Genomic DNA, 72,089 nt, shown 5'->3' on the forward strand with positions numbered 1-72,089 from the left:
GTGTTCATATATCTCAGTTGATTCGATACGCAAGAGCATGCTCTACATACGAACAATTTCTAAAACGAAGTAAACTATTGACAAAGAAGTTGATGAAACAAGAATATCAACAGTCTCGTTTAAATTCATTTGGCAAGTTCTATGGTCGGTGGATACAATGACCTTGTAGGCAAAAACAATTTTTCATTGAGTCAAATGGTGACTGACATTTTTCATAGTAATTGTTTGTCCATCATTCATACACTTAATTGACGACGGACTTTGCCGTTATAACCCATCATGACAAGGAGCTCATGGCGGGTGTGATCGGTCGGCAGAGGAGGATGCTCACTCCTCCATGGCACTTGATCCCACCTCTAATGTTTTGGAGATCCGTGTTTGCTCGGTTGATTTTATTGTATTATCAACTTGTTTGTTAATAACTAACCTCGGTTTTAAAATTATTTATACTTAGAAGCTCTTGTGTATGGATTCAACTGAGAGATATAAACTTCGTTTGCAGGTGTTAAGGGTATCTTGCTGCATAAGTAAGGACAACTGACGTTTGTAAAGTTAAAGTCATCAAATTTATGATAAAGCTTTGTTGTCAAATTTCTATTAACGTCTTCTTCTAGTAAAACAAATAAGTATGAATTAGGTTTGTCAGACATTGTGGTATCTTTTATTTAAGTTCACTGGTACACATCGTGTCGACATATGAATGGAAATATTAGTGTTAATTGATGAAATGTCAACGATATATCTAATTGTCGAGTTGAAGGCCACTTCACGTGTTTGTGTTTCTGGTGGGGGGGGGGGGGGGGGGGGGTTCACTGCTTTTCACCTTTTTAGTTTTATTTCTTCATTGTAAACATAACTAAATGTAAGATTTGCCTCATTATTGCTGAGGACATCTTTAAACAAGACGTTACAAGTTTGATTTTAAAAACCCTACATTTAAATTTCTTTATTAATGTTGAGTAAAAGACCAGGTCTCTGTCGAGACTGTAGCTCTACTGGTTTGTAATTATCATAAACCAATGCACTATTATATGTAAGTTAGTGTAGTCTACTTGTCTTATGTGCCAAGTAATACTGAAATCAGACTAAAACTGTAGAAGGAGTAGCATTTTAAAGGTATTTCTTAGAAAATTATATTTTTAGTAACCATGGCAACACCATTCATTGAAATCAAAATTCGATGCACTATTTTATGTATCTAAGTGTGGTTTACTTGTGTGCCAAGTAATATTGAAATCAGACTAAAACTGTAGAAGGAGTAGCATTTTAAAGGAATTTCACAGAAAATTCAATTCTATTTTTAGTAACCATGGCAACACTGTTCATCGAAATCAAAAACCGATGCACTGTTTTATGTAACTTAGTGTAGTCTACTTCTGTGCCAAGTAATATTGAAATCAGACTAAAACTGTAGAAGGAGTAGCATTTTAAAGTAATTTCTCAAAAAATTCTATTTTTAGTAACCATGGCAACAGCGTTCATCAAAATCAAAAACCGATGCACTATTTTATGTACCTTAGTGTAGTCTACTTTTGTGCCAAGTAATACTGAAATCGGATCAAAACTGTAGAAGGAGTAGCATTTTAAAGGAATTTCACAGAAAATTCTATTTTTAGTAACCATGGCAACACCGTTCATCGAAATCAAAAACCGATACACTATTTTATGTATCTTAGAGTAGTCCACTTGTGTGCCAAATTATACTGAAATCAGACTAAATTTGTAGGAGGAGTAGCGTTTTGAAAAATTGTTTACAGACAGACGGACAGACAGACGGACGGACGCCGGACGCATTACTATCGCATAAGCTCTTCTGGTCTCTGACCAGTAGAGCTAAAAAACCATGACGCAAGCGAAATGCATGTAAGATTCAGCTACATAAAGATTTTTCTATCAAAATAGCTTTTTCTTTTTCCTGGTTCACAAAGACATATCCATGCACTGATTATGACCAGTTTAAAGTTAAAATACTACCAGTATTCATCAAGGAATAGCTAAAAAATACACACTTTTTAAGCTATGTCCTTCAGCTTTCATCATTTGGTAAAACCTCTTAGAATCCTTACGGTAATTTTTGTAGTTTTCGTATTTGTAACTTTATAATTTCACCTGAAAAATCTCTGCACTTTGTAGGTTGATTTAATTAGAATTAGGCTAACAATTTATTGAGAAAACAAATGAAACACATTGGATTTCTTGGATCCGAGTCCAAAATGTTTGGATGCATAGAGAGGAACCTGTTTTTTTTTTCTCATTTGACTTTTTGGGTACCCCCGCAAAGGAACTCGATTTTTGCAATGTGTGGATTCGACTATCGATTTTTATTGTATGAACAGTTCGTGTATGCATGGTGTCGCTGACGTTTTGGCCGATTAAGGAATTAGGGAAGTAGATCAATCTTTTTCATAATTTGTTTATATTAACAGGATGTTTAAAGCTTTTGATAATTTTATTTAAGAAGTTGAAAAATAAAACTCACTAGTGAAAATTAATGTAAGAATAGTACAGATAAAATTTTGCACCTACGTTATCAAGATATTGACACACTAAAACTTAGTCACGTGACCATGTGTTATTTTTCTTCTTGATAAATTGTACATAATTTGAATGTACAAAATGTTGTAATTTCTTTTATTCTTTGACCTGTTGTCGTTGAAGTCAAATACCTATTCACAATGACTAAAATTTCGATAAGAAATCGTTTTTATTTGATAAATAGCTGTAAAACCATGTTATTATGTTCTTCCTTTCATATGGGTAACTCAATGTTGCAAACCTTGGACACAAAGCAAAAGGTAAAGATCTTATTTTGAGGTTTTGCTTTTATTTTGTTTCGGATAAACTGACAAAAAAAACTTAATAAAAACATGTATGTTTCTTCGTGTAATAAATAAACGCATGATTCATACCAAAATAATAAATAGATGACTGAATATGCGCAGTTCAAAAATAAAAAGTTATATCCGATGCATAGTTTTTCTCAGCAAACTAAAGATACTTTGCGCTAATTATGCAATACTTGAACATCGCATTTACAGTGCAAATCTTACATGCAGCTTCAAGTAACACGTAATCGTCGAAACAAAGAAAAAATTATTTCGGATACACAATGAGAATACCTCTATTTACGATTTACTACAACAAATTCTTTGTGATAATTGTTCTCTAAACGTCTCGTTCAGGAAGGCATAAATGACAGGATTCACCACATTGTAAGTGAAATACATGTATATGACAATGATATTTAATGGAAGGACCTTAAGGGCCACTAACCATGAAGGAAGAAAAGCTACAATAAACACCAAAGCCACGATAGACAGCATAAACGCTGTTTTTATGTTTGCAATGCGCATTTTCTCAAGTTTAGCTTTTGACACACCCCCTGGTTTTAAAATGACGTCCCTATCGCTGATCTGTGTATTTCCGTTCTTTTGCACAGCTTTATCACATGTTTCTTCTACTTTGTGATCGTCTTGCGCATTTGTCACGTCTGTATTGTTTAGAACTGTGATCTCAGTCTGTTCTGCAAAGCTCTGGGAGCTCCATATTCCACAGCAGTTGTCAGAGAGGAACATTTCAAACTTCTTTCTTCGACGAGCTAAAACGGATCTATATATTAAACAATACAAAATGATGACAATTAGGGCGCAAATTCCAAAAAACGACGAGTATATTTTCTGATATATGAAAAAGAATTCCGTTTCTTGTGGCAAACACATATAGTCATAACGTGTAATGTTTGATATTGATGAGTTTGGCAATATGGTGACATTTTGGTACACTGCTGTGACTATTTCCGGTCCTTCTGTTACCGGAACTGGCGTTATTCTGTAGTGGGAGCAACATATGATTCCAAGAGTTACAGCAAATGCACACAGGCTCCCAACAACGATCTCTGCCCGTCGTATTGTCATTGCATGTTTGAAAGGGTACACAATGCATAAATATCTATCCACCGCTATTGCTACCATGACAAATGCCGAAAAAGGAACAGTTGTCGTAATAAGAAATAAATAAATCTGACATATAATGTCATACTTCAGCTGAAATTTGACTGCTTCTGTAGCGATAGTAAAGGGAATTGTAACACAACACGTGACGAAATCGACACCGGCCAGAGTTAGGATGAAAATGGTTGAGGTAAGCTTATTCTTGTACCGAGAGAAGACGTACAAAACGAGAGCGTTACCGATCGTTCCCACCACAGAGAATATGGACATGTAGCCAATGGCAATGTACACCTGGATCTCCAGCTCCGCTTTCTCCATCTTGTTCTTTGATAAAATGCTAGAGGTATACCTAAAAAATAAGGTATTATATAGTAAAGCCAATAGGGTAAAATACCATAGATATAGACGGATACAAAGAACGTCTAGAAAGCAAAGAGATGGGAGAGGTAATTAGAATTTCATTTTCTACAGCATTAATCTTCACATTTATCTCTGAAAAATTTACAGAACAGAAAATCTTTAAACTGTTTCCAACATACGTTAATAGTTTTAAGCAACTGTTGCTTACATCAAAAACAACATGATGATATTTAATAACAAAAGGTAAAGCAGAAATCAAATGAAATGTCAAATATTTTTGTTGTCATAAAGAGATATGGAGTATTCAAATATCAAACGTTGATGATCAAAATTTTCATGTGACCAGAAATCAATAATGAAAACCAAAAGTCTCTGTCGAGACTGCAGCTCGACTGGTTTGAACTTATAACAAAGGAAGATAAATCCAGCAATCGGACTATGTCAGCAGCAATAAATAGAATAATAATCCTTAAGTTTTGTTTTGCCTCTTTGTGTTGAAATATTTTTTGGAATCAGTCAGATTGAAAGCATTCAATTGATTGATTTTTTCTTCAATCTTTTAGGAACAAGACACATTCATCACGATCAATGTATACACCCGGCGTGTGCTCCTTGTCATGATCGAGAAATAATGGAAAAATCCGTCGTCAATTCAGTGTATAAATAATGGACTAACAATAAGTATGAAAAAACGTCAGACTGCATTTGACTCAATGATAAATTGTATTTGCTGACAGGTCATTGTTTCAACCAAAGAAGTTATGAAATGATGATTTTAAACGAGACTGCTATTCTTGTTTCATCAACGTGTTTGTCAATAATTTACCTCGTTTTAAAAATTGTTCACACGTACATAGAGAGCATGCTCTTGCGTATCAAATCAACTGAGAAATAAACTCCATATGCAGGTGATGAAGTTACATTGCTGCATAAGTAAGGGAAGTTGACGATAGAAAAGTTAAAGTCATCACGTTTATCATGATAGGGCTTGGTTGTTAGATTACCATTAACGTTTTTTTTTTCAAGTAAAATATCCAAATATGTATGAAACAGGTGTGTCAGATTCTGTGGTATCTTTTATCTCAAGCTCAGCAGGAAACTTTCTAACTTAGTAAACTTTGCTACAGTAATCATCAAAACCGATATATAGAATGAATTATGTAGCTTAGTGTCGACTTCTTGTGTATCAAGTGATACATGTACATGTATGGACATCCGACCAAAAACTGTAAGTGATATAATAGCATTTTCTAAAATGAGACGAATGGGCAACGGACACGTGACTATCGCATAACCTTTCTCGCCACTTGGTTAGTAGAGCTACAGTAAAGTGTACAAATAATGACAACTTTCAAGAGTAGTTATAATATATGAAGCTTTAAACGATGGCACTTTGTATAACGGAATTATGTTTTACATGCTGCAAAATGCTGAGGAATTTGAAGCCAATGCGTTTCGTTCTAATTTGATCAATATAATGTATACGTCGAAGGTGTACAGTTTATTTTCCATTTCCTGAACACGTAAAATTAATTCTTATCGCGATTGGCGGAGTTTTACAAACAAATTAGTAATTCAGCCTTTTTCTGTTGTGAGGCTTCCAAGCATCGGACATGACGATTCCGGTCCGAGTTGATTAACCGTAGAACACCATCAGCAATTACCTATTTTCGCCAGTTTCAGTCTTAAGCAGTTCTCATCTGGGAACAATGATCGATAGTCAACAAAACTAAGAACTTCGAAACCTGATTAACGGCGATAGCGCGTTTTACTCGAGCATTTTGCAATTAAAAACAAAAATTAAACAACAACCTCGACCAACAAAAAAAGTAAATCAAGTGATTGTTTAGATAGAGAATGTTTACAGACGTCTATAGGAAAACAGTTACAGTGTTTGAGGACTTGAGTCTAGCTAATAGTAAGCGTTAGTTTAAAAGAGTCAGATATTCAAGTTAGGTTTTATGGAAAATTGTCTGTTTTCCTACGTCTGTACGTTTCCATTTATTCAATTTTTGCAGTATACACTGAAAGATTTTAACCATAAAATAATAAAACAATAAATTTGTTGTTTTTCTTTTTCAAGAATCTTTAAGATGTAGTAAATTGAAAATTATCCTTGCTTTAAAAACTTCGCGAGAAATGAGACTTTGCAGAAAAATACTACAGATATATTAGAATTCAAACCGGTTGTGTTGGCACAAAATCTCGATGGGGCGGAATGACAATGTTAATGTCACGTGGTTAGCCACTTTTTTCATGACGTGTCCAAATGTGAACAGGTATACCAAAAAGGTGTTTGACGCAGCAGTCCCTTAGAAAACAATGTACGTTCTGCTCTCCTTAGTTCTTGAGTCCTAGTTTAGTAATCAATTTTAGTAATCAATGAAAGGTTCACATGCCAAGAAGGTTATTATGCTTATTATGCGCGGATGATACATGTTTAAGAAGACAATAGCCATTGTGACGTAAAATGATCGAGGGCGAACATTTTACACAAATAATTGTTTTATTTACGCAGCTTAAGTATTGGTCATGTGATCTCGTCTATATTTTTTGTAAGGTATGCTTCAACTGCATCATTATTTTGCTAAAGGTGACCATAGAAAATGAAATCATTCAAAAAATTATAATAAGAAGAATATGTATCCTGAAACTCACTTTAACTACTGAGTATTCAGATGTGAAAGGTTTTCGTGCATCAACCTTTATTTAAATTCGGACTATGGTATATATTTCCATAACTATATTATAAAAGATATTTGTTTAGCAAGGCGTTGTATGTTTGTGTGTGTCTTAGTTTGCCTTGTGCAAAGCGGAAGTGGCATAATTTGCATCGGATCGATATCGAATGTTTTTATTTATAGATTATAAGATATGCTTTTTGCGAGGGTATGATTCGGTTTGCAATGCCCTTGTTTTTAAATGTTATTTTTTTAGCACCATGAACGTTTAGGTGAAAGTTATAAACATTTACTTTAAGTCTTTGGACTTATAAGTCATAATTTTTAGACCTGGTCAAAAGTGTTCGACTCTGAATCATACAGTATAATGCTCTTAAAAGCTGGTCACGTGGTCAATATTATGACAACCATTGATCAACCAACAAATAAATCCCCCGAACACAAGTAACAGTCACCAGAAATTTCTGACATAATTATAGTTTCTCCTCCCTGACCCAAGAAGATGTGTTTTCGCTATAAATGAATTCATTTCCTGTCAGAAGGACAGACATGGGGCTCGCCTCTTTCGGATAAGTGGTAACCCTCCGCTGCTTCTGGAGAATCTTAATCAATCATATTAGGCCCTGACACCCAGCAGATAGACCTAATGCCGATCATTAACGCTGCATATCCAACAGCCAATCCCTAAAATACAATCAGGGAATATGTTATCCGGATAACAGATAATTTCCTTAAGAACTTGCTGTATTCCATGATAATGTAAGGGTGGCATTTTATGAAGTTTGATATTCATGTATAAAACCAAATATATAAACAAAATGCTAAATATGAACTCAAAGGGAGTTCACAAAAATGTTTATTCAATATTACATGTATCACTCTTTCTCAAATTCTACCAATATATTTCCTTAAATGACAATGCTGACGAAATTGGCATTCAATTTTTGATAAAGGAAGTTGATCAAATGACCGTAATACTTATTCCTTGCCTAGGCAAAGCATGTGAAAGGTTTAGACTTTGAAGTCACATGAGGTCGTTTGTTTTGTTCGTTTGTGTTTTTGATGAACGTCCTTTTCGAGAATTTTTACTCATATTTAGCCGCCAGTTGTAAGTAAATGCTGCAAATTTTGTCCTAAACACCGCACTCATGGCCATTGAGCGGTGAGAGATCCTTATCGTGCCAACACCTATTGTGACACGACTCGATTTATATATATCTTCTGAATTAAAGTTGGACTTTCAATTTCCTATTTGTATTCCTTGTAACAAAACTTCTAGGGAATACTGAGAGTTTTGAACCCTTGGCCTTGACCATGGATTTTGTCGATCATTTAATAAAAATTAACTTTGGCCTTAAATTGTCAGTGTGCAAGATTTTTTTTCAATGATTCAACTTTCATCCCTGCATAAATGAATTGAGAAAGAAATATTTTTTTGGTTGTACATGTATTGATATCTTAAAAAAAACCTTTGGTGTCATAATTATTGTATGTTACATTTCCCTTAATATGTTTCTCAGGCTGCCAGTGTTTCGCCATAAATCATGGCGATTTTCAGAGAAACTTTTCCTCCATTGCCCACAAAGCTGATTACTCAGACTCATTAAACGACCATCACCGAGGACATATTTTCTTTAAATTAAGGTAACGCGACAGAACGCAAGAAGAGACTACCAATTGGCTTCACGCGCTATTTCATGAGGAATTACGATCCCAACATTTAATGACGAACAGAATATCAAATTGTCCTAATGGAATACATTCTGATAGTTTGGGAAGAGCTTTGGGTACCTGCAAGTGATACAAGTCATTTATCTTAACACATTTAACTTTTTTTGTTTATTTATTTATTTATTTTCTTGATTTTCTCCCGGGGTTGGGGTTGGGGGACGAATGCTCGTTTTTCATACTAATTGTAAGGCCATTATTTACACATTGATCTGTGAATTGACGACGGACTTTTCCGTTATTTCCTGATCATGTCAAGGAGCAGACGGCATGTGTGATCGTAGGCAGGGGATAATCATTCCTCCATGGCACCCGATCCCAACTCTGATATTTTAGAGGTCCGTTTTTGCTCTGCTCCAAAATATTTATATTGTTTTATAAACTTTTGAGCTTGAATACTGTTCTCTCCATATATTTCATTTTGATTTTTTAAAGTCTATCTGACTTTCGTATTTTACCTTTCCGAACATTTTTTTTCTGAAAAGTGAAAAAAGGTGTTGTGAAGAGATAAATTTCCTTTAATAAAGTGACGTTTCCCTTCTAAGAGGCGAATCAACATCTTGTATGTTGTTTTATTAAGTTTTGCATATAAATCACAAAGTCAGAAAAAAAACTTTTTTAAAAGCTAAAAAGAAATTATTTGAACCTACATGTAGGTAAAACAAATAAATATGTTACTGTTCCCAGGGATTGCTGTTTTATTCTTAAACTACCCTAGTTTCCCTAGCAACCCACATAATTTTATAACCCTTTTTTAGTTGTGGACATTTTCTTACAAAATTCTCAATACTGAGGAAACATTCCAGGTAACATGCAAGAAAACAATCTTATCAAAACACAGAGAACATCTCGATTCTGTAAATTGATAATTGTTAAAATTGTCTTTGAAGTACATATAGGCGTGGAGTCACGAGTTGTTACTTGCCATGTAGCAGAATGATAAATGAAAAATTTTCTATGATAACTTAAAAAGCAAATTACATTTAACAAAAAAAACAAGCTCAGTCGTTTGGCAGGAGAACTAAGGAACATAAATTATTTATTTCCTTAAATTGAAATGAACATCTAACTACTCTTTTTCCCCCAAGTAAAGGTGACACTCGGATGGTTGTATATAATATATGATGGACGTATATAATACCACTGAAGATTTACTTTCAGGAAGATATGAGAATTGAAAATAGAAAAAAAAACATGAAAAGGAAATACACACGTCAAACAATAAAACCAATTCCTACATCACGCTTTTAAACGATTGTAAAATTACTTTGCGACAATTTTCGTATGCAACATATACATAAAAGAGGCTTAAACTGATTTTTTGGTACATTTGTATGTGACGTGCTGAAATCTATCTGGCATTTTTTTCCACAGAGAGAATGTAGTTACTTATTTGTTAATTCCTTATCTGCTGCGATGTTTATTGGTTAATTTTTCTTCGCTTTCAACAATTCATGACGCAAACCGCGAAATACTTTGAATGCCTTTCTGGAACAGTGACAAATTTCACAAAAACATAACCCGCTTTTCTCTTATTGCATATCCTCGAATTGGCGCCAATGAATCATGTTTTTTGATTATTATCAAAGACATTTTCTGATAATGATTTAGAAAACTCTAACTAAAGACACTTTTTGACTTCGCAACTTAATCTTCTATCCTTTTATACTTATCTCTCTGTGCTTATCCAATTGAGACATTATATTTTTATAATTAATTCCTCTTTTTTGTTATCCATTTGTTCTAATAAATTTTAGAATTTGTAAACTTCTTGGTATTAGAGTAAGAGACGGTGATTCTACAAAAGCATTTTGTTTTCAGCAGTATAAATCGATTGTTGCCAACGAATTTGATTCACAAATTTGCTTTATTACTTTACTCAATTAACCGATTTTTTTAAGAGATCAATATTACGAATATTTGTAGAATAAATGAAATTATATTATTCATTACCATGTAAATTGGCTGACTTGGAGGTTAAAAATAGAAGAATGTGTCATGTTGTACGAGAAGCAAATAATGCATAATTTCACGGCATTTTTGTTTTTTTTTTTTTTTACCTACACTCAATCAATTTTAAAACAAAATTATTGAAAGTATTTTAAAAACGATTAGAGTACAGTTGTATATACATGTAAATAGCTAAAGAGGAATAAGAAAAGGTAAAAAAAAAACTTGAGAACACCAGTAGATTTCAGCAAATCAGCCAGACTTTAACATATGTAAAGTGTCAGGCATTGTTAGCAGATTGTAGCAGGTATGATAAATGAGAAGATCTTACAACAAAATATATAATGCTGTAACAGACCTGCCACCCGTGCATGACTTGGCTTGTTTTACAACATTTAGCACTGAAATCTCACATTTCCAGAAAATACGTGTATATCCGCGTTGTAAGGTTACGGACCAAACATATAGAGTTTGACAATGCACGAAGATCGGTTTTGTAAATAAAGATATTGAGTGGTGATGATTAATTGTATGTTGTTTACGTCCTATTCGAGAATGTTTCGCTCTTATAGAAACATCAACATAAATCGGTGAATGGCTTCAAATTTAGACATATACTCAACACTCAGGTCATTGAGTCAAAGATTTTTTTTTACCACGCCATGTCAGGGGAAAGTGCTGAGCGCTTGGCGAAGGAACAGTTGCGATTATTTTACTTACCTTAGGTTATTTGATTCCATGAACCTATCGTTCAAGGCGTGAGCGCTATACCGACTTAACTAATGTGACGACGTGCTGGACATTAGTAAAAAAAAATTGGTGGTCATAATCTTCTGATTAATTTCAATACCTACTAAAATACTTTTATGAACATCATTTTTACGATAGTAGAGTAATACCGCACATTATCACGCATTAGCTAGCAATTATAGCTGTGCGGTATCACAAGAGTAAGATAAATGCACGTCGAAAGGAAATATCATTTTTCTTTCAAACATTTACAAATATTTACTTTTTGTATCACATTTGAAATTGTCGGACATGCTTAATTAAAATACTTTTCTGTATATTGCAAGTAAATTTCATTAAAATAGAGAATGATACATATACGGTACAGCAATCAGGCGCCCTTTTTGACTCCTAAAACGCTACCTTCAATTCAAGTACCGCATAATACTAGCAAGTTGTACGGAATATCAAAACAATTTGTATAATACACACTTAGCTTCTCAATAGTTTCTTTTTCTCACACACCAGGGATCTAAACACATAATACAGACAATTATAAAACACCTGGATCGCACTTGTCCTCATGTTATAAGAATTAAGAGGTTGGAAAGGAAAACGAAAAATATTTCAATTCCCTAAACTGATAGCCAATTGGATTAAACAAGTAAAGCTGCATAAAGATGCGGAGATTTATAAAGGTTTGTAAATAACACGTTGAAATAAACCTGTAATCTCCCTGTTATGCCCAGATTATTTTTTAAAATACTTTTAGAAATAGACGGCACAAATTCAAATTGTCTCCCAGAATACAATACTGTACAGCTTACGAGAAATGCAAAATAGAAAGTTCTTTGTGTACTTCTTAGTTAAACTTCACCATATTGCAAATTGAGAGTCAAAAATAATTACAACATAATATTTGACCAAGACAAAATATGAACTTACTTTTCTCATGTAGGTAGTCAACAATGATTTTTTCTCACTAATAAAAATTATCTTTGTCTTTGAACATGGTTCGTTAAGAAATATGAGAAGTACTCTAGGTATAAGATTAAAATGAATTTGAAAAACTTTTGTAAAAAAAGTCTAAAAATTTTCCCATGTTTTAGAGCTTTCTTAATTTTACGAGGGCTGTTTATTAAATAATGCCCTCGGTGTTGGGAAAGAAAAAAAACGCTTTTCAATGATTTAATCTTAATGATTTAACTTCATGTTCTCTTTAATTAAAACGCATGTCCGTAATTTTTTTTTTTAATCTAATTTCTGATTGTTTTTAGAACTCATTTTTAGGTATGACCCTTAGTATACTGGAAAATGGCAGATCTTATGATTTTCTGGACGCGTTTCTTCCTTCTGAAAGGTGGTTTTTTTCATGTTTGGAAAATGAAACACGTCAAAAGACGAACGATAAGTCTGGCGAAAATTTGTTAATGTGAACAAAAAAATAACTTTTTTATCCTGTTTATCCCCAAAACCCCTTTACTCTTCAGGGCGTGCGGGTTTGGACGCTGTCTTGAAGAAATTTAATGTAGTGGATTCCTGATTCTGGTTCCTTCCTCTCATTAACCTACGAAAGCCCAGAAGGCTCATTCGAGATTCGAGATTCAAAATACGAGATTCGAGATTCAAAATACGAGATTCGAAATTCAATTCGAAATTCGAGTTTTTTCCAAACTAACCAATCAAAAGGCGATTTGAGATTCAATTATTCCCCTTTATTATTTTTTACTATTAAGAAATCGTTAAGTATTTTAATACCAAGAAGATCATTTGATTAAATTTCAACGCAAGAAAAAGTTTTATATATTATCAAAACGAAATTTAAAGACATATTGGATTTTGGTCTGCAAGATATGCTTAATTAATTTATAATAACTTCCTAAATGTCATAAGAGATTTATATAAAGAATATAAATATATTTCGTGTTAACTAATTTGGATACAGGGTTGTTGACATAATAGTAAACTTAGATTAACTGTACATGCATCCCCCCTTTTTCCAAACATAATTTTTTCACTATTGAAAAGGTGCCAAGCCCCCCCCCCCCCCTCCCCACGTTTTGGTTACAGTGGTGCAGTATAGTCAAAGAAGTTTAAGTAGTAGTGTATTAAAAGAAATTAGGTACTAAATGAAGTGCGATCCCCCCGCCCACTTTCACGCCCCGAAATAGGATTTTCGGGTTTTCAAATTTTTCTGTCAGTTTTTATTTTCAGGTTTGAAATAATATGCTCCCCCCCCCCCCCTCCCCCCACCCCACTTTCAAAATAGATGCTTCGTCTCTGTAATAATTAGTACTACGGGTTTCAAGGTGGATAGTGTTTGTGACACGGTATTAGAAAGTGGCCAATGACCAAGTTTATGACAGCCCCTTAAATACGGATGGCTGAAACATGCATGCTTAATAAAGATAATGACCCATAGGGAATAATAAATTAAAAAAAAATCATTGTTAATCCCCCTATTCCCACCTCAACCTCGAAGAATAGGGGTTATCATAGTAATTGGAAGTTATTTTTGAATGGACATAAGCATAAAGTTACTGTTCTATAGTATATTATATCGGAAAAATATTACGGGAATGGCCAAGTGGGAGGGGGGGGGGGGCAAATGCGTGGTTATCAACATTCGTTGTCAATCTTGCGATGCATGGATACAATAAATATATATTCGATAATTATTTAAAAGGAAACCGCTCGGGTCTCGCAAGATACATAACCAATCAATACACAAGTTCATACATCTTCAAGATCATCGAGTTCTTGATCTTTATTTTCATGTAGATCTCTGTTAGGTCTAAAGAAACTAAACAATATCTATAAAAGTAACTTAAGCTACCTTTCACAATTGTCATTTGCTAAAATTTTCTGACTTCTTCCAAGATCTCTTGTTGTTAGTTTACATATTTGCCATCATTATTGATCAATTGTTGATATTCTTATTTACGTTATTTCAGGGCACAAAAATATTTTGTAGGTTTCCTAATAGAGGAAATACATAAAAATTTAGTTTTCAATTACTTATCTTGGTCTAAGGCTTTGATAACTTTAGTTAATTAAAAATCATAGATACAATACAGTCTGGAATTTAATTTATTTTATATCAAATAGTAGATGAGTCTAGCTAAGCTGCAGACCTGTAGCGTTATTGTTTTATATTTTAGTCTCTGACCATAGTGTTATGGTCAAAGACTCAAATATACTAGTAAAACCATAACGCTCATTTCATTGGGGGGGGGGGGGGGGCACAGTCATGCATTTGCAGTTTTCAACTACCAAAAATTTCTTGACAACCAAAAACAAAGCAAAAAAAGTCATCAGATGTTTTTATTGAGGGGGCACAAGCATATAGTAGTTATGATTTCTATAGTATTTCACATATCGGCAAAATTATTGGGGGGGGGGGGTTGGCACAATATAAGGAAATGTACCCTCATTAATAATTTTCTCCCTCTTCAATGTTCTTATTTTTAAAAAAAATGTCGACCTACTTATTCCGCAATTCAACGATAAGACCATGTAATATTCTATATACGTATCTATTGTTTTGTTTAATGAGGAAAAATAAGAATTTATATATATTTTCCAAAATGGATCCCAAAATTCCTTTTTATTTCGTTTTAATACATATATCATTTTTTCTTGCGTTATCATTTAAGCAAATGACCCATTTGTTATGAATATATTCAACGATTTCTTGATAGTAAAACATAATAAAGGGGAGTAATCAAAGTTGAACCTGCCTTTTGATTGGTTAATTTGGATCTTGAATCTCGAAACTCGAATTTCGAATCTCGAATTTCGAATCTCGTATTTCGAATCTCGAATCTCGAATGAGCCTTCTGGGCTTTCGTATTAACCTTTCAATTTTTTTGCAAAAAATTTGCTCTCTAGACTCTTCTAAGAAATTAAACTGCCTACGAATTTGAACAACAAGACCACTAATATTTAAGAAAATTGCATTTAAATCTGTCTTTTTGCTCTTGCAATTCTTTGCTCTTTACAGACCTTTGCTGTTTTTGTCAAGTATACCTTAATATAAATTTTGTTTCGAGTAATTTAAGCAATAGATTCATGTTTCATTATCTGTTTGAATTTCAGACAAACGTGAATAACTACAATTACTGATATTTTAAAATAATTGTTTCGATATTCTTACACGCTGTCGTTTTCACTCATATTTCAAAACATAGGGTGACCTTTGAGTACTAAGCTTTTTTTCCTGTCAAACGTTTCTTTAAAACAGTGTGAACTACTCCCGATATGATGTCTATCAAATTTGCTATGTGTCTTAAAGTCAATCATACATCATCAGTGATTATTTGTTGAAATTTGGCAAACAGTACATTGGTTATTATAATTTTTTGTTAGCAAGGACGGTACCCATTTTTGATGCCCATTATATTATTTTTATCATTGAAATCCACCTGCTCATTTGTCTATAAAACAGACATTGGTTGCTGTAAATTTCACAATTTTCAGTGAATATTTCTTTGTGATTCTTAACGAGTTTTACAGGAGCTTTAATGAAGCGTTTAATTTCACTCTAGTTTACTGATTCTTTACCATTCATTTTTACCTTGTTTTCCAGCTTCTCACAATGAAACTATGTGATGAAAAGTAGTCACATAAATTGTTATAAATTCATTAAAGATTCAATAATGCGAAAAAGTCAACCTTAATGTTATATGATATCTTTATTGTGTCATACAGTTCGGGACATTATTTATTGAACAGTCCTCGTACATGCTTAGTTTGATGTATACATTGATTTTTTTCTTTTCAAACTAAATTAAAGAGTGATACACTGCGTGTCACACAAGTATATACAAGTGGTAATCCAAATTATACTCATAGCTCCTCTTTCTTTCCTCTTCACTTTGATATTAACAGTAGTGAAGGAGAAAAACTTCAAGAGTACTGTGCAACAATATATTCGAGATGTGGTGTAAATCATATGTGGATACTTAAAAATTCCAAGGAACTTTTGGAAAAATTGAAATGACAAGATTTTACCAAAATCAACAGCGTAAAAACTTACGACTTTTCAATTATATTCACCATCATTCACCATCATAAATTAATTCCCAGGCTTTTTTATATCATCGACAGCTGCTCTTCAATTAAAATGGAGCTCGAAAATTTACCTACCCTATCATTGGTCATTTGCAAAATTATTTTGTTAAAAAAAACATTTTGATTGTACACACAAGTACTCTGAAGTCAACATCAAATAATGATTGAGTTTCTGAGTGACAATATCTATGTTGTTATTGCAGACCAGATCTAGCATTTTATTGGAATTCTCATGGGTACTAATTGTGCCCCATTATTAGCAGACCTATTTTTATAAAGCAGAATTTGTCGAAAATCTTATACGTGAAAAGATGAAAACTCTTGCTGTGGCCTTCAACTTGACATTTAGATATATCGATGACGTATTGTCAATTAACAATGATTATTTCAATTCTTATGTCGATACGATATATCCTGGTGAGCTTGATATAAAAGATACCACAGAGTCTGACACTTTCTGTTTCATATTTGGATCATATTTGGTCATTGTTAATCTGACAACCAAGCTCTATGATAAATGACTAATTTTTCAATCGTCAACTCCCATTACTTTTGCGGCAATATACCTTCATCACTTGCATACCGAGTTTATATATCTCAGTTGATTCGATACGCAAGAGCATGCTCTACGTATGTACAATTTCTAAAATGGGGTAAATTATTGAGAAACAAGTTGATGAAACAAGAATATCAGCAGTCTCTTTTAAGTCATATTTGTTAGTTCTATGGTCGATGCAATGACCTTGTCAGCAAATATAATTTTTCATTGAGTCAAACGCTAACTGATCTTTTTCGAACCAATTGTTATAGCCTATTATTTACATACTAAATTGACGACGCATTTTTTTTGGTTATATCCCGATCATGACAAGGAGCACACGTCAGGTGTGGTCGGTCGGCAGAGGATCCTCACTCTTTCATGGCACCCAATCCCACCTTTAATGTTTCGGAGGTCCGTGTTTACTCTGCTCTTATTCTGTATTATCAAATGAACTTTTGAGCTTGAATACTGTTCGTTATCTCCCTATATTTCATAAGGTACATCGAAATTATATCTCTAGTTTAATGGCTGTACATATTATGAGGGCAGACCGTTTTTTTTTTATTCAGTAAAAGCCTTAGATTAACATCGCTGTATATGCAATCAATTTAAGTTATATTTTGCCTGAAGTGTATTCACATCTATAGTAATTCTAAGCATGCATATAAAGATAAAATTGATAAGAAAGAGAAACAAGTAACAAAAATTAATATTTAGATTTTCATTTCAAATTTACATAATTTGATTAGATGTAAGAGGAATTCTCTGTAAAATATCTTATTTATCAATTTCTCTTGTTCTCTTTATTTTGCATTTCATCATTGCATAAAAAGTAAATAAGGATATACGAGAATCATTTATCTTAATTTAGGATTTCTTCCTATTGTATTGAAACCCTTGTTTACATTGATAACAAATTGCTGGCATAAATATACCCTGATTAAATCAGGAGCGCTGAATTATTTACATTCTACCTCTGATCCCTAATCTCTTTATGGTAACTGTTTGTTTTAATGCTTCTTAGAACCAATCCTCTGAAATTTACCTCGCTGAATGTTTTTACTATCTGATTGAGCTAAAAATATAAAAGTCGTGTACAAGCAAACACTTTGTATGAATCGTCGCAAGAGGATATTCTATGGTTTGCAGTTTGCTCAGGAATTTTTTCACGAGCTTTTCTTCAAATATACTTCTGCAATGCTTCTAAAATTAACCAGGTATAAACATTCTGTCTTATTTCGCCATCTTTTTCACTTTCCAAGTCTAAAATACTAAATACTAGTAAAAGTACGTTTTCTAAAACAGAATTTGAAAGTTAGATTCAATTTTGTGATGTAGGAACCCTTTCAGTAATTGCTTCCGAAAAAAATGTCAGTTTTATTTTATTTATAAAATTGGAAAATTGTAAGTTAAAATATAGAGAAGAAACAATAATATTAAAAGAAATTGTGACATCTAAACCCCTTCATACTCCGCACACTGTAATTCTAAGCACATACTAGTACATAGTATTATATTAAGTGTTTAGATTTCAAAACCTAAAATGTATCATTTTATTAGTGCTTAAAGGTACACAAAAAATTATGAGCATTAATTCTCAAACTTATTTTTAAAGATACAAGTTATTAAAAAATTCAACTATTCTAAATACAATAAGATTATTCTACTTTAAGTTCCATGTTTGCATCTTATGAATTCTGATTATTATTAAGATGAATAATGGATATATTTTTACAATGAAAATACTTGAGATTTGTTCAGAAATATTGAAACCGACCCTCAATTTTCTTCCCGATCTTGTGATTTTTTTGTTAGAGAACATGTCCACTATATAATTCAACTGCAACTGGCAACTATATGACCAATGAGTTGATAATATTTGATTTAAGTCTTCAACTTATTTCTGCAGTAACATTCCATTATAACCAACCATATGGTGTTTGTATTTTGATTCTATACCGAACGTATGTTGTGCAAAATCTTATACGTGTAAAGAAAAAAAACACTTGCTGTGGCCTTCAACTTAACATTTAGACGACGAATTGTCAATTAACAATAGTCATTTCCATTCTTACATATGTATGTCGATATGATATATATATATCGGTGAGCTTGAAATAAAAGATACGACCTGACACATCTATTTCATATTTAGAATATTTTAGTCTTGAAAAGGCGTTAACGGTGATCTTAAAACCAAGATCTATGATAAATGTGACTTCTTTAACTTTTCAATCATCAACTTCCATACTTATGCAGCATTATATATTATCCTTTACCATTTGCATGTGGAGTTTATATCTCTTTGTTGACTCTATACACAAGAGCATACTCTACTTATGAACAATTTCTAAAACGAGGTAAAATATTGACAAACAAATTGATGAAACAAGGATATCAGCACTATTGTTCAAAGTGATTATTTCATAAGTTAAAATGTCGATACCAATTGATGACCTTGTCAGCAAATAAAATTTCTCATTTTAAAATGCTGTTTGATGTATTTCATGATAATAGATGGGCTATTATTTACACTCTCAATTCTCGTCGGATTTTTCCGTTATTTCCTGATCATAACAAGAAGCACCCGGGGCTGTGGCCAGTCGGCAGGGGATGCGAACTCCTCCATGACATCTGATCCCACCTCTGATTTTTTGGAAGTCCGTGTTTGCTCTCTCTTATTTTTTATTGTTTAATGGACTTTTGAGCTTGATTACTGGTCGTTATCTCCATATACAAAAAAATTTAAACGATTTTTACTAGTGACAAATAAGTGAATATAAAAGGGATATTATAAATCCTGTTAAATTCCCGCTTAAAAAGTGGGAGGGCACATAGTGATCGGGGTGTTTGTCCGTCCGTCCGTCCTTCCGCCCGTCTGTTATGCTTTGAGGTACCACTTTCTTATCCGCAACTTTTCTTATACCACTGATTGAAATGTAATGATACTTTTGCAGAATCTTTGTTACATAGTGCCATTGTGACCTCCTATTTGACTTTTTTATCCGACACATATTTCTGGTTTCCAATTGAAAACATGGACACTGCCATTCTTTCTATAATATTGAAGGGTACCCAACTCTAATCTAACTCCAACTATACTACATAATGCGATTGTGCACCTCCAATTTTACCTTTTGATCTGACACTTATTTCGGGTCTCCCAGAGCAAAACATGGACTTTGCCATTATAATCATATGGGAGGCGGGGTTGTTAGCTCATTGCTCACACTACCTCTAGTTTGAAGTCAGCATTTTGCAATTGATTTCAATGGTCGCTATATGACTTTATTTAAAAATCAAATAGCCAGTTTAAAAACTTCGATGGAAATTGAATTGGATGAGTCGCATGATCAAAACATGTAAAGGCCAAATGTCCTTTGACGTGTAAAAAACTACAGGTATGAAGATATTAGCTCTCTGTGTGTTTATAAAAAAGGTTAACACCGCAAAACATTATATATTTGCAAATACAGCCTATTATTTACTACAAATAATTGAGCCATTTCTTGTTACACAAATTTGACAAATTGTACTCCGTATCTGACCAATACAGTGGTCTCATGGCGGATGTAACCGGGGATGCTAAGGTGCCTGATCTTACTGGTATTTACACTGGTACCGTGTCTTTGACCTGTACAAAATTCATTGTTTACAGGATTTATGAGATCGATGACTGTTCGTTTTGCTCACCGGTTATTTTTTTATTCTTGTAAAAATGACACGGTGATTTATTTGAGTGAGAACTAAAACTTATGAAATTTTATAGAAACGTGATAGTTAGAATTTATGTTAGCCGAATACAATATAGCATCCAAAGTTTATATGAAATGTCACTTCAAAGTTTTATAGTTAAATACCATGACACAATCCGAGTAGACTCAAATGAACTTGCTTTATTTGTATCATTCATTCTACTCTGTATGACCAACAATAAAGATGTGGAAAAGTAATGTAAGTATAAGTTAGTGAGAACACCTGTCTTTGCTAAGTAAAGTAACATCTAACACATCAGTGTGATTCGTTGTGAAAAAACAGAACTGAGAAATCCTACTATTACATTCAAGATAAAGGTTAAACTACGACAAAAAAGGATGAGGCAGAAGCAACGCAAATCCAGAAATTGCTAGCTAACCATTAAATCTTGTCCGACAGGCATAACCTCCAATGCTTACATACTGTAGTTTCAATAACCTCCAATGCTTACATACTATATTTTTAATTTTTATGTTTTCTACTTGGTAATAACAGAATATTGACACAGTAAATGTATAAAATAACCTAGGTAAAAAAATAAAATTACCGCGAAACTATGTTTACAATAAAGTTTTCAAGAATTATACAATGCAAATATTTATTTTGTGAAGGTATTGTCGACATAGAAAATCATTGAACATATATTTTTACATTTTTATATACAAATTTCTACTTGCTACATAAAAATGTATACATTATACATTGCCTTAAAGTACAACCTATTGCATAAGACTTTTTTCCCTGCTCACTTTGAAATGGCATTTTTTTTAAAAATAAAATAACCACTCAAGAACTGTTATGATAAAATTTTAGTTTTGTCAAATGCTTTTTACGAGTAAAGCCTTGAAAGTTACTTGACCTATTGTTGCCTTATAATTTCCCCGTTGTTATATTTAGCTTTATTTCCCTTTTTTGTGTTGTGTTATTTTCACCTATAATCCTGTTTTTGCAGCACGCATTTTAAAGTAATCATACAATTGCAAAAAATCAAAAATTTATATTTGAGAAGGTCATTATCCGTGATTAAACCACCGTAAAATGCTCAAATATAGTAAATCGGGAAATATTGAACACTTGAAATTAAAGACGTTTACAGTATATAGAAAGAATATGTCTACAGCTTGGTGATTGAGAAACTGAGAAGACCAAACGCCTTTGTCGCTTGACTTGCGCATTTGTAACCCAGAAAAATCCTAATTCCTTTCAATAGAGTCACAAGGGACCTATCTAGCCCAGAGTTTGATGACATACTCGGCATAAACATATATACGGAAAAGGGAGAAAATCCTGACCTCCCTCGCAGATAAACTTGGCTTTCAAAATCAATGTACGTGTAGATCAAATGTTGGCGCATTGATTCTATTCTGTTCGTTGCCAAGTTCGTTAATTTCATTTTAAATTTCAAAAGGAAAACATCTTAGTATTTTTAAAATCGTTTGATGTTCTAATATAAGAAAAAGTTGAAGTCATAGATTTCTTTGGATTTATATTAGCATATAAATTGAAATCTAATTTCTAATACTTCATTGCTAGAACTCATTACAACTACAAGATGGTTGTTCAGTGAAACGTAAAATATACATATTTTAATGGCCTTGTCTAAAATTGTTTCGACAAAATTATTTATAACATACCAGTTTTACTTTCCATCTTGTCTATTCTACGACATATTCTAAAAGTGATGTAAATCAGTTGTGGATTCTAAAAAACTCCGAAGAACTTTTGGAAAATTTTAAAAGAAGGAAAAAACACAAGACTTTTCTACACTGTGTACAACTATTCCTCACGATCAATCAAAAAATGTGCTTCTTGATATCATAGACAACTTAATCTTCAATTAAATCAAGGTCAGTATGATAGAGAAGCAAACATATTGAATAAGATTGATTGATTGATTGTATACATTGTTTAACGTCCCATTCAAGAATTTTTCACATATATAGAGACGTCATCGTATGCCGGTGATGAGCTTCAAATTTAGACATACAGTTGTATACTCGGCATTCAGGGCCATTGAGCAGTGGGGATTCTTTGCGTGCTAACACGGAACCTACGGTTTTAATGTCATATCCGAAATACACGTGACTTTCTTACTCGGCTTGGCGAAGGAACAGTCACTACCTATGTTTAAGTCTTAGGTATGACGCGGCGCCGCGAACGAGAAATGAACTCGGGCCTCCCGAGCACGTATTGAATAAGAAAGAACAAACATGAGGTTTTCGTCAGGACATCTCGTTCGCTTGGATTTCAAAGTTTTCATTTCTTCAATCGAACACCTCATATATAGTCAAACATATTGAAACGTGAGAAAATGGCCGGAGGATGAAACCTTATAAAGCCAGATTCTGCAATTATATGCATTCAAATAACAGAGAATAGACTACGACAGAATTAAAGGAATAGTTGGAATGGTATAATGAAATACTTATTAAACAAAATAATCTTATCAAGACTATCAAGAATAAATATACTCGTACAGGAATCCTGAAAAGTAGATTTAGGTTTCTTTATTTCTGACAATGAGAACAGGGAGGCGACGAATGTGAGTACAATTCTAGACAATATTATTTTAAGAACATTTCCTTTAAATATTTTATTCATATGCAAAATTTGATAATTTTACAAAATAGATTAGAGCATACTTCATTCTCAGGAGGTTAGCTTCACTCTCACAAAGTGTATGTTTGTTCAATCAAATTTCTCAGCTAGGGTTTTAAAAATGGTTTTGATTTCCGTGTTGGGAAATATCGTACACTGTAAATGGAAGTTTAGGATAGTTGTTTGCTTTAAGATGTCCGGATATTTTTGCCTCCTATCCCCAAGAAAAACAACCTCCTTTCATCTTTTCATAGTTGTAGTGCCTTGATCTGATATTAATTCGAGAGCTCATCAATGTTTGTTGATTTACCGTTGTCCCTATGAGATGAAGTTAGGTTATAATAAATGATCAAAGTTTTACATTGGAGAATTCATGAAAATTTCTTTTTCAGTTCAAGGATGGAGCAGTTTTATTGGTAAGGTAATGTCAGTAGAGATTTGCTAAAATGAAACATAAAGACAAGGAATAGAAATCAAGCTCAAATGTCCCTTCATACATGACAAATCGGAGGCAGAGCAAAGACAGACCTGTTGAAAGGTCAGAGGTGGGATCAGGTGCCAAAGAGGTGTAAGCATCCCTTGCCTACAGGTCATATCCGCCGTTTGCTCCTTGTCATGATCGAGCGAACGGAAATTCAGTGCGTAAGTTGTGACGTAACAATTTGTATGAAAAACGTTAGTCGGCATTCAATTTTGCTTGCTTATAAGGTCACGATATCAACCATTACTTTAAACAAAGCTGTTGATATTTTTGTTTCATCAATTTTATTGACCATAGCTTGCCTTATTTCAGACATTGTTCTATGTGGAGCAGATCGAATCATTTCGGAGACATAAACCTCATAGGAAGGAAGTAATTATATCACTGTACAAAAATAACTAGTTAATTCACGAAGAAAACTAGTAGATTCACTGTCCATACAATCACTACCTTAATAGTAGTTTTACCAGATATCGGTATATTTACTAGATAAGATTGGTAAATTCAGAATTGATGAGTAACTTTTACTAGGTATCTAAGTATCTATACGACCCCCGCTCCACAACTCACTATCTTAACCAGTAAACTGAAAGTTTACTAATCACGACCAACGCTTTACGACAAACACTAGTTAAATTCACTAGGTTTTTCTTTCAGTGATATATTACTGCACAAGAAACGGAAGCTGACAACAGAAAATTTGAGATCATCATGTTTGTCATAAAGTTTTGCTCTTAGGTTACCATTAACATTTCTTTCTAGTTAATTATCCAAATTTGAACCAGATATGTTGACCAGATTCTTTTATTTCAAGTTTTTTGGACATTTCAAGTTGACATAGCAGTTAATTTGAAATGCGTTATCGATATATCTAAATGTCAAGTTAAAGGCAATAGCAAAGTAATTTCTTCTCATCAATTGTTTTTAAAATAATTTTCCTTCATATGAATACAAAAAAAGTCTGTTAATAACATGGTGTAATGAATACTTATTAGAATTACGACAGATTTTTCGAAGACCTGTTCTCTTGAAAACTATGCGCTGTTTTTAGCATTTGGCTATAATTGTTTATCAACGTTTTGATTGGGAATACAGATTACACAAAGGATGAAAGTACTGGAAGTACTGAAATATGCTTACTTCATGAAATTTTATATGCCAATGGCCACGCGTACATTTAAATACATGTATGAATGTTACATTGTAAGAAAAAAATCTTGTTTCAGGTCTTATAAAGGGCGATTTTGTTAAATATATGGAGAAAACGAAAAGTATTCAAGCTCAAAAGTCCATAAAACAATATCAAATAGGGGCACCGTCCCCCAAAACATCAGAGGTGGGATCAGGTGCCATGAAGGATTAGAATCTCCTGATGACCGATCATACCAGCCGTGTGCTCCTTGTCAAGATTAAGGAAATATCCGTCGTCAATTCAGTGTGTAAATAATGGCCTAGCAAAAAGTATGTAAAACTTCAGTCAGCATTTGACTCAGTGAAAGATTGTATTCGCTGACAAAGTTTCAGTTATGTGAATGTGTGTGTTTTGTTTTCGGGGTTTTTTTTTATTCGAGTAATAAGCCACTGTAAGCTTCGCATTCCATGTACTTTTTTTTCTTTTGTTACCTCAACGGTTATGTAAAATTTGACTTTGATTGCCTTCGTTATAAAAAAAAATATAAATGTCTAAAAGACGATTTGCATATAAAAATTTAATTTATTTTACCCAACCAGACACAAATGTTCTGAATATTCTTAAAGTACGAACTGAAAGGAATTTAAATTTAAAAAAAAACATCTGAAAATTTGAGAATAATTAGAAAATAAACAGATGTGGGCAACAGAGAAGAAATGGAAGCGCTGCACAGTGCATTGAAAGATTACAACCGAATTAAATTGCCGGTGACTCCCAGTTGAAATTCAATTAACTTACTTGAGGAAAATGATTTTTGTTAAAAAAAATCAATAGATTGAAATTAAAATGGGATTAAATGGTGTGCACTTAGATAATGAAACCGTATTGTTTCAGAATAGCTATCAGTGTTTAGAAAGCAAAAATATACATATTTTATTTGAATATCATTTTCTGATCTGAAAAGAAATGAATTGGATTTTGGTAATGTTTTATCAATATAAGAAATATTTGCCTAGGTTTTCACAAAGAATTAGCTGACTTTGATCATTCAAATCATTTCATATATAACCTCCAATGCTTACATACTGTAGTTTCAATTTCACTATGTTCGCGGCTGAAGAATTTTCCGCGAACATAAAGCCATTGTGAATATTGTCGACATGCATTCATATATTTTTACATTTTCATACACCGTTTTCTACTTGGTAGTAATAAAATATTGACACAGTAAATGTATAAAATAACCTTAGGTTATGACAATGAGAGGTTAAAGTTACTTGCTGCGTTTTTTTCCCGAATACTTGTAGTTTACTATAATTTTTTTTTTTTTTTTTTTTCAAGAATTGTACAATTGCAAATATTTATTTTGAGAAGGTCATTATTCGTGAAAAAACCCACCGTGAAATGCTCAAATGTAGAAAATCATGAAATATTGAACACGTGGAATTAAAGACGTTTAAAGTTTATAGAAAGCATATGTCTACAGCTTAGTGATGGAGACACTGAGAAGACCAAACGCCTTTGTCGCTTGACTTGCGCCATTTGTAACCCAGAAAAATCCTAATTCCTTTCAAGAGAGTCACAAGTGAGCTATCCAGCCCAGGGTTTGATGACATACTCGGCATAAACATATACGGTTCTAATGAGGACAAAAAGGGAGAAAATCCTTACTTCCCTCCCAGATAAAATTGGCTATCAAAATCAATGTATATGTAGATCAAAAGTTGGCGAATTGATTCTATTCTGTTTGTTGCCAAGTTAGTTAATTTCAATTTAAATTTCAAAAGGAAAACATCTTAGTATTTAATCTTTTGATGTTCTGATATAACGAAAGTTGAAGTCATAGATTTATATGGATTTATATTAGCATATAAATTGAAATCTAATTTCCAATACTTCATTGCTAGAACTCATTACAATTACTAAATGGTTGTTCAGTGAAACGTGAAATATACATATTTTAATAGTCTTGTCCTAAATTGTTTCGCAAAATTATTATTCACATACCCACTTTATTTTCAATATTGTCTGTTCAACGACATATTCTAATAGTGATGTAAATCAGATGTGAATTCTCCAAAACTCCCCAGAACTTTTGAAAAATTTTAAAAGAAAGTAAATAAAAAAAACAAGACTTTTCTACAACTATTCCTCACGACAAATCAAAGCCTAAGCTTCTTGATATCATTGACAACTTAATCTTTTTAAAAAATCAAGGTCAGTATGATAGAGAAGCAAGCATATTGAAAAAGATTGATTGATTGATTGTATATGATGTTTAACGTCCCATTCGAGAATTTCTTACTCATAAAGAAACGTCGCCATATGCCGGTGAATGGCTTTAAATTTAGACCTATACTCGGCACTCAGGGCCATTGAGCAGTGGGGGTTCTTTGCGTGACACGGCACCTACGGTTTTAATGTCATATCCAAAAGACACATGACTTTCACTCGGCTTGGCGAAGGAACAGTCAGTACCTACATGTATGTTAACGTCTTAGGTTTGACGCGGCGCCGCGAACGAGAATCGAACCCGGGCCTCCCGATCACGTATTGAATAAGAAAGAACAAAGTTAACATATGAGGCTTTTGTCAGGACATCTCGTTTGCATAAATTTCCAAATTTTCCTTTCTTAAACCGAAAACCTCATATATAGTCAAACATATTGAAACGTAAGAAAATAGCCGTATGATGAAACGCTCTAAAGCTAGATTCGATTTTGTACTTATATGCATTCAAATCATGGACCGTAGACTGCGACAGAATTAAAGGAATAGTTGGGATAATACAATGAAATACTTATGAAATAAAATAATCTTTTCAAGACTATCAAGAACAAATATACTCGTACAGGAATCCTAAAGAGTAGATTTAGGGGTTTTTTTATTTCTGACACTGAGAACTGGAAGGCGACACATGGGAGTACAAGGCTAGAAAATATCATTTTAAGAACATTTCCTTTAAATATTTTATTCACATGTAAAAATTATAATTTTAAATCAAAGTACTCAGAAGTACAGAGAGCCGGGCTCATTTACAGAGTAGAATGGATTTTTTACATGAATCACGTTTACTATATAGTATATTCTGATGAAAAAATTATTTTAAAACTATCAATATAAATGATAAGGCACTGACAGTGAGTTTTTCAATCCTAATACCACAGTCCGATTTTGTCAGAATCAGAATTAATCTGGTACCGCAGCTGAATGTAAACAAACAGGCCAGTCTGGTTCCCTCTCCTGCTTTACCTCGTATGTGTAGAGAACTACGGTAACACTGATTATCAAAAATCCTTACGCTAATGAACTATGTTCTTTGACTTATGAAGTTTTCAAAGTCATTACTACTGATGTTTATTTTATATAGATAAAACATCCTTTTATTTTTGTTGCTTTATTTAGCGTTTGTGTTATCTCAAAAGCGGTTGAGAGTAAGAACTATATTTTTGCACGTAACTTTAAAATGGCGACTATGGGGTCAACATCCTGCCTTGAACAGGATCACATAAGCCGGCAATTGCTCTTTGAGCAATAAGCCCGGCTAAAAATAGATTAGAGAATACTTCATTCTCAGGAGGTTAACTTTACTCTCACAAAGTGTATGTTTGTTCAATCAAATTTCTCAGCTAGGGATTTAAAATTGGATTTTATCTCCGTTTTGGGAAATATCGTACAATGTAAATGGAAGTTTAGGATAGTTGTTTGCTTTAAGGTTTCCGGATATTTTTTGCCTCCTATCCCCAAGAAAAAACAACATCCTTTTATCTATTCATAGTTGTAGTGCCTTGATCAGATATACCTCGAGAACACATCAATGTTTGTTGATTTACCGTTGTCCCTATGAGATGAAGTTAGGTTATAATAAATAATCAAGGTTTTACATTGGAGAATTCAGGAAAGTTGATATTTCAATCGTGATGGAGCAATTTTTTTGTAAGGTAATGTCAGTAGAGATTTGCTAAAATGAAACATAAAGGCAAGGAATAGTAATCAAGCTCAAATGTCCCTTCAAACACGACAAATCGGAAGCAGAGAAAAGATGGATCTCTTGAAAGGTCAGAGGTGGGATCAGGTGCCAAAGAGGAGTAAGCATTCCTTGCCTACAGGTCATATCCGCCATCTGCTCCTTGTCATGATGGAGCACACAGACATTCAGTGCGTAAGTAATGACGTAACAATTTGTATGAAAAACGTTAGTCGGCATTCAATGAAATGATAGATTGTGTTTGCTTATAAGGTCACTATATCAACCATGACTTTAAACAAAGCTGTTGATATTTTTGTTTCATCAATTTTATTGACCATAGCTTGCCTTATTTCAGACATTGTTCTATGTAGAGCAAATCGAATCATTTTGGAGACATAAACCTCATAGGCAGGAAATAATTATATCACTGTAAAAAATAACTAGTTAATGTCACGAAGAAAACTAGTAGATTCACTGTCCATACAATCACTACCTTAATAGTAGTTTTACCAGATATTGGTATATTTACTAGATAAGATTAGTAAATTTAGAATTGATGAGTAACTTTCACTCGGTATCTAAGTATCTATACGACCCCTGCTCCACAGCTATATCTTAACCAGTAAACTGAAAGTTTACTAATCACGACCAACGCTTTACGACAAACACTAGTTAAATTCACTAGGTTTTTCTTTCAGTGATATATTACTGCACAAGAAACGGAAGCTGACAACAGAAAATTTGAGATCATCATGTTTGTCATAAAGTTTTGCTCTTAGTTACCATTAACATTTCTTTCTAGTTAATTATCCAAATTTGAACCAGATATGTTGACCAGATTCTTTTATTTCAAGTTTTTTGGATATTTCAAGTCGACATAGCAGTTAATTTGAAATGCGTTATCGATATATCTAAATGTCGAGTTAAAGGCAATAGCAAAGTAATTTCTTCTCATCAATTGTTTTTGAAATAATTTTCCTTCATGTGAATACAAAAAAGTCTGTTAATAACATGGTGTAATGAATACTTATTATAATTCCGACAGATTTTTCGAAGACCTGTTCTCTTGAAAACTAGACGCTGTTTTTAGCATTTGGCTATAATTGTTTATCAACGTTTTGATTGGGAATACAGATTACATAAAGGATTAAAGTACTGGAAGTACTGAAATATGCTTAATTCATGAAATGTTATATGCCAATGGTCACGCGTACATGTAAATACATGTATGAATGTTACATTGTAAGAAAAAAATCTTGTTGCAGGTCTTATAAAGGGCGATTCTGTTAAATATATGGAGAAAACGAAAAGTATTCAAGCTCAAAAGTCCATAAAACAATATCAAATAGGGGCAGAGCAAACACCGTCCCCCAAAACATCAGAGGTGGGATCAGGTGCCATGAAGGATTAGAATCTCCTGATGACCGATCATACCAGCCGTGTGCTCCTTGTCAAGATTAGGAAATATCCGTCGTCAATTCAGTGTGTAAATAATGGCCTAGCAAAAAGTATGTAAAACTTCAGTCAGCATTTGACTCAATGAAAGATTGTATTCGCTGACAAAGTTTCAGTTATCTGAATGTGTGTGTTTTGTTTTCGGTTTTTTTTTATCCGAGTAATAAGCCATTGTAAGCTTCGCATTCCATGTACTTTTTTTTCTTTTGTTACCTCAACGGTTATGTAAAATTTGACTTTGATTGCCTTCGTTATAAAAAAAAATATAAATGTCTAAAAGACGATTTGCATATAAAAATTTAATTTATTTTACCCAACCAGACACAAATGTTCTAAATATTCTTAAAGTACGAACTGAAAGGAATTTAAATTAAAAAAAAAAACATCTGAAAATTTGAGAACAATTAGAAAATAAACAGATGTGGGCAACAGAGAAGAAATGGAAGCGCTGCACAGTGCATTGACAGATAACAACCGAATTATATTGCCGGTGACTCCCAGTTGAAATTCAATTAACTTACTTGAGGAAAATGATTTTTGTTAAAAAAAAAATCAATAGATTGAAATTAAAATTGGATTAAATGGTGTGCACTTAGATAATGAAACCGTATTGTTTCAGAATAGCTATCAGTGTTTAAAAAGCAAAAATATACATATTTTATTTGAATATCATTTTCTGATCTGAAAAGAAATGAATTGGATTTTGGTAATGTTTTATCAATATAAGAAATATTTGCCTAGGTTTTCACAAAGAATTAGCTGACTTTGATGCCTTCTGTTTAATTCTATGCTGATTTGGTATTCCCTAATCACCATTAGTTCCCGCAGTATTGAAAATAACGAAGTGTTAAAACATTTACCTGGCTTAATCCGATGTAGCTGTGAGTTTCTAAGTATTACTCTACGTCAGAACTTCAATGATCTGCAGATAAAGAAGGGATTAAATCAGAGAAATTCATCATAGACATAATTAAAAAAAATATGGTAATCGACAGGATTTGAAATCATCATCTTTGATTGCTTCATTCGCTGTCAGCATTTGACTACTCAAATATTGATTCCTTCTCTTTGGAAAGGATAAACTCGGTGTCAAACCTAACTGCTGCACTGATTGTTATAATTATTTTTTGCTAAATGGTTTGTAGCTAGCTTTCTTCTTTGACACTTATCCATGAACTTAACCAAGCCATGGAAACCCTCGTTCGTGTTTCTGTCTTTCCGGTATTACTTAGATTGGGTAACTCATTTCACGACTGATTGGATTTTTTGCCGTCGACCCTTCCAGCAGCAGTTATCTGGTCAGCATTAGCTAGCTTCTATGTTCTACTATAGCTTTTAAGGAAATATTTTAATGTACAAGAGAAAATGAGCATTGCTCTGTGTGATACCGGTTAAACATGCCTGTATCTTATTCCAATGTGAAATGAAAGCCAATCGATCTACAGCCCATTGCTTGTCTTTTCCTCCTGATACAAGCTTTAAGCATCAGTATCATACCGCCGTTCTTACTTTTTTGAAGCTTAATTTGACACTTGTAACGATAACAAAACAGACTTTCACCAACTCAAAGAGGCATTAAAGGACCCTCAAATGCAAGATAACGTCTTTTTGTCTCATCCCTAGAATCTATATGATCAGAGGTCATTTACGTGCTCACGGTGATCAAGAAATCCCGCACTTATGAATTCTTTCAAGGCTATAAAGATACCTTACTAAAAAGGACTTCGAGTTTTGAGTTTATTTACTTCGTTTTGCATGACATTTGAATTATTTCTTTGTGCAGTTAAAAGAAGCCTAAATAAACCTCTCTGCTTCTTCCCGAAGCAATTTATTTCTCTGACTTTGTGGAGTGATCTAATAGAAGAAAACGATGTACACCAAGCAGTTAGCTGTCTTGGTGCCTTCAATAAGGAGTCCTCTGGTGACATGTATTTGTCATAAGAGCTTGACGATTGTACTGCAAGCAAGTTCCAATTATACCCTAGGGTGAATAAGCATGGCTCAAATACTAGTAGATCGACTGCAAGACCGGTCATTTCTTATAATTGTCTGATCCAGTGACAGCATACATCTTAGTTTTAATTTACATTGACTCAAGAGAGATGAAGGTGATGGCGAATACAAAACGTAGAGTGAATAAGAATGCACGTATCAAGTTCTCCTACGCTCTATGATTAATTTGTGCAATTATTTAAAATCGCTAGTGATGGGGACCGGAAAAAAGGCTTTTGATTATTGTAATAATCGGCTGGGCATTTTGAACTTTAATAAAATTAATATAGAAAAAACTTGTGCAGATTTCTGTCAGACTTTTACAAAAAAAACCATTTACTTACATAAAATATTCAAAAATGTTAATTGAAATTTCGTTTATAAAAAGTGGAAAATAATATTTTGTTTACTTTAAACAATATAGGACTATATAAGACTATTGAAACAGAATGGGAATTTTTTTTTTAATAAAGTCATTGCAATGGGTATTTTACTGATATTAGTCCCACCTTTCATTTAATACATGATTGTATATTTTTCTTAAAATTAGTTTTAATTAGTTAAAATAATAAAATTGCAAGTTTTAAAAGTAATTATCCAGAAGTTAGACTTGTATTTATGATAATAATTACGTTTAAAGATTGACTAGACAAATTATGCTTTCCTTTGTATAGTAAAACCTTGCAATATTAGAGTTTCCGGGTATTAGTCTAACCCCATATTTAATCATGGCGGTAAAAGTATCAACAAGGCACGGAATCCTTCCATGTTTTCAACGTTCATCACTACTTTTATGCTCTTTGCACTTGGATTTGGTAATAAAATTAAAGTATGACAATTTTATTTTTTGTTAGCGATGTCGGCGACATTTATTTTATAATCGATTAGTAGCATCGAAGAGCTTCTAACGACCGACAATCGATTGTCGGCGACAATCGTTCCAACACTAAAAATCGCAACGGAAAGGCTTTTGCTTTGTTTGTTAGTTATTTTATTATAAAATGTGCAGGTGTCTCAATTTTATTTTCAATTCAAGAGCATATAGAGTCCGCTTTGAATAAATAACAAGATATTTTCATTATTTTGTAACTGCAAGAGAATTCTAGGTAGTCAAAACTTCCAATCTTATTTGTTAATTCAAAACTGATACGAGTTCTTATTTTCTTTCGCATGTTTTAAGAATGAAGCAAGTCGTATTTGATGATATCGGTTGTCGATAAACATGAAACACGCGAATTTAAGTAAACATATGCTTAGATAGGTTTGGATTTTCCCTCCTTATTGCATGTTTCTGGTGTTTATAGAGATGAATACACAACAATCGAGAATGAACAAATTGCTCTCGTGGCGCCAAAGTGTGCGAATATAGCAAGATAAAACGACCCAATCTCCACTTCTTTGATGCATAGTTTATCACACAGAGAATTACTCTATTGTAAATTTTTTTTATTTATCGTCAGGACAGAGTAAAGGAAGGGAATTACGGATCTGAAAAGCTAACCACGATCCAAAACCAGAGATTTCCTATTCGAGTGGTGACAGGGGTTATTGTTTTGCTCTCGTTACAACAAAGAGAAAGTCACAGATTATCAATAATAGAATATTACTTCACTTCCGTATTCTCCATTGAAGGTCACGTGATAAGCTGCACTATTTTACCCGCCATCACTATCAAAAATGTGAAAACTTCGATGTTCACATTGGAGGCTTGTGTGTGTGTGTTTTGTTTTGGCAACAAAAGAAAACATAGTGTTATTCCTTCCCCTTACTTCCAAGTAATATCTCTACAAGCTTTTTGATGGTGCAAAGTTGTTGTTTTTTTTCAGTGATCACAGTGCGACATTTGACAAAGTGTGTGCATTTTTTTGGAGGTTGAAGTCATTAGTAAATTTTTCCTTCTCTGACACAATACTTAACCTTGTAACAAAACCTTATTGTTTCCAGCAGTAAGCGAAAAAAAAAATAGAACAGAAATACAAAACAATTGCATGAAAAAATACTGGCATGCACAACTTTTAAAATACATTAACGAAAGAAATTGAATTCCAGGGCGACCTATCATTGTCTGACCACATCCAAAGAACATTAACGGACACTTTCTCCGATAGAGGTCACTAAAATAACTATCAGAAATAATGTCCGAAAACGCTCCATCGGAGTTGACAGATCACATGATTTGAAACAACCAATCACTTTCTGTCCACTACATGACGTCAATGTTCCTGGAAATTGGACAATTGAAAACACATACCGGAAGTACAAACTGACATCTATCCACTGTCAACCCCGACAACCTCATACAAAGGGGGTCAAACAACGATAGGTACCGTCTTACAAAAACAAACAGCATGCTGACATCGAAAATGAGGCTTACAACTATTAACAAACACAGAAAAATAAATTTGTAAATAAGTTTCATAGTGGACACATGCAATGACCTTGCAATCTTTTCGGTTAACATGCAATTTTTACAGTGGAAACAGGAGGAGGTCAAGCACTCCAAAAATACAGAGAGAAGGGATTGAAAGCTTATATTTTTCAAAATCATCTGTTTCTGTAAAACACAAGGTCAGATATAAAAATAAAGACAAATGAAATGCAAATTATCTCCAGTTTCCACTAAATTTACATGTCTTTTTTAAATACACTGTACATGTAGCTGGCCTTGAAATTTCTTTCTCGTGGAATTAGATTAATGTTTGAGTATGGAATAATTGGAATGTTACAAGACGGATGGTTAATATCTTGCTCGCGCAAACATTGTGACACAGAGTAATGCTCTTTTGGCCTTCTAATCATCAAGGTCGCTGATGGATTTACCTAGGGCAATTATTTGTATACGGATATCAACACAAATGCTCGATAAACTGTGAACAAAAAGATCTACAATCAAAGATCAACATAATAATGGGTACGAAAGGATTATGGGCTCCTAGTTTGTTATTAATGATATAGTAGAAAGTATTTTATAGACACATCTATCAATAACAGCTTCCTGCTTTCCGATAGAACTCTCGTTATTTATGTTTAATCCGTCGCCAAGTTTTACTTAAAGAAGAAAAAACTAATCGTTGACAGAATCAATGGTTTTCGGAACAGATGAATGGTGTACTTAAAGGTTAAATCCTTCGCTAATCCATGAACATCATTTATAAATAAAGACATAGAATAGCAAACAACAATCAAAGCCGAAAAAATGGATTGCTCGCAAAAGGAATACTGGGGGATGTATGGCTGATTCAGCCATATATAATACATTTTTAGCCATGCACAAACTACATGTACCTCTATGACCGTAGCGGAAAAATGATCCATAACTTTCACTTCCTATTTTCATATTGTGTAAGGGTTATTTTTATGAATGAAAGGTCTTTTCACTCATAAACTTCATTATGCATCCATTTCTATACCTTCCAAAGCTTATAATTGAACGATTCTTCCTGAATGTTAGGCTCGGTCTGTAAATTTTAATATAACTTCTTCTTATCTCAGTGATTTTCGTATTTGTTTGTTCACAGATCAATGGCTTTATATTTTTCATTTTTAACCCACATCGCACGGCGATTAACCATATTCGCCAAGAAATCCATTAAAACACCGAACGAGATTTCCTTGTCGGAAACGCGTGGTATCAATATGCAAAATTTTGCGGGTTTGGTTATTAACAATAAAACATATGTCGTCAAATTAAGCAAAACTAATCGAGAGAAAGTAGTGTTAAACTCAGCGGAATTAGTTTCTGTGATATTGATTGATTTCCTTTGGGGTATCCCTCGGCAAAATTCAGAGATGACGAGCGTCGCCACTCGAGCACTCCTGACGGTGTTCGAGGTTTAGAATTTGACGCAATTGTTGTTGTTCAGATTTTAATGCTTATTTTCTTTTTTTCAGAAGGAAACTAATTCTTTGTTAATGTGTAAGAGAGATAAAATCAATAACAGACAAAAAACTTGGATCTTTTAGAATTTTTTTGTTTTCGCATAAGTTAACTTTCTCTGAAACCTGTGTTAAAATCTTTTGTTTGAATTTTTCTTACCACTGTAGTTAAAGAATGTGCACATTTTATGGAATTATACATGTTTTTTTTTTTAAATATTCTTCGAGGCGTTAAAACTGCATATACATGTACATTCAATTTAGCTCTTTGCCAAATTGGATTTGTCACATATCACTACCGACAAAAAGACACGCGCCTTCCGCCTTTGCATATCACGTATTTAGAGAAACCAAGTTTACGCTTGACGTTTAGCTGACGGCTGTCAGACATTGACTGCCTTTTTCCTCCTTATTATCAATTTATAGCTTAAAGCTGGGATAACACCGTTAAAACTAGAAAATCAATCGGGATATTTTCTTAAAATAATGGAAGTTTTTTCAATGATTAGTTCTTTAACTAGATCTTGGCTTCTCTATGAAGGAATTTTAGCCAACGTTGATAAGAATGTAATTCCAATTACAGGCTATTTAATGAAGCTTCAGTGCAATACTATCGAGGCAGAAAAACAACAGCTTTGCGGGAAAGCTTTCTCTGTGATTGATGTTGGCTTTATGGTAATGTGCATTTTACTGCATCAATGGAAGAGCTGAAGCAAGTCTAAAAGTCGCCATTAGAGATTTCACTTTAAAGGACAATTCAAGTATTTCATCTTATAGCGCTAAGTGAAATCCATAAAAAGATCATTTTCTCCATCGCCATTATCCAGTAATTTTCCTTCTCCCAATGTATTTTTAAATCATTCGTTGTATCTTTCGTTGTAAACTTACAGAATGGTGAAATGATCTTTGATACACATGGAGGTTTCATGTTACCAAATTGTATTACTAGTTTTATGTTCAGTTATATGTCAATTGCCCAGGAATTGTTGCTCATATAAAATGGCACTCAAAACATATTTCTTATAGAAATTAAATAACGTGTGCTAGAAATAAAATTCGTTGCATTTTATTTCTATAGAAGTATAATGATATTTCTGTAAAATGATTGTATCAAATGGGTTTCCTCTGGAGTTTATTATTGTGCAGAGCAAATACTTGATTGATACACTTGTATCCACAGTCACAGTGCATCTGCTGAAATTATGCATGGAGAAATATTTCTGCATCCTCCTCTAATCTAAGCCAAATGGCTTGAATATTGTTTGCAAGCAAGCGTTTTAATTTCATGTAAGATCTTAACTTTTTATCTCGGTGATTTCCAAATAAATTCATTTCAATTTAAAGTATGAGACTCTCATTAGACCCGACCTGACGACTTGTCTATTTCATAGTAGTTGGGAGACGTATCTTGATTTGAACCATTAATTGGGCGGCTCTTTATGTCTGCATAACTCAGACACACGAGCACGAGCAAAAACATCTGTACCACTGCGTTCTCCTCGGTATTTTGATTGATTTTATACCTATTTTCCTCTGTGAGCTGATGAAGCTTCAGAATATCTTTTGCAGATATTCATGCCTACAACTTTTAACATTTTCGATGTTTACGAACTCTCAGATACCGACTTTTTTGTGTTCTGCAGGTGGATGCTTCAGAATTAATTTTTGTGCAAAGACCTTGATCGCTGTAACTGTGATGAAGAACTGCAAAAATAATGAGTACACCTTCCATGTTCCTAAAACAAAATATTGTGTTTCGATTAGATTTACTTGTGATGATGAAAGACGGCAAATAATTGCTCCAGCAATTGCGCAATTTTTTTGTTTTTTGTTTTGTGCTATTCTTCTCTGTGTATTCCAACAATAAATCAACCTCAAATTAGCACTGACTGAGAGTTAGTAATTCTTAATTTTACTGTCAACTCCATGTTCCTCTATCTGTTTCTCGCACCTTGTCGAAATGGTTAGAATGTAATGGGTACTTTAAACGTATTCACAACGACAAAGTCCAGATGTCAAAGACACGCATAAAAAACTTAATCAATAAAACAAAACAGTATTGGGAAGAAAATGCAATGGCTAAACATCCGGGCATTTCATCAGAAGCTTCATTGTCAGTTTTCTTTATATCCGGTGTAGAGTGGAGGTTCAATTTTCAATTTACGACAGTAGGAGCAAGGCCTTCAGATCGTTGACTAGCCGGGGCCATCCAAGGTCTATCTCGTGATAAATAAAGTTTTATTGGCGCGAGTTACGACAGTTTGTATAAATCTGCCGACACAGGACCCGGCTCAATCAAAGATAGCCATAAAATACCAGCAAAATCAGAGGTGAAATGCTGGGACTTCATTTCTTGCATTTAACTTAATTACAATATATACAGTAACTGTGTTTTATTTCCACGTTACTTCTATAACTGAAAATCGATTACAGAAGTGAACGAACAACGGACTTCACGCTGTTTACGGAAAAAACTTTCTTCGAAAACGAATTTTGCAAAGGTTCTTACATGGGTTGGTCAAGCGTATACCTCCCGGTAAGAGAATTTTACTTGCAGTTTGATTTCATCTTAATATCTGATACTGTAGATCACTAAATTTTCGCGACACCTTATTTTCGGGAGATAGTCATTGACTCTTGATTAGCGAGACAAAATTTTCACAAATTGTGGCTATTGTTCTATATAAACTTAAAGCTGACATGAACTCTTAAAAAGGCATCAGTTTTCATCTTTGTACGACTTGCTACATTCCTGTACGCCCTTGTCCGCCATATTTCTTCTATTCCGCCATATTTATCGAAGATTTTTGGCCACCTGTACCTGCTATATATAGCCTTGTAGAATTGTTTCACTTGAGTGATTTTCTAGCCTGGCTGTCGACATGTACACATCTCCGATAGCATAGTTTTTAGAAGTCCATAAACTGACCAAATACATGTTTGAAAAGTAAGAATTCAACCAAACAATAGAACTATACCGAGAATTAAATTATCTTTGAATGCATTTGCTGCAATATAGAAAATACACTAACACGGAATACATTCATGTACAGCAAAAATCCATGCAGGTCGAGAAAACGCGTCAAACGCAGTGATAAAACATTTACCTGAATATACTGCTATCGTTACAGGGATGTGCACATGTCGAAAGAATTATCCTATTTTACTTTTATTGAAAAATGCATCTCAGTAATCCATTGCTAACTCAACAGTAAAAGATGCTTGGACACACGTGGCCCATGCCGATCATTTTATTTGCTCAGGGAAAATATCAAAGGTTGAAAGCTCAGTGGGGTTGATTGAAAAAAAATGCAAGTGATTTTTTCAAAACTAAACATTACACTTGTCTGTAAATGTTGCAAATAGAATTTATGATTTCATGGTTTAACTTCATTAAATTTATAATAAAGCATGCATTATTACGAATCCTTTTGAAGATATTTTCCTGTGATAGGAGGGGGGTGTAATAAAACATGCATATTAACACTCTCATAAAAATAATTTAAGAAAACGTCTGAAACAGATTGATTTCTTTATGATTAATTATTGTCAAATAAATACTGTGTATTGGCTTTATTAGACCTAATATAATTTAATTTAAAGTTATTTATAATTTTATGCACAACGAATGAAAACATACCCCACGCTCCCCCAAAAGTCGAAGTGCTGAAATTCCCAGAAAAAAATACAGGAATCGTAATTTTCTTGTTATATACACATCTATGCACACTGTGTCCTAAAAATATCTGCAAAGTTTGACGAAATTGTGTGCAGCGGTTTACGAGGAATTGCGCTGACAAACTGCTCATCTTTATATTCAAGATATGGCCAAAATCTAAATGTAAAAGTGCGGAAATTCCCGAAAAAATAAAGAATTCGGAATTTCCTGGTGATGTGCAAATCTAGACACACATTGACTCCTATAAATATCTCGAAAGTACGACAAAACTCTGCTTAGTGGTTTATAAGAAGTTGCGCTGACCAGAATTTAATGTGAATTAAATTTCTAGACATAAATAATTAATGATTACTAGAAAAAGCAGATAGAAAGAGAGAGCAAACCCCCCCCCCCCCCCCCGTGAGAATTCCACACTCTACCTACAATTAGCTTTTTAAAAATTTTCTTGTCTGTTGTCCAGGTTCAGGTTCGACTCGTACGTTTGAGCATAGGTGTCGGAAACGGGGGATGTTTTTTTTTTTTTTTTACAAATATATACTTAGTATAGACATTGAACATTGCTGCGTAGGTTTAGCCCCCCCCCCCCCCCCCCCCCCCCACTTTCCACAGACAAGTCGCAGTATAGGTTAAAAAAGAGGAAAGTGTTGGTGTTTGGAGAAAAATTTTGTTACTGAAGTTCGAACCTACCTCCCCCCCCCCCTTTCCCCCACACGAAATATGATATTCGTGTTTTGGAAAAGGACATTTCCCCCTTTTTTTAAGCTTCTCAGATTTTTTGAATGTATAAAAAAAATTCTTTGCACTTAGCCCCCCCCCCCACTTTCAATTTGCTTCCGACGCCAATGCGTTTGAGATGGTATTTGAGAAAGTTCCCAATGTACCCATTCCTGTGATGCATATTTCACGTTTATTATATCCCCCGCTTGAAAAGTGGGAGGGTATATAGTAATAGTTTTGTCCGTCCGTCGGTCTGTTACGCTTTGGGGTACCCATCTCTTATCCGCAAATCCTCTTATACCACTTGGTGAAATTTACTAAAACTTTCACATAATCTTAGGTTTAATACATATTACCATTGTGCACCTCCTATTTTACTTTTTGATCCGACACGTATTTTGGGTTTAGCGACAACAGCAAAATATGGACTTTGCCATTATAACCATATGGGAGGCGGGGGTATCATTTAGTGAGCTCATTGCTCACAATACCTCTAGTTTCTCTTTCAATTTGGCCGTTTGGGTTAACTTCTTGTCCAAATTTAAATTATTCTTCAATTTATGAAGTTTCGACATCCCGCCTGAAAAAAAAAAATCCTTGATCTGCCCTGAGGCTTAATAAATGGTACAGCAGAAAGTGCGTAAGATCTTATACCTATTATTGCCCTAAGGGATTGTTACAGAGTGAGAGAGAGAGGGAGAGAGAGAGAGAGTTAGTTCAATGTGTCACAAAGTAAATTCTACAAAATTTATTTTAAAAATGTAACAGAATTCAATTTTATAAAAAGAATTATTTTCAATGCTTATTTTTGACATATGCTTAAATTCATTTATCTAGCAATTAATGTTTAGACAGCAAAAAGGAATTTGTCACTCAATATTTATTTAAGGAATTAGTGTCAATTCTCTGCCTCAATGAGTGTCCGACTTGTACATGTGATAATTGCGTAAATGTGTGAATAGAAGTTTGAGTGAATGCCGTATGTTGTGTGAGAGAGTCAGTTTTTAGATCCGCTGTGGACAATCACGGACGTGAATATTAGATGTACTGGACCTTCCGTCATCAAGAAAGTACATTTTTACTCTGGACTATTCCGAGTCACCAGAACGTTTGTGTGTGTGTGTCTGTGTGTAAACATTCTGAAGTTGCTTTTGTGCTATATGACTTGACGTGATTTATCTTTCAAAGTACAAACTTTTACTTTTTACTGCTTGACTTTCGTTGAAATAAATTGTCATCACAAGTTCACTTGTGTTAAATATATACAAAAGAGTAAATAAAAATTATCCGTATTCAACCAGTGTCAAGAATCCCTACCCTAGCTTTTAAAATTATCTCCCAAATACTCCTACAGAAATTACTTTTATATAAAAAAAAAATAGCGACACTATAAGGCAGGGATACTGAAATCTCGATAGACTCTCTATAACAACATAATTATAAAACATTTATACATTCCTCAAAATGCACATACTTTGTGGTCGGAGTGACACATTTAAAAAAAATTTCAAAATTGAATTCGGCAGAGATGTCTGTCTTCCAAGAATATTTAGATAACGGTCATGTCAATTATTTTTGCAGCCCCCCCCCCCCCCGCCTAAAAATCAAATGACTAGATGTCAATCTGAACAGGGGATGGCATTTCTTCGTGTGTTTGTGTGTTAAAGATCGTATAGATCTATGTACACAAAAATATTGTATTCTGGCTAATTGCTTTTAAGTTTTGAAGTAAATAATTACCGTACATCAAATTACTTGGTTTAGATTTGAGATTAGTACTAAAATAATCAGTTATAATTGACAAATGAATTTTGCGACGCGAACCAACTGCAGACTATATACATGACTTTGTATAGAATGTATATTAGAACTACATGTAGATAGACAATTCACAATTATAGCTTATGAACAGCAGTTATAATACCCCCCCCCCCCTTCAGCCGCGCAAATACCAAATAACTTCTCTTTCCACTTGTGATATTTTCCCTGACCAAAATCTGATCAGCACGGACTAAGTGTATCGGCCTGCTAGTCTGTACGGAGTAATGACAGTGTGTTTACTTTTGAGCTTTTACGGAGTTTATTTCTTTTTTGTGATGCATATTTCAATAAATGGAATTCAGGGTGTATATCACTTGACTTGTGCACATCTTCGAACGGATGCAGTAACCTTATTACCAGGTATGGGTACGTTTACAGCGTTCGAGGCGTTTTCTCGATATGCACCAATTGCATAGGGGCTGCAAATCAAAGACGTTGGCTGTTTTGTTCCTTTCAAATGATATAGTTTCAAAATGTGTTTGCAGATTTTACTGCTTTTTATTTCAAGTTTCTTCTGCATAAATTGGCGCACTGTAAAAATACGTACGCGTGACGTGCATCTAAATTTCTCACCAAACTTGCATTTTTTTTCTTTTGATTCAAATCAATAATTATTCAGAAATATGATTATTATGTTGTTTATTGTGGTTTTGAAATGTCTTGATATTCTCATGTGTTCTCATATGCTTTACCATCGGAGATGTGCACAAGTCGATACCCAAACCAAAAAATCATTCAACTGTAACGAGCGCTTTGGGGTATATATCGTTACAATGAGACAAGGTATCTGAAAGAAATATGGCGGAATACGGCTATAGTTGGTATGAAACAAGTCGTACATAGATGAAAATGTTGCGTTTTTAAGAATTCATGTCAGCTTTAAGGAATACTATTATAGGCGAGAATTAAATTTTCGCGAGCATACTGCCTCGCGTAATTACGCGAAAATTAAGTTCTCGCGAATAAAAAGTGATTTACAGTAAGTGTTTGATGGACACTTAGATAGATAAATTCAACATTCAGCTACTAATCCAAATTTGTATCTTTTTTCTCGAAAAAGATCTGATACTAAGAAGAGAATGGTTGTGTACAATTTAAGTGTGCTAATTTATGCACATTCGTATCGTATTTTTACATAAATTAGGGTTTTATCAAAACAAGATATGAAAGATATGAAAGGTTCTGGAAAAGCATTTAGAAGAATCAGCGAGATGCCATGAGGGAGTAGTCATTATTAGCCTTATACAAGTATTTTTGAAATCGTTATCGAACATATGAGAATTCAAATAAGATTTTATAACATAGTTCGTGTTTTGTAAACAGTGCATTGCATTAAACAGACCCTTAAACTTGCTTCCACATAATGTTGATTAAAGGAAACAAATTGCCACATGTGTTCATAATTATCATATCTTGGGTTGTTGGCTGTTTTTATTTATTATTGAAATTAATATTTCATTCATATTTGGACAAATCAATTAGCCAGCTAGAAATAGTTTAATGCCAAGAAACAACAATTATTAGAATAATAATTGCATGATGTATTTAATGCGATAATTTGTTTGGAGGTTTCCGGAAACATTTACGTTGGTAAATTGTGAAAATTCTCAGATCCACGCCTTGCCTGAGGGATTAATTGTAATAGAATGTGTAAGATCACGTGGTCAGCTCAGCGAGTCATTCACACTCGCGCGCTTACCACCGCTAACATGAAGCACGTCTATTTTGAAGACCCACCTCCACCCCAGCATTCCTATCCCTTAATATGATCATTAATGTGTCTTGTAAAATTCATATTATATTATAGTTTTTACTCAATTGTTTTACTGCTTCTATGTATTTGGTTTTGATTACTATCTTTTTGCAAGCTTTTTCTTCTGAGGTTTTGATTGCATCTTTGATGTACCATCTTTTTGCCAACTTTTTCTTGTGAAGTTTGCCTATTTTGTTTTGATGTGCCATCTATTTGCTAACTTTTTAAGATGATGTTTTGATTGTCTTGTCTTACAGATACTTTTTTCTAGTCATTTTTGGGGGATCAGACATTATCATATTTTACGTAACTGATAAGCAAAGCTTGTGAATCTGATCCCCCTTCTTGTTTGTTAAATTGTTCACATTTATACCGTCATTTTAATAAATGACATTATTCATCAACATGAAAGTGTTTTATTTGACTTTTACAAAATTAGCAAAAACAAGCTGCGGTGATCTTGCCTATAAGCATTAGAAGACATAAATAAGATTGTGTTTCAAGGATAACGACGAACAGATTGCTTGATAAATGCCCCAACACCAGTTGTCTTCAGCTTAAAACATCGTCTTTAGAAAAGCCCCGACAAATAGTTAGATGTCATGAACCAATTTATAAAATGACAGATGAGACCTGATACCCTCTCTGGTTAACAAAGCACTTACTCTCTTACCCCACCATTGCCAGATCGGAGACTTGCAGACGATGGTCAATTATCGCCAATAGAATCCTCCCGTCTGAGCTATTGCACGACATTCAATCCCTTTTTTCTTGTTTTCAAGAAAGGATTTTTATTCATTAGTTTGTATGGTTTATCAGATTTCTCTTTCTTCTCAGGAACTATAATTTCGGAATAAAATGTATCTTTTAGTACTTCGCCTTTGTATTTAAAAACAACAATCACAAACATTACCCATATATCATCCCAAAAACAGGAAGCCTCTTTCCTCTTTTTCGGTTATTTGTGCAATCAAAGTCAATTTCATTTAATTTTCAGTAATTTTTTCATCATTTTCGTTTAGATTATAAATTTGAAAATGAAACAATTCGAATTCACATTACTCAACTGACATCAATGTAGTACCTCAGGCAATGGCAAAAACAAAAACAGGTGTCACTGAAAAGCACAATACCTTTCATTTAGGAAACGGGTGTCTCAATTAATGTAAATTTCGTCGAAGCCCAAATTGGATTGCGAATTCAATTGCCTAATTACGTTGTCTTTTTTATGGATGTTGCCAACATTGGCTAAATTAAGCAAAGAAAAAGCAACATTTTCTCCAATTATTTTTACTCAAATAAAAGAATAAAATAAAACCAACGGCAAGCAAGGCCTGGGAACCAAACAGGAATAAATAAATGTAATTAAATTCAAATAATGCCCTCCGCAATCAATAAAATATGAAGCGGTCGCTAAAGGACATAAAGAGAATTGCGAATGATAATTTAAGTAACCGAAAGAATGGAATCAGGACTTCAAAATCTCTAAATATCTTTTGGCATTGTAGAGTATATTTCGATTAATTAATATACAAAAAACGCGAGTATGTGGAACGTGTCAAACACATTGTTTCTATATACTCTCGTTTTGCTGTCTAGTAGACATTAATACAGCTAATTCTGACCGACATATAAATAGTTAATTGATTCCTTACACTCTGTTGTGGGTGGAAAGTGGATGGACAACACAGATTAAAAGACTGTAATTTGTCCCTCCTTTGTAGCGAGAAAGCAGTCTAAGTGTGGTGGGTCCCCGTCACGAATATGATGAGGGTCTTTATTAATTATGCATCCCTTAAAATTTCTAAGAAAGATTTATAATACAAGTTCAGTATTTGAAGAAAATAAAGACCTCTATTCAGAAAAGAAAGATGCATTATATAGAATATTTTATCCATCTTTCCTATATTACAGGACTTCTTTCTGTCTTTCATAGGAATACAGATCAGAGACATAAATTGCCTTTCATCCCCCAACAATGTGTGATATGATGAAAAGACGTTCATGGAGCAAAGCTGGTCAGTCGAATCATTGGTCGAGTGTATAAAAAGACCCCTGGTGATAACTGCAAGCTTTTGCCTGGAATGGACTTCATGTGTCCAGAGCTAGTCAGAGCTAGATTGTTTTATCAGGCTTTATGCTGATATTTCTGTCAGCTTTTGTGACAAGTTGAGGGCAAACAACTAAGCAATGTCAAGCGAGATCAAAATGGGTGATCGCTACATATTTTGCTATCTTCCAAATAAACTTATTTACTGTCGTAAATTTATAGAATTATTGCTGCCTAGTTTTTGGACAACAAATAAGAAACTTTTCTTCTTACTACAAGACAACACAGAAACTAAACAAAGTAGTTTTGGAACTTCCCTTTATGTTGCATGCGGCTTTATTACCTTGTTTTTTCCAGAATGGCATTAGGCATTGAGCTTTAATCAGATATTAGATCTGAGAATCTGAAGTTTGATATTGATATAGTAAAAACTGGGTTCATTCGATAAATTTTCGCTTCACTTGGTATTATTTAATAACTTGAGTAGCGATGAGTGGTTGCTCCCTAGGAGTATTCCGGGAAATAACATGATCTGCGGGAGTAGAACATGGTCTATTTTCCGTTTTTATCCGGTGTTACTTCATATGCTCAGTTACAGTGCACTGCAAGTCACGCTACTTCGCTGTCCACTTAACAAAAGTGCTGCCAAGGAATCTTGGATTTTGTTTGCTTGTTTAATAGACCAGTGGTCAACAATATAGCATTTAGAACTTCCTGGTTTTTAAATACAAGTTTACATTGGCTCTACGTTATCTATACAATGAAACACAAAATGTACGTTTATCTACAAATTGTACATGTTATACGATAACTTACAAAATTTCAGTAACGTTTATAAAATCTTCTTAAAATTAATTTGTTTCGATAATATTATAAAATATGAAAGCCTCTGGTCATTTAAAACATGTCAACGATCAGTTGAAGATTTTTTAAGTATATCTATCAAAATTGGTACACGCTAGTACGAAAAAAAAATCATTTCAAAATTCAAAGCATATGCACTCTTTTCCTTAATTAAAAACAGCAACAGATATTTTGGGTGTTGTTAAATAATCTTCGGTGCTGGAAACACTTACTCGTCTGAAAGACAAAGTTTAATATTATAAATTACCAAATGATTGTAACATGTGGGTAGATATTAGCTGTTTGGAATAATATTACACATCTTTATTAAAATTTGAAAAATGTCAAACCAATATCCTACAGTGATTTTCATTTCTGGCTTGCCCCTGGATTTTCTACATTAATGGCAAAATGTGATGTTGTGAAGGGAAAAAAAGTATTTTTAGTATGCCATTGAATACATGTATACCATCATCCTTGAGGTATACAGAATAAGTAACAATTTTTATCCGAATTAAAAATTGAATTATATGGCAAAGTTTAGACTATTACATGAAATCGAACTTAACTGGTTTTCTTAATCTACATTCTAAGTTACTTCTAACTTTTTTTTTAAAGTGTATAGTATATTAGAATTTTTAATGTTTGTACAATTTAAAAGATTTGTCTTCTTACTCTCTCTTAAAAAGAAATTTAATATCAAGTCTCTTTATTCCAATTAATGTTATTGTTTGAAACATTTTCGGTTCTTTTTAAATCTCTGATTCAGTTCTGAGAGATGAAATTAAACTGCTGACATTTCGTTAAACACCGAATGCCGAATGTTGCAAAATGATGTTAATATCTGGTTTCTTTCGTTGAAATTAAGATGTCTAACAAAACAATTATTCTTAAAAACTAATTTATTTCTTAACAGGAATCAAAGCATCTACATTCAGCCAAACATTCTAGATCTCTTTACATAATTATAAAACAAAAAATCCTAATAGATGGGAAAAAAAGACTAAATATTGAATCATAGTTTAAAAGCATTCAAGCATTCCAAAGTGAATCGAAGTTGTCAATGCTTTTGTGATTTATACCAGTTTTGCAAAACATGAAACATTTTTTCTTCGAAAGCATGTGTCGAAAACATAGTTATGCTGACAATAAAATTGTCCAATAATTTTTCATCACATTTTCCGGTGTATTTAATAATAATCCTAGGAAAACAGGTGTCAACGGCAGAAGTGTAAACCAACAACAAATGTTCTCCATGCACGAGTTAAAACTAAGTCTGGCTAAGTAGTTTTTGTCACGTAACACACTTGGTAGCTGGGAGAAGCAAAAATGCTGCTGAAAGCATCCTCTCGAAGCTTAGAATCGCTTTCTCAAACAGTTCCCGCCATCCTCATTGATAATTTATAAATTTAATTCTGTCAAGAACATTCGACGTTAGTATTAGTGTGAATAATGCAGTGGTGAAAATATCTATTGACATTTTTATCTCTTTTTATCTCATTAAATCTATGATATTGCACTTTAATGAAGGGAAAGGTTATAATCACATTTCTTCTCTCGAATTGTTTAATCATGGAAATATCCAAAACAATTTAAAATATTTACAGAATGTACTGAGCGATTCTTGTGGGTTTTTTTTTTTACACTTTCCTACCAAAATTCTCTTACTTGTATAATCGTTTGAAACATGATTTTGAATACCGTCCGTTGAAACGCCTATATAAAGAATGACAATAATGAAATAATTATAATATCTGTATAATATGTAGAAAATATATACCAACATATGAATCACTTTACTAAAACAGTGGTCAGTGGAAACCAAAACACACAAGATCCAGTCAGGACACGAGGTAGATGGGACCTTTTAGTTTTTTTTATAGTTGAAAAGAAGCAAAGAGCCAGAAACTCATAAATATATATCTCGCTGATCGGTCGCAACCTTTTTACATGGTTAGAATAAATCTATTGATGTTTGTAAATGTTTAGTAAACACTAGAATGATGGAGATCAGACAAGGTTGGTACCCGCTATTAAGCATAGTGTTTATAAAGATTCCATATGGTTTAACTGACGTAGTAGGTCATTACGTCAGTAAAATATTACTGCGCCCGTTAAATAGTTCTCTAAACAATCAATAGCTTTTCAATATCTGATAAAGAGGTTCTGTAAAACGACTTCCTGTTAGTCGAGTTATTCAATCGAAAGTGATTTCTGATCCATCTGTTTGCACCTGCATATATATTGGTAATGTGATATTCACAAAATTTACATAAAAGCTACATAATCAAGAACCTATCACAACGCTACATAAACAAGAACTCTATCTGCCTCTCTGCAAATTAATTAAAGAAAAAGCTTTGAATTACCACTGAATGTAATTCTGAAATTAGAGGTGTTCTCTTTTATACTTTATTTTTCCTATATTAATCTTTGTATTGTGCATAAAAGTGACATTGCGAGTATTTATGGCTCTGATATTTTACTAATGTTCAAAGCTGCAAACTTATTGCTTTTTTTGAAAAATCATTTCAATTTAAGGAGCTTAATATCAGACACAAAAGTGCGATGGGTCTGGTTGCCTGTGATAATTCTACCTTAATATAAATCCGTATTGCATGCTTTATTGCTAAACATACGACCCGAAAAACTGAACGGAAATAATATTATAATATACACGTAGTACAAAAATATTGCTTTATGTTCATCTGTTATTAATGAAAGACCGAAGCCAAGTCAACTGAGCTAGTTTTTTGATGGATTAAAAATAAAATAACAACAGTAGTGAAAGTGAAAAAAAAGTCATTTATTGAAGTAAATGACGCAAAACAAAAATATAAACATATTGTGATTAGCTAAAAAACTCGAAAGAATGCAAAAGTCTTTAATATATATGCAATCTGACCCCCTAAAATATATAGCATAAAGCAGGCACTGATATGCCTGTACTAAAAAGGGTGGGATAAAAGAAAATTAACGCCACAATCCAATTGCAAATTGGATCCACCGTTTATTTTCTTTTATCCCACCCTTTTTTGATGACAGGCATATCAGTGCCTGCTTTATGCTATATCTAATTTTAGGGGGTCAGATTGCATAATATGATACCAAAGACTTTTGCATTCTTTCGAGTTTTTTTAGTCTTGTCTGACCCCCTCATAATATGTTTATATTCTTGTTTTGCGTCATTTACTTCAATAAATGACATTTTTTCACTTTCACTACTGTTGTTATTTTATTTTTAATCCATCAAAAAACTAGCTCAGTTGACTTGGCTTCGGTCTTTCATTAATAACAGAGGAACATAAATAAGTTATTATTAATACGATAATGATATCCTTTATGTGACAGAGTTAAAGGAATTGTAATTGTTTTATTTGTTATAATTTATTTCTGATGTGATTATCGGCCGCAGCAGCGGCCGATTTATTTGTGGTTGTGTTAGAATGTGCACATGGGGAAATGAGACGCTATTTTTTTATTTTTAGAGTAAAATAATTCTTATATGATAACATGTATTATATCATGAGTAAAATATTTTAAAAACTTGCTTTAAATTAAGTATTAATTGTAGTTATAACGCTTCAATCTCATTACAATTTCTCATCAGATAATTGATAATTTATGGTTATATAAAAAGAGTTTATAATAGGTACTCCCCACCCTGGGAGTGTGTAAGATTTGAAAGCAAATCGTCACGATTTTCCGGATAAAAATGACGTGATAAAAGTGCATGCTGAATAAAAATTGAAAAGTTGTTCAAGTAGTAAAAATTGTTCTGAATATGTTACAGCTCACTGTTGCGAATGGAACAATGATAATTTTTCTACATTTTGCACCGTGCCTCGAAGCATAACCTACTCTGCAGAAATCGGCATTATCACGTGACAAAGATCTAGGGTATCAGTACGTGGTTCACTTTGAGGCCTAAATCTTCATTTTGATGACGATAAATTTTTATCATTTATCATTGGCTTTATTTTAAGGAATTCATTTGATGAACAAATACACTAATAATTCTATTTATTTAATTCTTAAAATTATTTAAAATTATTTCTTTTGCTTTGAAGACAGTCTGAAATAAAAAAAAAAAAAAAAAAAAAAAAAAAAAAAAAAGATCCACTATTTCAGCTTTGAATAAGTTGTTTTTTCCCTCCATGTTTTAAAATTGTGAAAGTACTTTCTGAAATGCTAAATTTTGTTTGCGGCCGATTTGATGCTTTGCATCAATTTTACTTGTATGTTTTTATTTTGTAATTGTAAAGTTGTTTGGTGTTTTAAAACTATTTAGATCGGGATCAATTGCCTATTATTAATCTATGACACAATTGTCTTAATTTACAGCCAATCAGCGTGCCTTCTCCCAATCACGTGATCATTGTGTTTATTTACCAAAGGAGAAGGCAAGCTGATTTGCAAGGGAAATTTTTTGTTGAAAAAACCCTCCATCCATCCCCCTTTCTTCCACCGTCTTATATTATATTTGTTATATATGTACATGCATTAGTGTTCATACTTGTTTGTTTGGGATTTATTTTCTTTTATTCCACCCTTTTTGAGGACAGGCATATCAGTGCCTGCTTTGTGCTATATTTAATTTTAGGGGGTCAGATTGCATAATATGATACCAAAGACTTTTGTATTCTTTCGAGTTTTTTCTAGTCTTGTCTGACCCCCTCATATGTTTATATTTTTGTTTTGCGTCATTTACTTTCTATCATTTAGTGTAAGTCTTTATTATAACTTATTTAGATGTCTTTTTTTCAAATTCATTGATAAGTAACGTTTGTGAACTTGGCATGAGAAAATGTTGGTGACATGAAACATGAAACAGTTTCAAAAGTTCTTTTTAATTTTATATTTATTCAAAATTAATTTGGATAAGAGCAACGCAAAGCGGATCATACCCTCGCAAAGAGAATACATGTATCTATATATATCAAAGCAGCATTCAACATCCACGTCGATGCAAATTACGTCACTTCCTTTTTGCACAGGATAAACTTACTCAGCCTGTAAGAAACAAACACACACACACACACACACACACACACACACACACATGGCTGCGTTATTTTATCTCCTCCAACTCCGTTGCGAGGGGATAAAAAAACCATGCAGGTATGCCTTGGTCCTAAATGCTCACGGTCTGAAATGCGACTGTCGATTGATTGATTGATTGTATGTTGTTTAAAGTCCTTCTCGAGAATTTTTCACTCATATGGAGACACCACCACTTGCCGGTAGAGAGCTGCAAATTTTGTCCTATACTAACTTACGGCCATTGAGCAGTGATGGGTCTTTTTCGTGCCAGCACCTACTGCGACACGGGACCTCGGTTTATACGGTCTCATCGGGATTCGAACCAGCGATTTAAGGATCAACTCCTTACCTCGCGACTCTAGAGCGTTTTTTGCGGAATTCTCGACTGACACCTTTGGTTACGTACCTTTTGTTGACGATCATCATCTTAGATTGGCTTTGGAGCTACGCTCGACGCCATTAAAATGTGTATCACTATACATCAATGTACCAGCAGACTTGAATTATAGTAGTTTGTTGTTTAAGCTACATACAATAGTAACATGCCACAGTCATGCAAAGGTGTTTCAAACAATGCACAATTTCAAAGTTATATAATGAGTCCAAATCATTTTTGTAAGATTTTTATGTATTATAAAGGGGAAGATTAATGAAAACTATAAGTAGGCCTATCGCAGAGTTTTACAAACTCATCTGCATTGTACTGTTGTAAAGTATGAAAAGACTTACATATGTAAATATCAGTGCCCGTCGGGAAAAGAAATATCAACTTCGTCATTGTTATCGTCGATATCATGGTCACGCGACTTTCCTTTTTAAAGTGAAACTTTTAAACCATTGAATTAGAACATGCCAAAATATTGGAAATAAGGAATCAGTCATAAAATCGTTTGTGAAGTCGATCGTTCCTTGAAGCCCGTAGGTCTACCAGCATCCATTTCTATGGACTTGACAAAATGTTAACTTTTTCAACGTTTCTGCGCAGGCGTACTTTAAAAGGAAAACATGAAAATGGTGAAGGAATTTTCCTTTTTTGTGTCACAGGATTTGGCAACAAATATAGTTTAAAAATCATAGCTTTTAAAACTTGAAAAAATATTGATTATGATCGTTTCCTGGGATTATTTTGTATCAGGTTTTTCTTGGCTCAATTCGGATTTACTATATCTAGTATCAAACATAACATATTTCAACTCAGTTTACAAAATATTGCTGATGTACCACCTGTCTACGTGTCAAGCGTAAAGATTTAAAGTTAAGTCAGGATAAGATACGGCTGAATTAAAGATTAAATCATCGAAATCTACGGTCCTGGAGATTTGTAGGAAATGTCTGGAAGAATCCTGAATCCGCTATCTTATGTATAAATGATTGCAATTATCTCCATAACAAAATATACGAGCCTTATGTATGATTAGAATAAGAAGTGGAAGTATATGGGAGTAGTCTTTGATATATGAAGGCACATTCTGTTTCATACATTTTTCAGCATTGCACGATCTTACGATCTCTATCTCACTATAGCTTTATATCAAGTTTACATTATCAATTTAACCATTATACAACTCTCTCTCTCTCTCTCTCTCTCTCTCTCTCTCAGAATTGGGATCTCCTAAAAGGAAATATCTACTTTACAAGCAGAATTAATACTTAAGATTTCGTTCCTTCACGCAAAGCGATGGAGGATAACGATTTGCGTGTGTCGTGATTTTCTTGTGCTTAGTCGTAACCTAGTGGCACTACTCGCCTTATCTTCGAAGACGAGCCTGACTTTTTACTACATTATATGAAGTCAATTATTCGATCAGTAAAACATAATTCAATCATCTTGTTCTGGTCGGTACTGAACATTGGGGACTTCTAATAAGATCAAGCTAATTTCATCGGACTTCACATTCAGAGGGCACAAAATTGCCACTGGTTTGATAAAGCAGGAAAATGTCATGTCCTCTATGACCATATTTCTAGTGTGTTCGCCATTGGCTTGATAATAGTATTGTTTTGACTTCTTTTGGATGTATTATGCAGTGATTATTCATCGGTCTTGAGGACATTTTATCCCTGAATTCTCGATTAATCTACTTACATTAATAGATAATACATACATATATTATTACAGGGTCAAAGAGAGGTGAGAAGAACTCTACAAAGGCGGAAAATGATATACAGACATCATCTGCATGAGACACTCACCCGCCATTAATGTGATAAAAGAGAGAGAGAGAGTTGTAGATTGAATTTCTTATGTTCTAGAAAAGGTACGCTTTGCTTTAAAAAAATATAACGTTCATGGTATATAGAAGATGCATTTATATGACAATTGGCTAAAGACACTTTAAAAAAAAAAACAGAACAGAGGCGTAGTCACAAACTTAAAAGTGGGGGGGCTCAAGTCCAGAAATTCTTTGACAAGCAAAAAAAAACAAAAAAAAAAACTTAAAAGTGGGGGGGGGGCTCAAGTCCAGAAAATCTTTGACAAGCAAAAAAACAAAAAAAAACAAAACAAAAAACAAATTATTAAAGTTCCCCAAACTCGAAAATCCTATTTCGTGGGGGGGGGGGGGGGGGGGGGGGGGGGGGGGGGGGGGGGGGGGGGGGTAGTGGCCAACTTTTTTTTCAATGGCAAATTATTTTCAATTTCAATTTTTCTACACAATTTTATTATACAACTATGTATTACTATTATTTCATATATCTGTGATTTTGTTCTTCATTAAAAAGTGGGGGGGCACAGACATACTCTTGCCCCCCCACATCTGAAAGTGGGGGGGCTAGTGCCCCCGCTGCCCCCCCTGTGACTACGCCTATGCAGAAGTAAAATGGATAAAGTTTTAACAGGATTTCTCGAGGAAAAAAATGTATAACGGAAAAGTGTAAAATAGGAACATCATAAAAATCTTAATTTTTTATAATTAAAGATATTGATATTTCTATGCGTTAAAGAAAAGAAGTCTAGATAGATTATGAAAGCGAAAATAAAAATTAACTATAGTGTATTTTCAAAATCATTTGTAGCAGGGATTCTGAAAAAACAAACCAAGAAATCAATATTTCAGATGAATGGTTTATCAGTATTAGTTATTAATAATGATCATGTTACTAATTACGGCATTTTATTTCAACTGCACTCAACTATGGTTTTACCTAAAATGCTAATCGAAAATTAAAAATAATGACCACAAATCTCGCGAGATTTAATGAGTTAACTCATTTTGATTGGCTGTTAATGTCTACTTAGAACATCTATCTGCGGGAGCCGTATCTTGTTCTCACTCCTTCTCCTGCACTCCTTCTGAGATTTATGATCTGCTACATCGTTGACATGGCCATCAATTCAAGCCCAAGAGAGGCTTCTTGAGAAATGTCTATTTTATAATCTTCGAGAAGTCTTAAACAATAATCAGCATCTCTTGATAGACGAGAAAAAACGACAATTTGAAAAATGAAGCCCTAGTAATACTTGAAACTACAGAATGCTGGTTTTGATTTAGAACTCTTGCAGGAAAATGTTTGTCTTACACAGGCCAAAATAGAAACTCTAACATTGATTTTACATTATGTCAACGAGGATTTCAAGAAAATCTAGCTACTGCAATATAACGATAATAATAGGGTTAAGCTAACATCACATTCATTAAGACCAGTAATTCAATTGTCGATAATATTGATAACATTCATAAAATCAGTTCCTCGTGTAGAATCTATGGAAAAAGCGCCATTTTTGTTGTATTTTGTCTTTCATCCGCTTCTTTATATAAAACCAATTCAGAGCTTAGAGAAATATCAGCCGTATGGGCCAAGTGTTTGTTAACAATTCATCGTGATCAGCAGGTCATCTTTTTACTTCTGATACTTTAAAATTTTCATTGATTTCACGGTGTGGAGTACAGTTATGTATTAAGAAAAATATCAAATTTTTATATATTTGTTTTAATGTAGTTGTATACATTTCAGATAGACAGGTGCTGGCGTATCTGAAGTCAATATTGACCATCATAAAGTAGGTTCTATTTCGTTATAGGATGTTGAATATTTCAAGGATTATTACTTGATGAACCCCAGAAAATATTGATTATCGTTATTAAAATGAAACTTGTTGTTCTTCTTTAATCACGTATCTTATCCAATATTTATTCTTCAGAGTTTTAGAACGTATATATCCGCAAAAGATTGGTACTTTTTGATGACCTTTGGTCGAAACATTTTTTGTATTTTTTTTTTTTTTTTTGTTTTGTTTTTTTTTTTTTTTTTTTTTTGTATTGTACTTACAATGCATAAAAACAATTATCTGAGATATTCTAACGTACATTCTGTTCAAATAAAATACACAGATCGCATCTGTTGGAAGTTTTTAACATGTGCTCTCTATAAAAAGTAATGCTGATACGGAAATTTCCACTGCTTTATAAACATGTTTGATTCATTGATACCTTCCTTTTAACTTACTCAACAACTAATAATACCTATTCTACAGCAATTTTCAAAGAAATTTTAATTGATTTTGCATACTCGGAATTTTGATTTTCATTACTGATGATTAACATCTTTGATTTGTTCGCTGTATGAAAATAATCTAATAAATCGAGATCAAAGTTCTCAAAACTTTTACATTTTATTTACCGTCAGCAGATGCCTGTCACTGTTTCTACTAAGCGATAAAACTAAGCTCAGCGTTTGTGGTATTTGTATTAATAGTTCACAAAAGTTGAGGATAAAAGACTTCACCCGAGGCATTAATATTAAATGTGATTCATTCACAAAACTATATTTTCCACTGTATTATTACAAATTACTCGTGTTTCCAAACTTCAGTGTTTTTATGTTAGCAAACACGTTTTATGGTTTCAACATTACACAGTTCTTATTATACTCTCATTATCATTTACACATGTACTAATCTACCGAACAGTTGAAATTCTAAAGGATAAATACTTGCAGTGTTGGCTTTTTAAAAAAAATCTTTTATGTTGTAAATTTTGAATTTCTCCCACAAAATAAATTCAAAGAATAATGCATAACAGAATCTTTGATAATTTCATTTAGCTGCATGTCTTAGGTGTTTTGCATAGAACAAAAAGACATGTTTCTATTCATTTCCTTAATTTTGATAATCAATCTTTAACTATATTACCTTTCTTATAGAAAGTCCTTTGCAATAGACTTAAAGTCTCAAATAGATACCATTATCGTAAGCTGCATCAAATATGACGTTTATTTTCTTATGAAAATATAAAGAAGTATAGAAATGAACAATTAGCGTGTTTGGATTATGGAGTTTACACGTGTCTCTTTCTATTCTCTGGCATATGAATCATGACAAGGCTAATTCGTGTGGCGATAATCATTTGAAGACCCCACGCAGATTTCTTTTTTCACTGCTGATTTGTTTGTCTTTTAAAAAAGGGAATTCCTTCGATTTTTCACTGGAACAAAATACCGCAGTTTCATTGTATTTTTTCATATTGATTGCAATTTTAAAACCAGATTTAATTTATTTATCAAGGGGTTTGCATCGTGTTACATTACATGAAATAATTAATTAGCGCCTCTTATGTCAATCATATTAGAAAAAAATATATATCATTGTCCTTTTGTGCTAATGCAAACATTATGAAAAACTTTGACTTCCTTATTAAAGTGTGATTTAATTAATTTCCCAACAATGCCGTATGGTTTTAATCGCTGTATAATTATCGACTACATGCATTTGTTATCGATAAAACAGTCGCAACAAGGCTGATACTTTCCTGCCCTACGATATGATAAAGATTTTTAAAGTTTCTTTCGCAGAGGGGAAATGAAACAAATGGTGTAATAATAAAGTTCTATCATACAAAATGACTACTCACCTAACTGTCCAAATTCACGCCTGGAACTTTAATCCGAAGAATAATTGAAAAACAACTACTTTCTTTAGTTACGTTTACAGCGTATAGTCCTCTGTATGGCTATGATCGATCCCAGCAAGCCGAAAACCTCCAATCGGCAAACGTGCGCCCTCGATAGCTACTGTAGGGAGGGACTTGCATACTTAAACATATCCCTCACCACAGCGGCCACTCTCAAGCGGTACTGTGTTGTCGAAGGTGCTGTCAGTAGCAGAATCGACAGGTGTCGCTACTGTAGCGAGTCTGAATCACTTGTCACACACACTACGACTGAGTCTGGCAGACAAGATTCTTATTTCTCGTCATAATCATTAGCCTCCCTTATATAAAGCACCAGTTTTCAATTACGAATTGACGCAATCATCCATGTAAGCTACAGTTTTGAAAACAACAGATTGTTTACAATAATCAGAGTTATTTATGACAAATAATGTCTTTTACATAAGAACAATAATGTTTGTGTGTCGAAGAAACATCGTTATTGGATCCCAAAATAAAAAGCCTCAGTCTGTACCAACCTTTGACAATTCATACAGCTAAGCGCCGACAACCTTGGTTGTGGAGTTGTTAACACAGCGTACTTCCTACAACTTCCTAGATACCTGCTCCTTTCATGCAGTGTTTATGTTATTTACCTTGATGACGTGTATATAGGTACATATTGTACCTGTCCAAATTAATATGACATGGAATGACAATTCCACGTCATTAATACCTATACACACACTTTCCCATCTCTCTTCTCTTAAATTTCACACGGGGCTATATCAATTAATTCCACCTATTGCACTTATGGTGAAGTACGGATCAATAACTGGGGTCTAATTAGTGCTTTCTGTTTTAATGCTAATTACACTGCTGTTTTGAAGGCATCGTATTTATTGGACATTTACTAGATTTATATGTCACTATCTATTCTATGCTCCTTTGAAAGTTAATTCACAGTTTAACACCAGGAAGCAATAGAATAAAAAATAAATGCATTTCTAGAATAGTACCATCACGGTTAAAATAATTTTTTCATACAGTTTGTTAATTTCTAACATCCCACGTAGCTGACTCACGAAATGGGATTTTTTCAAGTATATCAAAGATTTAATGTTTGAAAATGAACAATGCAGGACAAATAGATAGCTTTATTTGTATCATTAGCTATCGTACATGTAGACAACTGCTTCTTCAGCAAAAATGGAAATTTTACTTACTATTTTGTGAATGGTCATCAACAAAGTGTCGTTGTTTAAAATCATTTTTGATTCTACACACGAGTACTCTAAAGATGCTATGACAAAGATACTCGAGTCCCTCATTGACACCATTTATATGGTCTTCAGAGACCAGGACCTCCAACAAACTGCTGGAATTCTGATGGAAACTAATTGTGAAACATATGGCGATAACGAATTATAGTATTCAAGATCAAAAGTCCATAAAACAATACAAAATAGGAACAGAGCAAATACGGACCTCCAAAACATCAGAGGTTTAATCAGGTGCCATGGAGTAGTAAGTATCCCCTGCCGACCGGTCACACCCGCCGTGTGCTCCTTGTCATGGTCGGAAAATAACGGAAAAATCCGTGGTCAATTCAGTGTACAAGTAATGGACTAACAATTAGTATGAAAAACGTCAGTCATTTAACTCAATGAGAAACTGTATTTGCTTACAAGGACGACCATATCGACCATAGAACTTCGAAATGATAACTTTAAACAAGACAACCGATATTCATGTTTCATCAATTGTTTCTCAATAGTTTACCTCGTTTTAGAAATTGTTCATACATAGAGCATGCTCTTGCGTATCGATTCAAATGAGATATACGAGGGTTGTTCGAAAAGTTCGTGGACAACTGTCATATCTTTTTTATTTGACGTCATATGTTATCCAAATTTGGTAGAAATATTTTAACAATAATTCCAAATGATATTTATTATTTTTGGCAAAATATTACGATTTATTAAAAACTTATCCAGATTTTGAAAATGCAAAAATCGGATAGCGGAGCAGGTCACAATTTAGTCAGTTAGAGACAATAAAATAAATAATGTCTATAGTCATATTCTCTGTAAAATGGAGGAAAAACGAAAACTACCTAGAAATTCAAATTAAGAATTGTTGCATCGATACGTGTACCAAATAATGCTTTTATATCTTGCTTTGTTGAAAAGAAATCAACTTGAGAAGATAGGTAGTCCTTATTGAAAACGACAAAAACGATGACGTTTTAGAACGTCACGGAGCAGCAGATACCGAAGCAATTTTGTGTTTTTCTCAGGAAAAATCCTGAATAAACTCTAAAAATGTTGAAGGAATCAAGAAAATATGTCTCAAGCGATTTGTGCATGTGTGTACAAAAAGTAAAGGCAATATCTGAGTGACAGAGACTCTGTATCGAATGAGAATGACCTGTGAAGAAACGGTTTTACTGTAAACATCTGAACAAAACTTAAAAATTTGAAACGTAAATGAAAGACAAAGGCGCTTCAGAGTTGCTTATCCTGTGAAAGCAGAGTTAAGTACTAAAAGAAATTAAAACCTTAACAAAGGAAATTATACAATGAGACAAATTCTTAAAAAATAAATGTCAAGTATTAAATAAAGAATTTAATGAATGGGCATTGGAATACTCTGTGTGAAAAGTATAGGTATAGTATCTATTATAAATTCTCGACGCTATGTGTTGACGTTACATTGCCGTTTTGCGTGCTCCGCGGGTACAAAACAGGTTGATTTTAAAATGAAGTAAATTTATTTGTGTTAAATCGAATGGAATGATATTTCACACATCAACAAAACAAATATTTTTACATATTATAATGTGCTTGTTTAAAATTTTCAGTGAGTAATATAACGAACATGAAGATCGTCCACGAACTTTTCGAACAACCCTCGTATAAACTCCGTATGCAGGTGATGAAGATATATTGCTGCATAAGTATGGGAAGTTGACGATAGAAAAGTTAAAGTCATCACGTTTATCATGGAGCTTGGTTGTTAGATTACCATTAACGTCTTTTTCAAGTAAAACATCCAAATATGAAACAATATGTCTCATACTCTGTGGTATCTTTTATCTCAAACTCACCAGGATATATCGTATCGACATAAGAATGGAAATTATCATTGTTAATTGACAATACGTCTTCCATATATCTTAATGTGATTGTCGGGTTGAAGGCCACAGCAAGTGTTTTCATCTGTTTATGCATAAGATTTTGCACATATGTTTCATATGAATACAAAAATAGGTCGGCTAGTAACGGGGTGCAATGTGGTACACACAGGAATTCCAATAAATTATTGGAAGACCTGGTCTCCAAAAACAACATAAATATTGTCAATCAAAAACTCAAGCATCTTTTTGATTTCAACTTCAGTTAGAGTACTTGTGTGTACAATCAGAATTTTTTCCCTAACAACTGATAACTGCTTTGTTCTTCAAGCAAGTGTATATAAATATATTAGTAAAAACATAGGTAGAATGTATGCCTGTTTATAGATTTCTCAAAAGCCTTTGATTGTGTACAACATAATATTTTATTGTATGCACTATTCAAGAAAGGAGTCAGTATAAATATTTTATTGATTTTAAAGTCAATGTATTGCCAATTAACATCATGTATTCGAAATCAAAATCATATTTCAGACTTTTTTCATTGTAATATAGGCACTAGACAGGGTTGCATTTTAAGTCCTCTCTTATTTATCATGCTTATTGGTGAACTTACAGAATTACTAGAATCAATGGAATGTAAAGGCATATATATACACTGATGAGACATTTCCTAACATTATGCAATTACTTTTTGTTGATGATGTAGTTAATTTTACGGATATTGTTATCTACTTACAAAATCAAATTAAAGTATTAGAAAAAATTTGTTACAAGTATGGCATGAAAATTGATTCACAAAAATCAAAGTTCATGGTGTTAAGACGTGGAGGTATAACAAAAAGTACAAAGAAATGGTTTTTTGATGGAAGAGAAATTGAAATTGTACCATTTTACAAATACCTTGGGTTATATTTCACAAGTAAAATGTCATGGAACTGACAAAGAAGTCTCTGTGTGTGTGTCAGCGGAAAAAGCATTGTTTATTGTGTATAAATTCATGAAGATGTATAATGCATCATATAAACAAATCTTTTGCATATTTGATAGAATGATTGTACCTATTTTGACTTATGGTGCTGAAATACGGGGGTACGGGTTATCTAGATGTATGGAACCTATACATACAAAGTTTTGTAGAAGAGTTTTAAGACTCAAGAACAATACACCTGAAATAGTTGTACTAGGAGAACTGGGGAGATATCCTCTTATGGTACAGTATTTTTAAGAAATTTATTGCATATTGGTTAAAGATACTTTGTACGGAAGATGATAGATACCAGAAAAGATGTTACTTATTTTTACTTCAGTTAAACAATGTTGATAGAATCAGAGGTAACTGGGCATCAGAAGTGAAGTCAATTTATTTAGATATGGTTTCATTATGTATGGCTTTATCACGGCGTAGGTGATACTGTATTGTTTTAAAAGAGTTTGTACAAAGAGTACAGGATAACTATATGCAAGAATGGCACTCCTCATTGAGCTCTAACAGTATTTTTTTATTTTTTTTTTTTTTTTTTTTTTTTTTTTTTTTTTTTTTTTTTTTTTTTTTTTTTTGTAAATTCAAAATTCTTTTTGAATCGGAGAGGTATTTTATGGTGGCATATTTCTGCCCCTTGTGTGCAAGTTATTTTTCTATCAAATATGTTGACATGCAACATAAATATGTTGACATGCAAGGTAGTTATGTCAACATGCAACATAAATATGTTGACATGCAAGAAAATTGCAATCAAATAAATATTTTAAAAAATCTCAAATATCGCCCACATGTGACATCCAACATGCTAGATGCTTCTTATTTATATTAGCGTGCACAGTAAATATGTTGACATGCAACTTATTTATATTCACATACAACTTATTTATGTCGACATGCAACTGATTTATGTCGACATGCAACTTATTTATGTTGACATGCAACTTATTTATGTTAACATGCAACTTATCTTGGTTGACATGCAGCTTAGTTATGTTGACATGCAACTGAGTTATGTTGACATGCAAGATAAATATGTCAACATGCAACTTATTTATGTCAACATGCGACATATTTATGTCAACATGCAACTTATAAGTTGCATGTCAACATATTTATCTCGCATGTCGACATAAATAAGTACATGTCAAAATAAATAAGTTGCATGTCGACATAAATAAGTTGCATGTTAACATATCTAAGTTGCATGTCGACATAAATAAGTTGCATGTCAACATAAATAAGTTGCATGTTAACATATCTAAGTTACATGTTAACATATTTATCTTGCATGTTAACACAAATAAGTAGCATTTAGCATGTTGGATGTCACATGTGGGCAATATTTGAGATTTTTGAAGATTTTTTATAATTTTTATTTCATTGCAATTTTCTTGCATGTCAACGTATTTATGTTGCATGTTGACGTAGCTATGTTGCATGTCAACATATCTATCTTGCATGTAGACATATTTGATAGAAAAATAACTTGCACACAAGGGGCAGAAATATGCCACCATAGTATTTAGATGTTATAAACAATGTATCTTTTAGAGAATCACTTTGTAAATTAAGAACCTCTAGTTATTGTTTGGAAATTGAACATGGTCGATTTAAAGGTATTCCTAGAAAAAGCAGGTATTATCTCTTTTGTCAAATAGCAAATAAAAATTGTATCGAGAATGAAAAGCACTTTGTAGAAAATTGTGAATTATATATGGATATATTAGAGAAAAAATGTAATATTTCGAAACACCTGAGATTTCATAAAAACGTTGTGAATATGTTCACATATGGAAATGATATAGTGTTAAATGTTATTGCAAAATTTTCCTTTTTAGCTCTCAAAGAGAGGGAAAAGTTCATTGAGAATTTAATACGTGATAATTGATAAGCATAGTTTATGTTTCCATATTGTATAAGCCTGATCTGAAATTGTAAATTTAACATTGTAAAATATGACTGTACTTTGGGCCAGTGGCCTGTAATACTCAATTCAATAAATATCTTGAATGAAGTCACCTCCTTTGTTACATATTTAGTCAAAAATATAATATCCACATATGGAAAAAAATGTTGCAGTCTTTCCAGTATTTCATTTCAAGTTACCTAGGAAATGTCACGTCAAAATGTGATATTGAAATAACTATTGTTAAATTAATGATGAAGCGTCGCACTGTATCTATAAATGACTAGTTGAAGGCCATAGTGTTTTCTACTAATGTTTCTGAATTAATTCTTCTTCATGGGAATATAAAACAGATCAACTGAAAAGGACCAAACATAGGATTTCTAAAATTTTACTGAAAGATCTGGTTTCCAAAGACTACATAAAAAGTTCAATATCCTCTTAATATCCACCTAAAAGTACTTTTATGTAGAATTAAACAATATAAAAGTTTTCGAAATCTTCAAATATCATGTCTATTTTCACAATATGCATGACTTTTTTTAGATTTTCAAAATATTTTGATTTTTTCGTATCCCAGTGAACAATAAACAAAAAGCACAGTCTGCCACAGCTGCTGCATAATCGACATTTCACTTACTTAAAACTCTAACGACCAAGTTATTGTTGCAAATCATATAACTTCAATTTTTAATTTACGATAAACTTTTTTTAATAACCATATATACGTAATATTATTCCATCATTACCTCCGCATATTGTTTATGTTTGTAAAACACATGTTCTGTGTATGATCTTTTTTTTTTATTTAGAGGCTAGCAACTTATAAATAAGATGATAATACAAGGACTTCATAATTTTCATTTAGAGTCAGCATTCTGAAAATTCTGTGTTCACTATGATAATGTGACGTTGTTTTCAAATACAACCTTCCCTTAGGTTATTCATTACTGATATGTTTCATGTTAGGAAAATATTTTAATTGTATTAAATAATATCATATTTTGATTTTACTTACCTTGTCATTGGTTATTTACAAAATTACTTTGTTAAAAAACATTCTGATTCTACACACAGGTACTCTGAAGTTGACATCAAAAAGATGCCTGAGTTTCTGATTGAAAATATCTACATGTATGTTGTTTTTGGAGACCAGGTCTCTCAACAATTTATTGGAATTCCCATGGATATCATATTGCACCCCGTTATTAGCAAACCTATTTTTGTATTCATATGAAGCAGAATTTGTGCAAAATCTTATGCATGAAAGGAAGAAAACACTTGCTGTGGCCTTCAACTCAACAATTAGATATATCGACGACGATTAACAATAATAATTTCCATTTTTATGTCGATAAGATCGATATATCCTGGTGAGCTTGAGATAAAAGATACTACAGAGTCTGAGACATCTGTTGCATATTTAGATAAGCATAAGTCTCGAAAGAGACGTTAACTGTTAACGGTAATTTAACAACCTTTATGATAAACGTGATGACGTAAACTTTTCTATCGTCAACTTCCCTTACTTATGCAGCAATATACATGTACCTTCATCACCTGCATACGGAGTTTATATATTTGAGTTGATTCGATACTCAAGACCATGCTCTACATATGAAAAATTTCTAAAACGAGGTAAATTATGGACGAACATGTTCTTTTAATACAAATATCAGAATTTTCGTTTAAAGTCATCACTTCCTAAGTTCTACGTTTGATTAAAACATGTCAGCAAATACAATTTACCGCTAGGTCAAATGCCGACTGACGTTTTTTATACTAATTTTTAGTTTATTTTAAATTTTTACTTATACATTGAATTGACGACGGATTTTCCGTTATTTCCCGATCTTAACAAGGAGCACACGGCGGGTGTGACCGGTCGGCAGGGAATGCTCACTCCTCCATGGCACCTGATCCCACCTCTGATGTTTTGGAGGCCCAAGTTCGCTCTGCTCCTATTTTCTATTGTTTAATGGACTTTTGATTTTGAATACTGTTCGTTATCTCCATATGTTTCATTAATAAACATGAAAAAACTGCAATATATAGATACATGTACACAAGCTACTTTCCAAATAAACCAGTTTTTGTTGCTTTCATCCTATCTTCTTATTTATTAACCAAGTCTCTGTCACTAAAAGAGTACAAAATTTACACCAGATAACTTTGCTTTTGATTACATTTCATTGCTCTGCTCTAGCCCCCCCAAAAGTTTTAATACTTTTCTTTGTAAAAAAAAACTGTCCTTTTATAAATGATAAGATGTATAGTGTTGACTTTTAGATGTTATTAATTTTTAGAGGATAAAAATTATCTATGAACTTTTTTCCCTTTATCCGACAAATTTAGTGAAACATGGTCATAAAGCGACAGATTCGTAATACAAAAGTAATATAAGTACGCACCATGGCAGATTTTATCTTTAAAGTAGTAGAAAAATATTTAAAAGATTTTTTTTTGGTTAAATATGGTTTCAGTAGGCCATATGCTTTTTACCCATTAGACACAAATAAGCAAAATAACGGGTATGAATGCAAAACAGTCATCATGAAACTTCTTAAAATTCAAATTCCAGGGGAAAAATTTTAAAGAATGCATATCTTTAGGAATTGGGAGGGGGGGGGGGGGGGGGCGTTGAGGCCGAAAAGGCTCCGTATTCATAAAATCAAATGTTTTCACAGATGAAGCTGAAAACACACATGTTTGTCATATCTTTTGAAAGTCGGCGGATCTCAGTGCATAAATATATGACAAAACGTTTTTCTTAAGTAATCTCTATTTATTAAGGACATTCGATTAGTTGCCAAATTTTTCCAATTCATAAGCATATGTATTTTGGGAAAAATAATCAATAATCAATTTCAGTCATTTGTAAGGAATAATTATTTGTGCCCACACATTGTATGCCTCATACCCAAATCAATATTCCACAAAGCAAAAATCGCACTCATCAATATAATCACTTTACAATTAAAATATCAAGTTTTTTAGGCAATGTAAGTAGAGAATGAATAGTTTTGTTCTATATCCAGTTATTTTGTTCTCTTAGACTATCAGCTGTCAAATTAGTGAATGGTCATAAATTCAAATACAAAGCAGAGAGAGAGAACTATATTATACTGACATTGTGTATAGACCCTTTTCCTACGGCATATTTTGTCTAGGAGTTATTCCCCTTAGCCGCCATATTGTAGGGCAACATATCCAGATCCCTTCATTATTCAACAAAGTTTAATTTGTTATACTGGTTACAGAGGTAAAGATAACACTATTTTGCTTATGAATATTATGTTTTGCAAAGTTACAGCCTCTGTTAATACATAATTTTAAGATTGTTTTATTTTCCCTAGTTTTATTATTTCTATCTTGCATGCATGTTTAAAGAGGTAAATTCACTACTTTGCCCTACAAGATGGCGGCTAAGGGGAATAACTCCTAGGCAAAATATGTCATAGGAAAAGGGTCTATATTATAAGCATTAATTGTTAATTTACAGAAGATATGAGTTAAAAGTAATTCCTTCGCTAAAAGTAAGTAAAATGGACACTAATCTTTGAAATGGATTCTCTTATAGCATAAATAAGTTGGCCATTTTCTTTTGAATGTGAATACAATACCTGTATTTAATTTTGGATCTGTATAAAATAAATTAGAATTAATAACACAATGTTATTGTTTTTTTTTTCAAATAAACTCTAGTTTTATTACATTATCCTTCTTCTATTGGTTAAAGTCTATTTTTAAACAAAATGATCGACAGCAGTGTTAATATATATATTTAAAAGAGTTGACAGACGTGACAGAGGATTTACTTACAAACAATACTAGAAAGAAGAGCTGATAACTGCATGTACAACAGGGATCAAACACTGCATATTCCGGACCTCTCTGAAACATTAGGCCAGATTATACTAGAGAGACCAGCTGTGTTTCATAAAGGTCCGGAATCATTGTAGTTTTCATTCATTTGAATTTAAATATAACATATAGTTTAATAGTTACATGATTTGCGCCTTATTTGTGGTTTTTAACTTATTCTTTGTTCTTAAAATTAGTTAGGGCGTTGTGACTTTTTGGTGTTTTTGGTCTTTATTTGTGTTTAATATAGTCGTATAGTTGTGATCTCATTTCACGTACCATATAAATCATCCTATTTATCCTGTTGTCATACATTATGATTATGACAGGACACGTTGCTGATCAGTGCAATTTGAAACACCTTTTCCTGCCAAAACTCGGTTATGTAGTACCAAAAAGTCGCTGGACTCCCACAGGCAGAAATAATCAGGATAAATTCTCTCTAAGAGTTGCAGATTAAACGTAAACTCTTATCTTAATTGCAATGTACATGCTGTGTCAATGACCGAAATGATGTCCAATCAATGGGAGTAGGTATAGTAGGACCAACGTAGACACAGGTAGAACAGTGCAACGTTCGTTAACACTGTGCGATCAATGACCACAGAATGGTGTTTGATGTTTGAATTAAATAAATTCATTATCAAACATGATCATGTTGCTAAAAGTTTATAAGAACTAAATTAATATTTCCTTTTCATTAGATTAGAAATTGATTCTTGTTTCCTTATTTATTTGTAACAGGTGTGAATATCAAGATATAGATAATAAGATCTAATTCATATTGATTAGAAAACATGGAAAATAGCTGGTTAATTTATAGAGAAAAGAAAATAAACCACTGGTTTGTACATATACATGCTCAGAAATCACAGGAATAGATTTTCATCAAATAGATCAAACCTTCTTGACCTGGGGTGCCACATTTTTATTTATTTTAATGTCTTCCACGAAGACAGGGAAAAGTTAATTAACACGTGCCATGTCATAAGAAAATATTTTGCTCTTTTATATCAAACTCAGATTTACTCGTCCGGTAATTTAATTCAAAAGACTGACATTGCTTCTTTTCAGTCCTCTTCGAAAAGTTCATTTGTTCAGTTCTCTAACAGGATCTTTTCAGCATACCAAATAAACGGGAGAACAGTTGTTCGTATGTACAATTTCTAAATGAGGTAAATTATTGACAAACAATTTGATGAAACAAGAATTTTAGCAATCTCGTTTAAAGTCATCATTTTGTAAGTTCTATGGTCGATACAATGACCTTTACAGCAGATACAATTTATGATTGAGTCAAATGCTCTCTGACGTTTCTCATACTAATTGTTAGTCCATAATTTACACACTGCATTGACGACGAATTTTTTTTCTGTAATTTTTCGATCATGACAAGGAACTCACGGTGGATTTGACCAGTTGGCACAGAATACTCACTCCTCCATGGCACCTGATCCCACCTCTGATGTTTTGGAGGTCCGTGATTGCTCTGCTCCTATTTTGTATTGTTTTGTGGACTTTGAGATTGAATACTGTTCGTTATTTCCATATATTATATTTTTTAAACTTTTTAGATCTGAAGTATTTAACACCTTTCCAAGCGAAACTTTAGGTAAATGATTACCATAAGTCGCTTAAATGAAAAATAAATCCATTGATACTGTTAAAATATACTTTCTTGGGTGACGCTTTTTAAAAGACATATAATACAATAGAACATCGATAAAATGATCAGCGATCAGCATAAACATTTTCAAGGATTAGTAAAAATATTAAAAGAATACTAACAAGGTGATTTTGTTAAAAGTAAGGGCATTAGAGAGGGGTGGATATGTCATTCTCGAGATTCTATAAAACAGATATTGACTACTCAATCTGACTATGTTGGTTTACCATAATTTTTCCCTAAAAGCAACAGCATCATGTGACCTCTCAACTTTTCATCAAATCATTTCTAACTATAAGCATGCATACAAATAAATTAATTATATTTTGTTCCTTGTATCAAATTACTTTTGGTTTGAATCATTCTTTTCAATAAACAGTACTATGAAATTTACTTTTTATAAGGAAATCCGCAAAACGGAGAATCCCATGGAAAAGAACAAATTTTTCATTCATGGCAGAATTCGACAACACCGATCCAAATGCAAAATACAGCACAAAAGAACATATTAACCCCTTTCCACCCCCACACACAAGCGCGTTACTATATCCTCTTTGACTTTGGTTGAAGGGGATGGACTTCGGGAGTCTCGAATGACAATATGGTTGAAGAACAAAACTCTCAACGATCATAAATTATTCCAATTGGCACGATTCTCTTTTTTTATCATAACATTTTTTCAAAAAATTCTTTAGATCATTTTGAACTTTCAACGACATTTCACAAAAGGACAAAATTCCATTCATATTTTGATTCGATAAATTCTAGGCGATTTCCAATTAAAGTCTGCATAAATTTTCCCACATACATGTATGCTTTTTTACTGATAGAACTATATAGTATATGAATGTTTTACTGCATATAGATGTAAATGACAAACTTACAGCTTTTTACGACAAACGGGATAACCTCAACCTTTTCATCGTCAATTTCTAGTTATAATATACCATCATCAGCTTCATGCTGTCTGTATCTCCAGCAAGTTATGTGTGCGATTATTTCAAACCAACACTCAGTTATAATCTATAGACAAGCAGCAGTTTGATATCATATTCTTCATAAAGATTACCCATATCGTAGAGTTCTTTACTCAATTTCAGTTTACTGGGCGTCACTTTGAAGATTTTTTTATTGAGAATATTAAATCTAATTAGTTTCCTGCATGTGGAATACATACAAGGTCATCAAAGTCATAAATCAGGAGAGCAACTATATAAGTATTAAAATCGCAAGTCAAGAACAAGAATTATGAATGCTACGATATGATTTTTTTTAATATCACTAAATCTTATAAGAAGGAATTTTTTTTAAATAAATACTGTTCGTTATCGCCATATTTCAGTTTCAGAAATGACAAAGAACAAGAAGCCAAGTAAAGGTGATAAATAGTCGTGAAAATGCTAGCTATGTTTCAACCCCGGCTCATTTTGATAAAAGCGATTTGACTAGAATGTCTATATTTTTTTATTTAAAAAAGACGCCAAGCTTCATGCGATACTGGGGATCATAAATAATGGTTTCCAAAAACCCTTCAATAAAACACTTATTTTCTCTCTGTATTACATTTTGTTTTTTCTTTCTTTTTCTTCAGACTGGTTTTTGCTTCGAAGTATGATTTATCTCTTGAAATTATGGTAACCAGGAAGTTTTTTTCATAACGACTCTGGTTAATAAAATATTAATTATTTTTAAAATATCTATAAATAGTAATCATTGCATCATTTTAGATCAAATAAAACATCCGTTATTAATATGTTTAGCCTACAAAGTAAACTTTATCAGAGTGTCATTTTTTAACGTCAGGAAGATTGCTTGTTAGTTTGATTTTTTTTCTTATTTTATTTTATTTTATTTTTTTTTTTTTTACTAATTTTCCCAAACAATGCTTATTACCATTCTTAAGTCAATACGATATATCCCAGTGAGCTTGAAGTAAAACATACCAAAGAGTCTGACACATCTGTTTCATATTTGGATATTTTACTTGAATGTGAAATTAATGGTATCAAGCTTTATGAAAACGAGATGAATTCAACTTTTCAACCGTCAGCTTCACTTACTGATGCAGCAATATATTTTCTTCATCACCTGCAAACGGGGTTTATATAGAGCATGCTCTACGTATGAACAATTTTCAAAAAGGAGGTAAATTATCGACAAACAAGTTGACAACACAAGAATTCCAGGAGTCTCGTTTAAATTCATCATTTCGTACGTTCTTTGGTCGATACATCGACCTTGTCAGCAAATACAATTTAACATTGAGTCGAAAACTGACTGACATTTTTCATACTAATTGTGAGTCCATTATTTACACACTGAATTGATGACAGATTGTTTAGGTTATTTTCCGATCATGACAAGGAGCACATGGCGGGTTTGACCGTTCGGCAGGGGATGCTCACTCCTCCACGGCACCCGATCCTACCTCTGATGTTTTGGAGGTCCGTGTTTGCTCTGCTCCTAATCTGTTTATTGTTTTATGGA

At 33.1% G+C, this 72,089-nt stretch overlaps 1 protein-coding gene across 2 annotated transcripts; it reads right to left on the reverse strand.

The window, feature by feature from the left end:
- Positions 1-2,737: 2,737 nt before the first annotated feature.
- LOC134229556 (cholecystokinin receptor type A-like) lies at positions 2,738-58,644 on the reverse strand. 2 transcript variants are annotated; one of them, XR_009984204.1, is made up of 4 exons: positions 58,585-58,644; positions 58,028-58,439; positions 31,265-31,326; positions 4,287-4,299 (listed from the first exon to the last, which is right to left on the reverse strand). XR_009984204.1 is itself a non-coding variant. In XM_062711300.1 (3 exons), the coding sequence occupies exon 3, from the start codon at positions 4,266-4,268 to the stop codon at positions 3,126-3,128; it is 1,143 nt and encodes a 380-aa protein (XP_062567284.1). In that variant the 5' UTR covers positions 4,269-4,299; positions 58,028-58,439; positions 58,585-58,628; the 3' UTR covers positions 2,738-3,125. The 2 variants fall into 2 exon arrangements, 1 of the variants encoding a protein (XP_062567284.1); XM_062711300.1 differs by lacking the exon at positions 31,265-31,326 and having other exon boundaries at positions 2,738-4,299; positions 58,585-58,628.
- Positions 58,645-72,089: the final 13,445 nt, after the last annotated feature.

Source organism: Saccostrea cucullata, unplaced genomic scaffold (genome assembly GCF_032062105.1).
Source record: "Saccostrea cucullata isolate Sc308-1 unplaced genomic scaffold, CSIRO_AGI_Scuc_v1 ctg36, whole genome shotgun sequence".
In the NCBI taxonomy this organism is placed as follows: domain Eukaryota; kingdom Metazoa; phylum Mollusca; class Bivalvia; order Ostreida; family Ostreidae; genus Saccostrea; species Saccostrea cuccullata.

What these genes read in the sequence shown, in the direction of transcription:
- LOC134229556 (XM_062711300.1), bottom strand. Translation starts at nt 4,268, where the DNA reads ATGGAGAAAGCGGAGCTGGAGATCCAGGTGTACATTGCCATTGGCTAC.